The sequence below is a fragment of the Peromyscus californicus genome, unplaced genomic scaffold (genome assembly GCF_007827085.1).
Source record: "Peromyscus californicus insignis strain IS unplaced genomic scaffold, ASM782708v3 Scaffold_15__1_contigs__length_86483966, whole genome shotgun sequence".
NCBI classification, from domain to species: Eukaryota; Metazoa; Chordata; class Mammalia; order Rodentia; family Cricetidae; genus Peromyscus; species Peromyscus californicus.
In genome coordinates, this window is record NW_026294447.1 from 54,445,833 (window position 1) to 54,517,542 (window position 71,710).

At 49.1% G+C, this 71,710-nt stretch overlaps 1 protein-coding gene across 1 annotated transcript; it reads left to right on the top strand.

Moving 5' to 3' along the window:
* The first annotated feature begins 12,720 nt into the window (after nucleotides 1–12,720).
* CUNH14orf132 (chromosome unknown C14orf132 homolog) lies at nucleotides 12,721–51,367 on the top strand. The gene is made up of 2 exons (XM_052738889.1): nucleotides 12,721–13,358; nucleotides 45,980–51,367. The coding sequence occupies exons 1-2, from the start codon at nucleotides 12,969–12,971 to the stop codon at nucleotides 46,202–46,204; spliced, it is 615 nt and encodes a 204-aa protein (XP_052594849.1). The 5' UTR covers nucleotides 12,721–12,968; the 3' UTR covers nucleotides 46,205–51,367.
* Nucleotides 51,368–71,710: the final 20,343 nt, after the last annotated feature.

Here is a 71,710-nt window from a genome sequence, read left to right on the forward strand (position 1 = left end):
GCAAAACACCTGCCGAGCCAGAAGGAGGACCTGAGCTTGGATGTCCAGCACCAAAGCTAAGCATGTTGAACGTGGATCTGTGTGAAGCAGCGGGAGGGCAATGGGAAACAGGCAGATCTCTGGAGTTTGCCAGCCAGGCAGTCCAGCCAACCAGTGAGCTCTAGGTTCAATGAGAGACCCTGCCTCAAAAGAGATGGTGGAAAACAATACTAGACGACACTTCCACGTGCATGCATGGGTGTGCAAGCAGAATGCAGAATCTGGTCCTAGGTTATCACCTGGAAGGCCCCAGGGACCTTACACTGAGGAGTCATGTGACCTGGGAGGTGGTGGCCTCTGTACCAGGCTTTTTCTTCTGGGCCACCAACCAGCTCCTAAATCATGACACAGAAATTTGTTAGTTTTGGATGCTCGGCCTAGCTTAGGCTCATTTTGGGCTAGCTCTTTTAAATTAAATTAACCTGTTTCTCTTTATCTTCCATTTGCCTCAGCGCTTATTCCCTTCCTTACTTCTTTCTGGGTATCTTGCTTTCCCTGCTTCGCTGTGTCTGGCTGGCTGGCTAGCGACAGCCTGGCTTCTGGCCCCAGTGTGTCCCTTGTTCTCTCCTCCTTCTCCTCCTGTTCTTCCCTTCTCTTTTCTCTCGAGCCTAGATTTCTCCTCCTATCTGTTCTCTCTCCCCGCCAGCCAGCCTATCCTTTCTCTGCCTCGCTATTGGCTGTTCAGCTCCTTATTAGACCAATCAGGTGCCCTAGGCAGGCAAGGTGAAACAGATGAACATATCTTTACATAATTAAGCACACATCCTTACATCCTTAAACAAATGCAGCATAAACAAAAGTAACACATCTTTACATAGTTAAAATAATATTCTGCAGCATAAGCAAATATAACGTATCTTTGCCTAGTTAAAATAATATTCCACAACAGGCCTCAAATTGTTAGGCCTGATGTTGGGTTCAAATGCTGACCCGACACTCAGTAGCCACCCTAGGGAGATGGCTGCTCCTCTCTGAATGGCAGCTTCCCTGCAGGGCTGTCCTGGGGATTGAGTAGGAGCCAGTGAAGGAACCTGGGACATGACACACAGGAAAACAGGAGCAGCCTGGAAACCGTGTGGGTCACTGTCACCACTGTCATCATTGTCCCTGTGAGACAACAGGCCAGGGCTGCCCTGGGCTGGAGGACAAGCATCTTTCAATTATCTCTCTGTGTCACCATCACCGCTGGCCACCCACCCTGGCAGAACTGCAAACTCCCTGCCATTTCCTCTGAGTGCAATCAGCGCTTTAATTAAAATGACTTCATCAGCCTCTGCCCAAGGAGCAGCCAGCAAAGAAGGGAAAAGAGGCACAGCCCTGAGCAGACTCCGGTAGCGCCTCGGAACATATGCAGGTGTGGGTGGCATGGATGGTCTAGCTGGGAACTGTGCTGGCGAGCACTTTCTGTGGGTGGGGGAAGATAATAGAAGGCAGCATGGGCTTATGGGGAGACCAGACATTTCTGTGGATAAGCACCCCTTGCCCCAGCAGCTGAGGTTCCCAGTCTGCCTGGGACTCCACAGAGCAGCAGAAGGCTACATTCCCCCGGAGAGTGCAAAGTGAGCGTGGCTGGGTTGGAAATGGCTGGTCTGTCAACTTGGAAAATGGGGCCTTACCTGGGTTAGAACTTCTCAAATGGGTTCCCTCACCGAAGTCTCTACCTACTTTCCCCTCTGGCCATCATCCACACATCTGCAGTCCTCCAAGACCATGCAGCCTACCCAGACCCCTCCAGCCTTCCTGTACCCACATCTGTGTGTACCCACAGCCTTCCTATTCCCACTGTTTGCTTTGAGCTGTTTGAGCCAAGAATCTTCCTTAGAAGTGGTATACCAGGGAGCTGGAGAGAGGGCTCAGCGTCTGCTTTGCTGCACAAGGAGGTGAGTTTGGTCCCCAGTGCCCACGTGAAACAGCAAGGGGTGGAGGTGTGCACTGTGATCCCAGCCCAGGAAGTGGGAGCAAGTAGACCCCTGGGGCTTGCTGGCTGGTCAGTGTAGTGTACTCGGCAAGTTCCCGTCCAATAAGACACCGTGTTTCTTGTAAGCAACTCTCTGAGTTCCCGGCCAGCCTGGTCTACAGAGCAAGTTCCAGGACAGCCAGGGCTACACAGAGAAAGGTTGGGGGTGGGGGGTAACTTCTGTCCAAAAGAAGGTTGGCAGCCCCTGAGGAATGGCACCTGGGGAACAAAGGCTATTAGGGTCCAGCCTCTAATAGTCTTTTCCCAGGGTTCCAGAAGAGACTTGATGAGTGGCGAGAAATAATCTGAGGGAATGAGTCTAAGTGCACCAAGCTCTTTAGTCCATTCGCTTTCTTCTTCTGAGACAAAAGTCACCAGTGCTCTTGGGGAACAGGTCTACATAGCTTACAAGCAGTAACCCCCTTCTACAACACAATGCAAGACTTTCAAGGTCCCCACCAGAGCAATGATAGTCAGCGTCATTTGCTGCTCAAAAGGGGAGTGAGTAAAGGAGGTGGGGTCAGTTAAGGGCTGGAATCGGTTAATAAATCAGAAAGGGGTTTTATGTGCTCAAACTATATTCTTAGAAATGTTTAGGAGAAGCGTTAAAACTTTGCCATGAATGTGCAAAAAAACCACAATCTTAGAGGTGGTTAGGTAAAAGAGTCTATGAGTCACTAAAATAAAACTGCCTTTTTTTCTATGTCACCATTTTCTGGCAGGGCAGGGGAAGAGCACTGGATAGCTTGGTAGCTTGCATCACAGCTTGAAGCACCTGGTATGAAAAAACCCTTTAGTTCTAAGGGGAAGTCTAGGACTAGGAAGTCTAGGACTGTCACTTGGGCTGTGAGAGAAAGGGGGTACTGGGCTTAATTTTCACAAAAAGCAAAGCTATGTACCTAACATCGGCCTGGACTAGGTGGTGGCTCTGTATGGATGTTTACCTTAATTCAGGAGACCAGCAGGTGGTCTGGAAAGCTTATTTCGTCTGCCATTTGTCCTTGGATGCTTCTGGAACTGGCCCTGGCTTTGGATGCTTGCTAAAGAAGACAATTGCAGAAGGCAGACATCCGATTCTAATGCTAAAAAAAGAAGAAACAGAAAGCCTGGAAGCAGGAAGCCTTGCCTGAGGCTGTTACCCAAATACTTTAACTGTAAATGGCCAAGGAATGATCAATCCATACTGTTTAGAAGTTCTTAGGAAAAAGAATCAATTGGGGAAGCTATAATAGCACACATAAAATTCATAGCAGGAAACAGCTGATATATTAAAAATCCAAATAACACCAATACCCTTGAGCCTGGGCTTCCTCTGGAAAAATTCTTGACTCTTCCAGGTAATAGCTTTGCCATAGTCAGATGAGTTCCTACTTCATATTTCTGCAGCCTGTAACACCTGAGGTTGTCCTCTGACCTCTGCATGCACCCTTCCCCACCACAGAGAAGTGACATACGAAACACATAGATGATTTAGAATGTTCTAGACATGATATTTAAAAAGTCAAAAGAAGCAGATGCAATTAATTCAGTACTAGGCTTGGCTTAAGTTAGTATATCCAAAGTATTGCCAACTCTGCATGTGGTGTTTAGGACGTTAAATTTTTATACTTCATCTTCAAAGCCTGCCTGCGTTTTCCACTTCCCACCCTGGCTCGATGAGTTTCAAGGGCTATAGGCAGCTTCCATATTGGCCAGCACAGATCTGTACTGTGAGTTCATGGTTGGGCAGTGGCCATGCTTCCATCCAGCATGGTACAGTCAGACTGTGGTCTGGGAGAGGGTCCTCCTTGACCAGGGAGCCTGGCACAGTGCCTGGTGACCAGGGAGCTTGGTTCAGTGCCTGGTGACCAGGGAGCTTGTTTCAGTGCCTGGTGACCAGGGAGCTTGGTACAGTGCCTGGTGACCAGGGAGCCTGGCACAGTGCCTGGTGACCAGGGAGCTTGGTACAGTGCCTGGTGACCAGGGAGCCTGGCACAGTGCCTGGAACTTGATTGGAGGTTCATACTTACATAGGGGTGAATGAGTGATGCATGTGAGGGTCCCTCTGCTCCCATACTGAAGAGAGCTGCAAGAAGATGTCTCTAATTCTCTGGGTACAGCAAAGCTGGGGACCCCTGTTCCACATTCGCTCTGCTCTCCTGTGTTAGTTTCTTTTCTGGGACTGTGGTAAAACACCCTGACTGAAAACAGCTCCGGGAAGTAAGGGATTATTGTTGGTTACAGTTTCAGAGGGATAGAGTCCATCATGGCAGCAAAGATATGCTGGCGGCAGCCTGAGGCCAGCCTGGTATCCAGGAAGCAGGAAGATCACATTTCATCCATATACATGGGGGGGGCGGTTTGGCTAAGCTCATTATGAAACCTCAAAGACCACTCCTGGGTACATACTTCCTCCACCAAGGCTCCACCTCCTAGCGGTTCCAGAACCTCCCCCAAAAGCACCACCAAGTGGGGACCAGATGTTCAAACATGGGAGCCTATGAGGGACATTCTGCATTCAAATCACTGCATTTCCTGTGCTGTGGGGAACCCTTTAGTTGTCGGGGACAGACTAATCCACAGGTAAGCCACACCTGTCCATCTAGTCCCCCTTTATAAAAATCTGTCCTGATGTGTGCCTGGGCAAAGGACATAGGCAAGGCCATTGTGATGGTTAGAGGGCAGGGTTTTACCTCTTAAAGTCTCCTCATTCTTGCATCCATTCATTTACTCACTCATGAAACTCTCCCAGAATCCTCTGTTTAAGCCAGCTACCTCCTAGGTGCTGGTGAGTTTTATGAACTCAAGTTCCCAGTTGGGGGGTGGCACGGGAGTCCAAGCCTATGTGAAAAGTTCTACAGCAATACTTGCCTGATTAGTGCCTCATGATTGCAGAGAGGTTGGAATGCTACAGGTCAGGTGCCGAATTACCTTGGGCTACTTTTAGTCCCCATAATAGCCAATCGTTGCCCACTTCCGTGTGTGACCTGACATCCTGTGACTATTAGGTACATGTTTTTGGAATGTACAAACAGACCTCTTGTTTTGCGGGTTAGTGTGGAAGTGAAGATGCTGTCAGATACCATCTGAAGCCTATCGCCCAAAGTTTCCTGCCTTGCTGTCATCGGCCCACCCGATGTCACCGCCGTATTCAGTACATGTCTTGATCCATTGCTTTTGTTCAGTGACTATAGCTAGCTTGTATGGCTGCTTCCATGTGGGAACATGTATTCTAGGGACATAGTCACCCTATGACATTTGACCCAGCATGTAGGGTCTCTTGTCCCCTTTGAGGTGAGAGCTGTGTCCCATGTCACCAGTTTCATGATCAAATTAGAAGTGTCCTGCCCTCACTCAGCAGCCTCCACTGTGCTCCTTCCAGCAGAACATCTGTGAAAACCAGAAGAAACACGGGTGGGTGCGGGGATTCCTTGTAACACACTCACTCTCCACCTGCGTGCTCCAGCAGCGTGGGGCTGGCTAACCCTCCACTTCCTCAGTCCTCCACACTCAGATGAAAATGCTGAGGCCTAGAAAGGTTAAGCTGCTTCATGGTGCTGTCGCTGGCAAGTGGCAGAGCTAAGACACAATCCAATTCGATCCTCAGCCTCCCTGGGTGGTTTGAATGAGAAAGGCCTCCATAGGCTTATATCTTTGAATGCTTGGTCCCCAGTTGATGGAACTGTTTGGGAAGGATTAGGGGGTGTGGCCTTGTTGGAGGAGGTGTGTCACTGGGGACAGACTTTGAGATTTTTAAAAGCCCATGCCATTCCCAACTCTCTCTCTCTCTCTCTCTCTCTCTCTCTCTCTCTCTCTCTCTCTCTCTCCCTCTCTCCCTCTCTCCCTCCCTTTCCCTCCCTCTCTCTCTCTCTCTCTTCATCTCTCTTTCTCTCTCTCTCTCTCATGTATTTATGGACCGCTCTCTGCTACTGCTCTCCAGTGCCACCATGCCTGCCTGCCCTCTGCCATGCTCCCCCATCATGATGGCCATGGACTCACCCTCTGGAACTGTAAGCTCTAATAAACTCTTTCTTCAATACATTGCCTTGGTCATGGTGTCTCTTCACAGCTGTAGCTTTGGTCACACTTTCTCCTTTTAGGGACATAGTACTTAGAACATAGTAAAGGCTCAGAAAATCTAAACTGAGTGTGTGTGTGTGTGTGTGTGTGTGTGTGTGTGTGTGTGTGTGTGTGTATACATATGCCATGGCAAGTGGAGCAGAGGGCAACTTTCAGGAGTCAGTTCTCTCTGCCCACCAACTGGATCCCAGGCATCAAACTCAAGTCATCAGGCTTGGTGGCAGGCACCTTTACCCACTGAGCCCTCTCACTCCCCTGGTATTTGTTGAACTAAAGACAAAATGGAAGAGTGAATCCCCTACTTGACCATAATTAGAGTGTTTGCATTGGTTTGAATGAAATGCATGTTCTTTATAAGCAGAATCAGTTGTGAGAAGGCAAGGGCTTTGCTGTCATCTGCTCTGGATTCAAATCCCACCACTGCCCATGTGTGTCAAGGGACCTCAGTCTGTTTCCTGTGCTTTGTATGCACTGATGTACCGTGCAAGCATGGTAGCTCCTGCTAAACGGAGCTAGCCTGGGCTACAGTTTTTACCTGGGAGAGGTAGCCTCAAGAATCATCTGGGTCCAGATTGCTGAGTCTGGTCCCAGAGCACTAGGCATTTTAACAAGATCCCCTGCTGGCTCACATACTAGTGATCTCAGAGTCTCTTTTTCAAAAATACTGAGAGAGCCCCTGTAGGGAGGGTTTTAAACAAAGGTGTCTTGGAGAGAGAGCTGGCAGAGGAGGGAGTGCTGGGGCCAGGCCTTCAAGACAGCAGGATTTTCTCCTCCTTACCTCCATAATTACATGCTTTGTTCTTGTGTCTGTTCCAAGGATGGGTCCTGGGCCATGCCCCCAACCCCCATCCCCATCCCACCCTTTATGCTTCTTAAACTCAGTGGGACATTCATGAATTCTTAAAGTCTTTCAGTTAGAAAAAAAAATCCAGGCCTCCACCAGAGAGGGCTCTGCATGCCCCTGCAGTATCAGTGGTCAGGTCAGGCCCCTGCTGTGGTCTTCTGGCTGGCGCCTTTGAAAGAACACACTGTTCCTTGTCTCTGCATCCAGAGTTCTGGGCACACATGAATTATGCATGCAGGGCTTGGCTGGGCATGAGTACATCCTGACTGTCCCTGGAACCAAGGCATATGCCAGACCAAGTGGCCAGGACCCAGAGCTGGTGGTGGCCTTTGGCTTCTTGCCCTCATCAGCCCTGAGTGGCTAGGTGAGCCGCAGATCTGTCATTGGCCTTAGACTGGAGTGATCAACCCTCACCTGATCCCCAGGAACAAGCTGGAGGAAAAGCCACCACCAAGCTGCCAGCAGCTCCCGAGACACCAGCCAGCGCCATCTTCTCTGTGACTCTCATTACCCCCATGTCTGCAAGTCCCAGAGGCAGGAGTGACACCAGGCCCGAGACACAGGGTAGTAGACACAGTGGGCTGTGTTACAGAAGGGCAATGTAGAGACGCAAGGATTCACTTGCTGTTTAGGAGTGAAAAAGGCCATCTCATGTGAGGGGAAGATGGCCTCACTCCTTCTAGCTTATACACTGAAGCACAGTGATAAACAGACCAGGAAAGAGCTCGCCAGGGCCTTGCGTTCTTGCCAGCCCCTGGGAGAACCCGGGAGCCCTCACGACCCATGGCACATCACTTCTTCCAACAGGTAAGTCCGTCTCAGAGACAGAGAAATGCTAGGGGACAAATAAAATAAATTGATAAGACAGACACAAGCCAGTATGGTCCTGGAGGGCCTCCAATTAGAAGTAGGTGGGGGTTTTTTAATATTTAATTTTTTACTTTTTAATCTTTAATTATGTATATATGTATGTCAGAGTGTGTGAGTATGGGAAATGCACCTGAGTGCAGGTGTCTAAGGAAGCTAAAAGAGAGCATTGGATTCCCTAGAGCTGGGATCACAAGTGATTGTGAGAAACCCATATGTCGGTGTTGGGAATGGAACATGGGTCCTCTGCAAGAGCAGTAGGCATTCTTATCTACTAGGCCATCTCTTCTGCCACGAAGAGGTGGCTTTTGAAATAAAATCTGAACCACTCAGAGAAAGGTCCATAGCAGAAGGATCCACAGAGACTGTGTCCCTGAAGGAGGCCCACCAGCTGGTAGCCTCCTGGGAGAGAAACAAGGTCCTTGGGTGGCCCTCAACAAGACGTGGGCTGAGAATTGGGTGAGGGAGAGAGGAGACTGATGTTGGTTCCTGCACAATTCTCCCCCAAAACTATTTCTGGAGACTCAACAAATGAACTGTAGGAGGCACAGAGGTCCTTGTGCTCACAGATAAGAACTAGGGGAATCTGGACTGTTAGACAGGGAGGGTGCTGTCCTTCAAAGAAAGGGATATATAACCTATTATCCACCCAGAAGGCTAGGAGTAGAGGTGGTTAATTGCGCTATCTTTGTGGTGGGAGACTATACTAGATTCCCCCCTTCTGCTCCCTAGCCCCGGTTCTTTTTCTCAGGCAATCTACAGAACCCGTCTTTATGGGAGGCATCACATGTACTTTACAAAGAACTGCAATGTTGTCACATCTGATCTTTATTTAGCTCACTTTGTTCCTCAAGGAGATTTATGTATGTGTTATTGTGCACACGGGACTGAGTTCATTATCACCAGGAAAGTTTTAACCAAACTGTACTATATTTAAATAGGCCTAAAATCAACTACTGGGGGTCAGACTCCCAAAGTTTGAATCCACACCAGCTACTGAGTCATGTTGAGCCGAACTACCTTCTTGCCTCCTGTGGATTAGTTCTCTGCTGTCCATGGTAGTCTCAGAGACCCCTACAAGACACCTCTTCCTCTGAGCAGGCACAACCCCTTACCCAGCCACAGAAGAGGGGTGTGGCTGGCCCCTAAGCCCCTCTGCCCTTGTGAAATATAAATACAAAGAGGACCTCGATAGTGCCATCTTCTGATTCAGACAGAACCAGAGAGAAGGCAGAAACCAGAGCCTTGTGCTGGCCAGATTGGCAACCCGGGAGACATCACTGAGGAAACAGTTGACAGAGCTGGAGGTGACCTCCAAGGTTCATTTGACATGCCTGTGAGCATTCCTGACAGAGCATTTAGAGAGGACAGTGACCTTAGGGAAGAGAGTGATCCCCTAACATGTCACTCTGCCCAGGAGGGGGTTAAGGTGGAGGCCAGAAGCCAACGTTTAAGGAGAAATGCAGAATGAGCTTCGGAGTGGGTGCCACCTTAAACGCTGAGTCTCTTTAGTAGTGGCAGGACGGTCTTCATCACAAATGGCTCCAGCACAGTTGGATGTTGTTTTAGAAAAGAGAAAAAAACACCCAACCTTTAATTCAAAGCTCATATAAAAATAAAAATAGGTGACAATCCAAAGCACAAAGAGGAGGAAAGGTGGAATGTGCATCCTTTTAGATAGAATTCTAAAGACTCACTAGATTTTATTAAAGCTAAAAAAAAATGCCACAGACTGAGAAAATATTTGTGTGTGTCTGACATGAAACTTGTTTCCTGAATATGTAAAGAACACTAGCAACTCAATAACCAAGTGGGAAGTGATCCAAGCTTTCAAAAGTGAGTGAAAGATTTACACAGACCATTTGCAGAGGAAAAGAGACCCATGGCCCCTGAGCCCATGAACTCACACTCAGTATCATCTGTTGTCAGGGAAACACATATCTGAGACCTTAAGGAAATGCCACTTCACACCCAGTTGGATGGCTAAGTAAAGAGCAATGAAAGTATCAAGTGTTGGCAAAAAGTCAACTGAGACTCTCGTCTTCGGCTGAGGATGTAGAATGTGCAGAACAAACACAATGTCCTAGAGATTCAGACACCAGTGTTCATAGGAACTTGATTCACAACAGCCAAAGGCTTGCCAGAACGCCAGTGATTATCAACAGAACAGTGGCTGGGTAAGCTGTGGCTACCCATCATCTGTCAGAAGTTACTCTGCAGTAAAATGGAATTGTTGGTACACATGGTGTGAAAAGGAGAAAAATTCCTATCTGTGTGTTGAGGCTTGCCAACTTGACTAGGTAACAGCGGTCCATTTGAGTGACCAGAACTACACCTGCAGACTGACCTTCTGTGGACAACAGTGGAGTCCTCGAGTGTCCCAGGAAGTTGCCCTTTTCCTTCTTTACGGTGTGATGAACTAGCGCTTACCACTGAGACTTGATGAGCACTGGAAATGAACTCCGAATTAACCAGCCACCCCTGCCTTTTCTTCCAGAGGTGAATGGCCCACAGCCCAGGGACAAGGAGGGCAGATGAGCCTTGTCCAAGGACACGGGCCTGGACTTAAGTACTGACCACGGGGAGCTCAGGTTTGCAAAACAGAAATGAAAACAACTGGATTGACTCCACCCAGTCCCTCTTGTCCTCCTGGGCACAGTCAGGAGAAGTCTGGGTTTCTAGTGAGCAAGGTCAGGCCTGCAGGCTGAGGAGCCACTAAAGGCCCTGATCTATGGGACATACTGTAGAGGTAGCATTGCTCCAGGGCCACAGCCGTGGGAATGGGCGAAGGACATGTTCATACAACACCTCGGGCATGCATGTGTATAGCAGCTGTTTTCATAAGCATCAAAAAACAGAAACACCACAGATGTCCTCCGACAGATGTGTGGTTAAACTAACTGTGGTACATCAATCAAATAAAACACTACCCAGCAATAAAAAGGAACAAACTGTTGCCACCACAACATCCTGGATGAATCTCCTGGTAACCAGAGGGTTATTCGTCACGCTTCCATTTATAGAACTTTCCTGAAATGATATAATTACAGGCATGGAGAACAGATTACTGGGGAGGTCAAAAGCAATCACTGAAGCCTTGTTCATTTTAGGAGAAAATCTGGGTAGCCTGTAAATACCAGCAGATGGATGGTGGCATCAATCACCATCAATACAGATGCAGTGCTGAGTGAAATGGGGAGGTCAGGAAGAATACATTTCAGATGGATTCTATGTCCCCATAAAGGTTAAAGCAGGTAAACAATGTGGGGGGGGGGAGGGCTGCAAGAAGAGAACAGTGATTGTGACCATTGAGATGACAGGAGGCTAGGGCAATGGGACAGACAAGAAAGAGCTTTGGAGAGACGCCCTCAAGGTTAAAGGACACTGTTTGCTCTTTTCAATTATGAGCCTGAGTCTTTAATGGACAGGCCATCTCTCCAGCTCCATTTCTCCTTCTTGTTAGACTACAGAGGGTTATCATTGTTTAAATTGTACCCCACACACATTCACACATATGTGCACATGCACAAACTCATGCATGCACACACACATGCACATGCACGCATAAATTCACACACACACACATGCACATGCACACATGAATTCACACACACACACACACGCACATACACACACACACACACACACACACACACACACACACACACACACACACACCTCTGTGGGTATAAGACTTCATGGTGAAAGTGCGGAGAAGCAATGGGTGTGAAGGTTCTGGGTAGGCTGAGGAACTACCAGGCCACAGACCAGTGGTTCTCAACCTCTGGGTCAAGACCCCTTGGGGATCAAATGACCCTTTCACAGAGGTCACATATCAGATATCATGAATATAAGATACTTACCTTACGATTCATAACAGTAGCAAAATTACAGCTATGAAGTAGCAACAAAAATAATTTCATGGTTGGGCTGGGGGTCACCATAACATGAGGAAGTGCATTAAAGGACCACACAGCATTAGCAAGGTTGGGAACCACTGCCATAGAGGGATGAGACCCAGTAGGGTAGCTTTGGGCACTAAGACTGGAGGCAGGTACTTGGATTGTGTCTTAGTTAGGGTTTCTGTTGTGATGACCATGACCAAAAAGCAAGTTGGGGAGGAAAGGGCTTATTTGGCTTACACTTCAACATTGCTGTTCATCACTGAAGGAAGTCATACAGGAACTCAAACAGGGCAGGATTCCAGAGGCAGGAGCTGATGCAGAGGCCATGGAGGGGTGCTGCTTCCTGGCTTGCTTCCCCTGGCTTGCTCAGCCTGCTTCCTTATAGAACCCAGGACCACCAGCCCAGGGATGGCACCCCCCACAGTGGGCTGGGCCTTCCCCCTCCAACACTGATCACTAGTTGAGAAAATGCCCTATAACTGGATCTCATGGAGGCATTTCCACAAGAAGCTCCTTCCTCTCTGATGGCTCCAGTCTGTGTCAAGTTGACACACAAAACCAGTCAGTACAGATTGGAAGGGTACAGAAGTGATGGGGGCCAGAGGTGGAGAATGAAGAGGAGCTGAGCCTAAGAAGCAAGAGAGGACACAAAGCAGAAGAGGAGGGTGGGAGGTGAGAAGGGAGATAAAGAAAGGAGGGAGGAGAGAGAGACGTTGGCAGGGTGGACACCCCTCCCCCCAGAGAGCCCACTGGGCATCTCTGTGGCTCCCTGCTTTGCAGCTATGACACCTGTGTGGCTTGGGCCACCTTTCTGAGGTAAGACATCTTAACGGAGCCACAGGCACTGTCTGCAGGTTGTGTATGTCATCCTGGAAGGACATTCACTCCACGGTCTCCACTAAGAGACAGTGGTCGTGCTAGAGCTCACCCTGTGGTGACACATACCACATCTTATTAATTCCTAGGTTCTGTTTACTCCCGTTATACAAATGAGGATACCCAGGCTCAAACAAACACTGATTTACCCAAGCCACACAATACAGAAAAGCCAGACTCCCCGCTTTGTTCTGCCCAATTCAAGAGCCAAGCACTCCAGAGTGGGGGCACAGGGTTGCCACTGAAAGCCCGCGTCTATCTACTCCTGGTCACCCCGTCACTCGGCCAACCCCAGGAAGACTGGAGTCAAGTGTCCTAGGAAGGGCGCCAGCCACGCTGGATTTGGGCTGGAGGCTGGCTCACCAACCCAGCTGGCCCACCGCAGGCCTCAGTTTCCCCATTTGGCCAAGGCAGAGAGCGGATGGCGAGAAATCAGGGGTCCTGCTCGGCCCGCCCCCGGGGGTGGGGCTGGGAGTGGTCACGTGGAGGGGCGCCGCGCCCGGGGTCTCCCGCCCACTCGGCGTCGGGAGCCGGAGCCCGGAGCCGCCAGCGAGGACGCCGCCGCGAGGGCTGGAAAGGCGCCGCCACGCCGGGGCTGCTGAGGTCACGGTCACCGGGGCCTGAGGGCACCTGCTCGCTCTTCCGCCCGCTCCCTGAAAGCTGTGCGGGTGGCTGGACCCGCAGCGGCGACGCCGACCACAGCAGCAGCAGCAGCAGCAGCAGCAGCAGCAGCGAGGACTGGAGCGCGGGCAGCCCCAGCAGCAGCCACGCCAGCAGCGACACCATGGATCTGTCTTTTATGGCCGCGCAGGTAACCCGGAATCTTCCCCACGCTCCCCGGGTCTCCAAGTTTGCAGGACCCCAGCCTCGCTGTCCTCCTCGGTGCAGCTCTAGCGTCCGTGGCCAGGTCCTTTGTCCCGAGCCCGGCAGTCCCACCTGGTGCACGTACCCGGGGCCAGCAGCTTGGCTGTCCCGGGTGAAGTGGCCCGTGTCCCTCGCACACCGAAGGTGGAGTGGAGCTGTCTCCACTGAGCACCCCACTTCTGAGCAAGACAGCTCTGAGGAGCCTGGACAGCAGGAGTCGCCCCTCCCTGCCCAACCCCCACTCGCTGTTTGCGGTGGTGCCCCCGGGCTGGCAGAGGACAAGCTGAAAAGGAGCTGCCCTCCCCACTCTGGTTTTGCTTGGTGCTGGCACCTTGTCACTTGTTGGTGTCCTCGGGGCAACCCCCTTTCTCTCCACTGTGGGTGGGACTTTAGCCCCTACCGCTCAGGGAGGCAGTGGCAGGGCTTTGTGACAGAGATGGATGGTTTAATCCGTTTTTGCTTTGTGCCGGATTTGAGCAGGAGACCACTACCCTTTCCTCCACACAAAACAGGCTCCTCCTGGCAGACGTAAAGATGACCTTTTGGCGCTCTGCCTGGTCTCGGCGGCAGGAGAATGCCTTGGAGTTGTGATCTTAGGTGTTGATTCTCTTGAGCCAGAACAAAGACACACGCCCTTTTCTGGGGTTGTGTGTAGCCCTTGAGAAGACCCGGAGCTGACCATAGTGTGGCTACAGGGAGAGGCTACATCTGGCTGGACACAAGTCCCAGTCTACAAGTCAGACATTCCACCTTCTGTGGTTGTGTTGGGAGCGCAGGGACAGCGAAGCCAACCCTGTTGTCTCCTGGGTGTGTGCCCAGGGCCCCAGTCCCTGCTGCTTGTCTTCGGGAGTGACGTTTGAAGGGACACTTTGCTTTCTCCAAACTTCACCCGTGTGGTGGAAGTCTGTTTAAAATGTAACTTCAAAAGCCAGACTGGATGTAGAGGGTTGTTCCCAAATGGGAGCATCAAATGACACAAAGTCCCCAGGTTGGCTCTGGGTGATCAGGACCCAGAGTTGAGAATGGTTCAGTTAAGCAAATGAACCATAACCCTAACAATTCCTACAACCTGCCCTTCTTTGCTGATGACCCACCCCGTATTTTACCCGTATGTAAATAGGGTCATGTGGAAAACAGTCACTTCCACTGAAGATGGAAGTGTGTTTAGCTGAGCTGTAACTGCAGTGAGGAGAGAAACTCAAATCCTCTCTGCAGCCCACAGAAGCTGGTGTTTCCATGGTTACAAGATAAATTGATCGTTACTAACTAACCTTTGGGGCTGGCTAGAGCATCCACGGTTGCTATGGTGACTTGACAGTACAAACAGGGCTTTTCTGCACCTCTGGGCAGAGCCTGGGGGAGTCAGTTTGTTGTGGTGGTGGTGCGTCAGTGGGGTTTTGTTGTTTTTGTTTTTTTTATAATTCACATTTCACTTGGTCAGTTTGTTCGTGCCAACAGATGGCATTGATTACATGCTCAGCACCCTGCCAGCTGAAAGGAACAGAAATGTATTCACATGCACACCAATGGAAGACACACTAAGGTTTCTTGAGGACCTACTGTGTGTAAATGCTTGCAAGTCCTATTAGCCTGGAGTTCTATAGGTCGCATGCCAGATGTCAGGAATAATTTACCTAAGGGCAAGCAGTTCATGAGGGAGGAAGCTGGTTTTTTTAACTTAGACCCTAGGCTCTGCAGAGATTCTGGGGTTTCCCCCGTGTGACTTCACCCTAGGGACACATTCCAAGATGGTTTATCTGTCCCCTCCCTCTGGAGGTGCTGACACCATGGTGTCTCCTGCACAGCATGGCCTTGGTTGTGCTCAGTATTGCTTCCTGCCATAGATCTGTCTCACTGTCTCCATAGGATGAGAACTGCTACTTTTTGAAAAAATCTGAAGGACCTAGCAGTGTGTGGGGAGTGAGCACTCAGCCTCTGTACACCTCTGTATGTGTCTGTGTGTGCATGTGTGAGTGTGTGTACGCGTGCATACACACGTGCGTACACATGCGTTTGTGTGTCTGTGTCTGTGTGTGTCAGTCCCTGCTTCCTGTCCCCAGTTTTGTCTGGCAGTGAGCACCTGCAGAGATATGATGGAACTCCATTTACTTCTTCAGTACCTTTGTCATAGACCCTGTCAAGCACTAGGACAGGAGAGCTGAGAGACAGAGTTGGATGGGACCTAGATCCTTTCTCTGGGTGCTTACAGGTCAGACCAGGACCCAGCATGAGAAATAGATCAAGTACTGGGCCCAGCATGGAACTAGCACACAGTAGTTCTTCAACAAGGTTGGATGAGGGTGAGATGAGATGTGTGCTCATGAAAAGACACTCAGATGAACAGAGAGCGAATGCAAGATGTCACATGTGTATCCCATCACCAGGACTTTGAGAAGGAGGCAGTGGACATGTTAGGATGACGGGCAGATGGTCCCGAACAAGCCTGGGAATGAGCCTTCTCGAGAAAGCAGCGTGGAGGTAGTGGGACCTGTGACATATTCAAAGCCCTTTAGAGAGCTAGAGGGCAGGAGGTACAGTGGGTCTGAGAGCGAGAGGTCAGAACCAGGCTACGGAAGGTGTTGATTGGCAGGGAAGGTGTTGATTGGCAGGTGAGAAGTCGGGGCTGAATCAGAGAGCACTGGGAGCCGTTGTGTTCTCCAGCACAGAAATGGTATATATGCCTGGGGAAAGAAACCCTCTTCCCCCATGGGGAATGGAAGCTGGAGGAATGGGCGGAGTCAGGAGTGTGTTCACTGATGAAGGGAATGAGACCAGATCCTACTCCAGACCTGGGCTTCCTGCCTTCAAGTGCAGCCAATACTCAACAGGATTCCTTTCAGTATCTTAACATGATTCAGAGCATATAAACCTTTGGAAGAGTTTGGGACTGCAAAAAATAAGTGTGGAGATGGCACCCCATCAGCTGTGCAGTGTGGACATGTTACCCTGATGCAGGGGTATGCCCTTCATGCTCCGTAGGAGGCTGAGAGAGCATAGGAGAGGCTCAGCCTCAAAGGTTTAAGGTAGAGCCCCAGGACGGCAGCCTGGGGCACCTGGCCACCTTGGGAATATCCACACAGTCCCTTATGATCCCTGGATCCTGGAAGCTTTGGAGATTGTGGACGTGTGGGACATCCATATCTCTGTAGCCAGAGGTGACCAGATGGGCAGGGCCACCAAGACTCCAGGGCTCAGGAGAGAGGGAGGGTCACAGGTCTCTAAGATTGAGCCCAGATCCTTGCACTCAAAGATGGCTACCACCCACTCTTTCTCCTCGGGAGCCCCATTCTGCTTTCCTTCCCTTCAAACCTGGGCCACCATAGTGACTTTCAAGACCCAGAACATGTTGGTGACACCTAGGAACTTCTGAGACTGAGTCCTGAGAAGCAACCTGGGACCGGTGTACATCTACTGTAGGGGAAGCCAGTGTCATGCAGGAGACGTGATATTGCTGCGACCTTTGCGCTAGAGGAGGGATTCTGCTGTGCGCACTGGCGCTCATTCCCACAGCGTTTGTGACGGGGATCACACCTTCCCGTACACTTTGGATCAAGCATGTAGGAAATGTCAGCCATGCTTCTTCTATCTTGGACTGTCTCTAAAGTGACTAGTGTCTGTCTGGTATTAGTCAATTTTTCCTGACCTTAGGGTCCTCCTGGGGGCTTTAGAAGTTCCATTACCCTTGCCTCCAGTCCCACCCCAGTACCCCTATCACAGTAGTACTTCCAGTGTCCATCAAAACAGAGGCCTGGAATACACACTCAGCCAGCAGCGTCGCCTCCCTGCCCTTGCTTGAAGCATGTCCTCGACTCTGTGGCCAGCCTTAGGTCATAAAAAGACATGGGGCCATGGAAATTACCAAACACAATACTGATGTCACAGCTTAAAATGTTTAAGCCAAGAACTTGCTCCAAATCTGAGAGCCCCCCTCCTGTAGATTCTGCCTGTCACAGAGGCTGATGGGTAATTCCGTTCTTCCCATTGTTCAGACTGGGAGGAAACAGATAGCCTGGGGGCACAGCTACCTCCTCCACAAACAGGGGAGTGGAGCCCCCAGAAGTGGTGGTACAATGAACCCTTCTAGAATCCGCCTCAGGGAATCCCTCATTTTCTCAGATATACAAAACCTTAGGTTTTATGCCCGTGTTTTAAGCAAGTCCTTAAATGAGCAGAAAGCCAGTTCAAACTAGAATTTCTTCTCCTATACCTCTGAAGCCAGAAGTCCACACACAGGTGTCCACCTGTCCCGATCACTGAAGGCCTGGAAAGAGGCTTGCCAATGGAGCATCCGGGTGTCCCCTGCCACCATCGGTACCCCTTGACCTCTAGATGTTCACCCCGGCCTCCGCTCCTGTGACTACATGGCACCTCCCCGTTTGTGCTGGGTCCTCATATGGGCCCCAGCCTGGTGGGCTGAGGGCCACCCTAGAACCTTACCTTAATCCCGTCTGCACATAGACAGAGGCTCTCTTTGCAACTAAGAAAGCTGCTGGACTTCAGTATCCTTGCGGGGACACAACCCAACTGACAATGGGGTCTGGAGACCCCCACCTTAGCGAGTCAGTGAGCAGACTCCTCTCCTAATCGCAAGTTCTTCAGCTTTGAAATGTTGACAAAACACTGCTCATTTTGTTCACTGGACAGGGATTTCCGGTGTGTCAAGACCACAGGGGATTGGAGGGTGTGGCCCCAGACCCCTGGGAGCCCACCAGGAGCACCTTTGATAGAGCTTGACTGGAAGGCTGTGTAGCTGTCGTACACACACAGGGGTGAGGGGCGGAGGAACCAGCATGCCATGGTCAACATCGTCTTTAACACGGTGTGTCCTTTCCAGTGGGGATTGCTATGCGCCTGGCAGTGGGTTAGAGCAGAGGGACCGGTGACGAAGGACTAAAAGATAGGCTAGGGAGCCTGGGGCCAGTTGGGTGGCCTCGTGGAGTGGAACAGAGTGGTTGAGGGGTTGTGGTATCCTGAAGAGTAGGGGCCTCATCTGCAGGTGTGACAGACACTGGCCCCCATGCTGTAGTTCTTACTGGTACCAGGCATACACACAGGCCTGGGGCAGTGGTGCTTGTGTGTTTTAGAGAAAAGTGGAAATGGTGATATTTGCATGCAGACTCACTCTCTCTCTCTCTCTCTCTCTCTCTCTCTCTCTCTCTCTCTCTCTCTCTCTCGTGTGTGTGTGTGTGTGTGTGTGTGTGTGTGTGTGTGTGTGTGTGTGTGTGTAAATGTGGAAGGGTCAGCTGTCAATGGTGGGTGCTTTCCCCAATTGCTTTCTACCTTAGCTTTGAATACAAGGTCTTTCACTGAACCTAGGGTTCACCAGTTCACTAAGGGGACTGGTGTCTAGTGAGCCTCAGGGATCCTTTTGTCTCTAACCCCCTCCCCTCGCCCCAGCACTGGACTGCTAGTGTCTGACACTGTGCCTGGCTTTTTATGTGGGTTCTGGGTCTCGAACTCAGGTCCTTGTGCTTGCTGTGTGAGCCCTTCACCTCCTGCACCATCTCCCCAGCCTCCAGATTAGATTTTTAGATGCTAACAATTAATTAGAAATCTGTACCATACTGACCAGCCGCAGCGTGGGCTGCTTGGTTACTGTTGATTCTTTGGGTTGTTAAGAAATCAGGAGTTGTCTAAACGGCTCGGTTTCGTGGGACAAATTCAAGAAGGACTCTGCTCGGTAGTTTGTATCTGCTGCAGTGGCCTCCATGCAGCATCTAGGCTCCAACTCATGGCTTCTTCACAGGTATTTCTGTCGCCTCCCCACATGGCCACTCTCTGTATGATGCTCCCCTTTACACGATTCGCTCTTAGCAGCTTGGGCCTCCCAGCACAGAGTCCTCAGTCTGCCCACTCCCTGTGGAGCACTGGTTCCCCTAACATGGGAGTTCAGGGGTCCCAGGTGGAGGCTTCAGGCTCCTAGGATCTAGCCTCAGATGTCCTACAGTGTCTGAACACTACATCCTCCTGGTTGAGAAAGCTCTGAGGCAATCTAGATGCAGAGGAGTGGACCAGCCCACCATTATCCATGTGGGTTGATCTGCATATCCAGGAGGGTGGGAAGGCATGGACCATGGCATCCTTGGAGATTGGTGACTGCATTGAACCACACAGGACAGGAGTGTGGGCGGGGTTCGTCCCGGAGCTCCAGTGGGTTTTCAAAGCCTTGTATCTCACCAAGCGTAGGAGAGAGGACAAGTACTCTGATCTAGGTGGTGATTATGTTAGGTGAGACATGTGCATATTTGACCATTTCAGACCTGACAACTTTTATGACGTGACCTCACGGCAGAGGAGTCTGAGAAGGCTTTCTGTGTCTGGGGAGATGAGATTACCCCTCATCTTCCTTCAGCCCACCCCTCGGAACTTGGCAGGTGGGAAGGCACCTGGAACAGGGTTCTAACCCTGGCCTGTTTCTGGGAGACATCACAAGGTCTAACCACTACTGGCATATTTCCCTCCTGCCCGTTTTGCCTTTTCTCACCTCCAGGGCCGTAGGAGACTCACAGTAAATTTGCTTTTTATTTTTATTTTTATTTTTTCACAAAGAGGGAGAACCACAGAAGACTTTAGTCGTATGGGTCACATGACTCTATTTTCTCTTTAGAACAGAGGTCTTTTTGTATTGTACAAAGGAGCCTATGCGATCATTCCAACAGATCTGTAAGAAATTAGCAGACATTTCTTGTCCAGAGAAACACCACTGCTCAAAAAAAAAATAGACCCCTGGGGAGCCAGGCAATCTGCTATTTAGCCCATTGACGGGGCGGGTGGAGGGGTGTCTCTGCAGGTGTCAGAAACAAACTGAGAATAAAAACTCGCTTTGGATTGACTTCATCAACCTGGATCATACCTGAGGGAGTCTGACGCCAGGCGGTTCATTGTCAGCATATCTTTTAAAAGATTTATTTATTTATTATGTATACAGTGTTCTGCCTGCACACCAGAAGAGGACAACAGATCTTATTACTGATGGTTGTGAGCCATCATGTGGTTCCTGGGAATTCAACTCAGGACCTCTGGAAGAACAGCCTGTGCTCTTAACCTCTGAGCCTTCTCTCCAGCCCAGCATATTTTTCTTAATAAATTGTTTCTTTATTCTACCTTTTTGACAGTACTGGAGATGAAACCTAGGACCACATGTATGCTTAGCAAGAGCTCTACTGTTGAGCTACGCTCCGGCCCCATTGTCAGCATATTTAAAACACAATTTGGGGGAAAGTTTCCAGGCAACAATCATTCCAATTCCAAGTGCCCAATAAATCTTAAAGCGCAGCTACACAGAAACTCCTTGGCAGAGTACATGTGAACCTGCGGGTGGGATCTATAGCTAAAAGACCTAGAATCTAGTGTGGTCTCTGACTAGGATAGCATAGAAGTCAGCAGGCCATAAAAATACATGTGATGTTACCCTACAGATGGATTCTAGTAACAGGGAGCTAAAGCTGAAGGTCTAGGGAAGGAGAATCTGGGTTATACATTCTGGGGGATTTGGAAGGAGAGTCTGGGTTACACATTTTGGGGGATTTGGGTGTGGTCTGCCTCAACAGATAGCAAAAAGGTCACCACCAGGTCGTTAACTATATCCACTTCAGCCTTCTGGATGGAACCAGTCAACTCCTCCTTTGAGGAGAGGCCCTGAGTGTTTAACATACCTGATTCCCTAGTGCTCTGTTGGCACAAGAACTTCTGTGCCAACCACAGCCCACGTTTTCTTAAAGCAAGAATTATCATGAAAGTACTAATTATCTATTATCTCAGATGGTTCTAGCCAGAGGGCCTGTCTTCTTCAAATTCTCACTGGAAAGACCTAGTTAGTACATGGACGTTCTCCTCAGGCCTCAGAAGAGGCTGTGATTCTTCGGGAATGTAATGAACAATTAACAAAGGCATCAACATCACAGACACTTTCCTAGATCAAATTTCTAGGTAGTATTTTAAAACCTAGGACTTCCTGGAGCCCAGAGAACAGGTATGGGGGTGCGCATCTCCAGGTAAATGCTGGTTATATAACAGTTTCCACTGCTCTGCCTTGCTTTTGGGTCAAACTGCAACTTCTGTCACAAGAGTTGGAGACCCATACATGCACCTTCCCTGCCCATTCTGTCTCCCTGGGATGTGTGTGTATGTTATACACCATACTACATTATTGTGTGTATGTTATACACCATACTACATTATTGTGTGTGTGTTATACACCATAATACATTATTGTGTGTATGTTATAAACCATACTACATTATTGTGTATATGTTATAAATTATAATACATTATTGTGTGTATGTTATAAACCATACTATATTATTGTGTGTATGTTGTAAACCATACTACATTATTGTGTGTATGTTATAAACCATACTACATTATTGTGTATATGTTATAAATTATAATACATTATTGTGTGTATGTTATAAACCATACTACATTAGTGTGTGTATGTTATAAGCCATACTACATTAGTGTGTATGTCATAAACCATAATACATTAGTGTGTGTATGTTATAAACCATACTACATTATTGTGTGTATGTTGTAAACCATAATACATCATTATGATCTTTGCCGAAAGTCAGTTCTCTTTCATTTATTAAGTAATAAGGGGAAATCTTATTTCCCCCATGCATTAGTAACCACTCTGTCTCTCTCTCATTTGTGTGGTCTCGTTTCTTTGGGGCATCATTTCCTTTCCGCCTGGAAGGGCTTTGACATGTCTAGTGTTGCTGAATTGCTGGATGGATCCTTTCAGCTTTTGTAGGTCTGGACAGTCTAAGTTGGTGGTTCGGTTAAAAATACGGCTTCCACTCCTCGCTTGTGTTGTTTCCAGAGAAAATCCTCTGCTATCTCTGTTTTGTTCCTCTAAGTACAGTGTCTCCTTTCCCCTCTGGCTGCTTTTAAGATTTTATCCTTCTCTCTGATTTTGAGCAGTGTGGTGAAGCTGTACCTTTGTGCAGTTCTGTTCATGTTTCTAGTGTTTGGCATTTCCAAATGCGTGTGCAGGAAGCTGGAGAGGTGGTTCAGCAGTTAAGAGTGTGTGTTGCTCTTCCAGGGCACCCCAGTTTGGTTCCTAGCACCCACATCTGGCTACTCATAACTCCCCATAATTCCAGATCTGATGCTTCCTTCTGGCCTCTGTGGGTACTGCAATCATATGTGCGTATACCACATGTATGTGCATATACCAGCCCACATACATGTACACATCATCAAAAATAAAATAAGTCTGAAAAAATGCATGTGTGGGTTATAGTTTCGTCATATTTGTAAACTTTTCTGGCATTAATTCTTTGTGGATTTTTTTTCTGTTCCTTCTTCTTGCCTTTCATGCTCTTTCTGACTGCATTAGGTGGCCTCAAACTGTCTCACGGTCCGTTGTTCTTGTACTCCTCTGTTCTTTTTCTCGCTGTTTCTTTTGAGTAGCTGTCATGGACGCCTCTTCAGGATCACCACCATTTTCTTCCGCCATTTTTACACGAGTGGCAAGCCCATCCGGAGTATTACTATTCCGGAGGTTGTGGGTGTTGTCTCTAGACACTTAAACTTGTGTCTTTTGAAAATTAACTTGTGTTTTCTTAACATGTTTGGTGCTTGCTTAAGCCTCTTAAAAACCAAGTGAAGCACAGGCGTAAGGCCTGTTTTAAATGTCCTCTCACACTAATTCTTAGTCTTTGGGATGTGTCTGGGTGATGCCCTCACCTCCTAGCTTGGGTTGCATCTCCTTGTCTGTCTGGTCATTCTTGGTCAGATGTCAAACACTATGAACTTTCTCTCCCTCTCCCTCTCCCTCTCCCTCCCTTCCCTCTCTCTCCCTCTTTCTTTCTTTTTTAAGGCAGGGTTTTTCTGTGTAGTCCTGGATGTCCTGGAACTCATTCTAAAGACCACACTGGCCTTGAACTCTGACATCCACCTGCCTCTGCCTCCCCTAGTGCTGGGATTAAAGGTGAACGCCACCACACCTGGCTAAGCACTGTGCATTTCACTTCATTGCATGATAGGTATTTCTGTATTCTCTAAATATTCTTCATCGTTATTCTGGATGAAGACCACTCATTTGGGAGCAGCTTGGACTCTTCAGGGATTTATGATTGGCTAAGCATTACAAATGCCATATTTATCTGACGGTAACTATTGCGGCTGTAGCGAGGTGGGGCCCATTCTCCCTGCTGCCCTGTGAATTATGTGATCCCCAAAGTGACCGATGGGAAGAAACAGGAGTGGTGGTTTTGAGTGGGCGCCAGGCACTGCTCACTGCCATCCCTTTGGTTGACTCTGTCTCAGCAGCGCATGCATATCCATGACTCACCAGCGGCAGTCTGTGGGGACTGTGAGCGCCCTCTGCAGGCCTCCAGGGTTCACTATGCTCTCTCCGTACTCAAGCCGTACTTACTGGCTTGACATTAAAGTCCTGAAAACTATTTTCATATACTGATCTTGTTTTTTTCCAGTTGAGTGAGTGAATTCGGTCCTAATGACTCCATCTGGGCTGGAAGCAGAATTTCTTAAGCCTGTGTTTTTAGCGTCCGTATTTCTACCCCTCTTTTCTCCCATTGTAGTAAAGAGATGTACACTGGATCCATTCTGGAACCTTGGACATGAACTTCTCTTTCTAAAGGCAGTACAACTCAAGAGCTCAGATTACTACGCTGGACGCAAGGGTCTGATGCTCGAGTTAAACCCTTGTGCAGACTGCCTGCCTTGGCCGTTTGGGTTCTTCTGTGTATGTGTCCCGTGACAAGACATTCCAGAAGAGGCTGAGGGAGCTGTTGCCTGGTCCGCATGTTGAGGCTGTACCAGGAAGCCAGGAGAGGTGCATCCCAGTGACAGAGCTGGGTGTACATCTGCTTTGGGAGGGGTGATTTCCATGTTAGTGGGGCCAGACTGTCCTAAAACTTGCAATCCTCCTGCCTCCACATTCCAAATGGGGAGATTATAAGCATTCACCACCATACCCAGATAAACCTGGGTTTCTTTAGGCTTCGGTCTCAACATCAGGACCAGAGGAAGCCCCTTGGAAAGAAGAGGGCAAAGGAGGGGAGCAGATGCTATAGACTGAGCGTGGCTGCCTCTCACTCAGCCTGTCCCCTGCAGGTCCCACGAGGAAACCCCATCTGTAGCCTCAACCCGCAGCTCTGGAAGCTGATTAGAAATGCATTAAGACCAGGCTTCTGTGCCAAGGGAGGCCTGCGAGGTGACTAATGTGTTCTCTCGTCCTCCACCCTCCGCTGTTCGCCCTGCCACAGCCACAGCGGCACCACTTTAGCGGCTGCCTGACTTCCTGCCCTTCCTTCTCCCTCCTGTGGAAGTTCATCTGGCCCTGCTGTGCCAATCAGTCAGCATGGCAAGCCATGAGCCAGGCAGATGGGCAGGCGGGAGAGTGATGAGGAGCCAGGACCAGCTTCTCTAGCCCTCATCCCTTTTGCTGTCACTCACCCCCATCTCAGAGCACAAGTGACATAAAAAACGTCATCAGGGAGGCAGGAACCCCCCTCAGGTGGAAGAAGCAGGGACAGATAACAGAGATGGCACCCCCAAAGGACAAGTCACCCCCAAAGGGCAATCTAGTGAGTACACCCATATGAGAAACACACACACACACACACACACACACACACACACACACACACACACATACACACATACACACACACAGGCTCAAAGGCTTTAAGATGGTACCCAGAGTCATGCAGGCAGGGAAAGAGCTAAGCTATGGCTTTTTAAAAAAGAAGAGTAACAGCTGGTTGATTGCAGAGTGCTGGAAGGACATCCAAGGCTCAGATACCTGTGTTACTCTGTCACGATCCTCTTCAGGTCCAGACTATGTGGGCAGAATGGACCGTGGCCAAGGGAGTTGTCAAGGCTCAGATGGACTGGGGTCAAAACTGGAAGGAAGGGACACCACGTCCTTCCACACAGCCCTCCTCCCTCCTGCACCCCACAGTTCTGTCCAGTCCTCAGTCTGAGCCACCCTGCTTGATGCTCCCTGACAGCAAAGACCTTCATTTCATATGTACCACACTCGCTGTGCCCCAGCCCAGGGCCAGACCCAGTAAATATTTAATGAATGAAATAAGGTCCGCACAGAGGTCAATAAAAGCAGAGTGCTAAGAAGCAGGCCACATCCCCGTGAACCTAGAAGGCCAGCGCTCCCTACCGGCACAAAGTGTCCCGCTCTGTCCCTCAAACCCCGCCCTCCTAGTCCCGTGGGCCCCCTGCAGTGTGCCCACCTTGTGCTAGGTCCTGGCACATTTGGCTTTCCGTTTAACCTTTCGTTAGAACCTCTGATGCACCGGGTGGTGTACACCTGGGGTGCTTCTCAGCTTATTGAGGAGAAAAGAGCCGGAAGGGTGGAGACGCCTGCCCTGGGGCCATGCAGCACACAGGCTCTGGGGATGCAGTTGAAGAAAGGGCTCACCCTCAGAACCTCCATACTTGTCTGTCAGGATGGTCACTCAAGTGCACCGTGACCAACAATCACAGCTCACTCAGGACTGGAGAATTTCAGGATGTGCCAGCTAAAGTGGGATGCTCTGCCGCCTGCAGAGGCCGTCTGGGGCTTTGGGAGGCCTCAGGGAAGACAGCCCTGCTGCCCCAGAGTTCCATGCCCTGAGCTTGTTCCCCCGTGTTCCCTTCACCAGTGAGAGGAAAAGGCTGGAGCTGTTTGCTGAGTTGGTACATCCCCACCTACCTCATTAATCTTGTAAATGTCTGGCAGTTGACCAGTATGGGCTGAGGACTGTTCTAGGCACTCCGTAATGGCTTTATGCCCTGAGACTTGGTTACCTTTTGCGAGATATGGCCAAGGATGAGTGCCATCCACTCAGCCCTGTAATCCAGCAACATGTAGAAAGAGATCCAGTCAATGTGTTGACTTTGGCCAATTCTGTCAAGAAAGCAGCAGAGGGTAAGCGTGACCCTGACACATCACGGTCCCAGGAGGCCGATGCCTCCAGTCGGGCTGCACACGGCATGAATCAGGCTCCTCTTCCCCTGCACCCCTCCACATGTCACCTCCCTTCACAGCCCTAGGACACCCCAATCCCAGACAAGCCCCAACAGCCATAGGTGGCTTCACAGAGAGGAAAATGTCACTGACTCCTCTCTCTTCATCCTGTCTCCCAGTGTAAGGGAGCACAGCTGTAGGAACACCCCCAGGCGGGCCACACAGCTCACCGCATTGGTCCCCAACAGTAATGGTGAGGGAGGGTGGAAGAAGTGATGTGTCTAATGAGAGTCACACAGGGAACATGTCAGATGACTTGAGCCAAACCCCCACAGAGCAAATGCAGTGTTTTCCGGTTCCACACATATCTGCCTCCCTCCGTGAGACCCTCAGGTCAGTGAGCAAACATCAGTACCTCTCTAACCCCGGGGGCCTGGCACCTTGAACATGGAGTTAGAAACCTGGGCGTGAATTCTAACAAGCCATTTCATCATCGTAGAGTGCTGGTCAAATCTCCCGTCCGGAATCAGTTCTTAGGTCATGAAGGACGAGTAGGCCCACTGTGTCTGTATCTCCAGTGACGGGGGACTCACTACCTCTCAAAGCAGTGACTTCAGCCGTGCTGGTCCTTCTGCTGTGCTGACAGGAAGTCCCTGAGTCGCTCACTCTGTGCACGTCCCCACCGCGCAGTGAGGGGATTTGTGGCCAGTTACGAGAAGCCTCGGGATGCTGCAGCCTACATAGGGCAGCGTGACACCCGTACATGCCTGGCGGATTGGCTGATTTGCTGTGACCTTCTCGTCTCCAGCCAGCAGTCCTCTCCCCTTCCCGCTGCCTGTCATCCTAGGTGGCAGCAAGTCTTTTCATCTCACGCATGGCAGCCTGTCCCCCAGAGCCTTGGAGAGTGCCGACCATGGGAAACAAGTCCAAATTCCAGGCTCTGCCACGTGTCACTTGGGTCCAGGTGCTGAGCCTCAGTTTCTTTGTCCAGCAGGAACAATGGTACCTAGCACACAGGCTGGACGAGAGAGGCAAGTGAGATGGAGGGTGTGAAAGCACAGGCTCGCCCAGCATGTTCAGGGCTCTGCTCTCTAGCTCTAGCATAAAAAAACCAAAAACTAAAAAACCTAGAAGGTGAAAAATAACCAGCCCCACAGGGCTGTACAAATGCCAGTAGGTGTAACACTTGAGCAGTCGCCCTGGATCTCCCTCTGTGTCGCCTCCTTTCATGGCTTTATGAGTGAACACCAGGATTGTACCCAAGCCTCTGAGCATGCGGGACCTGCATTGACCGCTGAGCTGGGTCCCCAGCTTTATAAATATCACCCCGTGTTTGTATAAAGCAATTTTCTTAGAAATTGATTCTCTCAGAAAACCCATCCCTCTTTGGGTCTTGCCCTGATAACCCTCATTCATGTGGGCTGTGGGAGCCAAATTTTTCCCCGTGCAGGGCTGAGCCTCTGGCTTATTCTACGACGCTCTATTCCTTCCTGCGGCCTCTGTTCAGGCAGGTCTTCCTGCGGCACTGGTACAGTAGGTATTTTTGAACCTGACACTTTACCCTGCCTGCATAACTTGAGAGACTCTGAGCAGAGATGCCAGACCTCTGGCTTGAAGTTGAAGGCCTTTCTTAGCCATCAGTAGCTGGGGCTCATGTTCACGTCTGCAAGTTCTCTGGAGGTGTGCAGAGTGTGGTAAGGGGTCTGCATAGCAACTCAAGCTTAGAGACTCCACCCCTGGCTGCAAACCCGCCCTTGACTGCTCTTCTATCTTATTCATTGAGGAGGGGTTCTCAATCAAACTCAGACAGAGCTCATCAGTGTGACTAGTCTTGCTAGCCAGCTTGACCTGAGGATCTACCTTCTGAGGTGGCATTACAGGTGGGCCGCCATTCCCACTGTATGAGGGTTCTGGGGATTTGAACTCCAGTCTTCACACTTGCAGGGCAAGTGCCTTCACCATGGAGCCACCTCTCCAGCCTGACTGCGTTGTCTTTTAAGTGGCACTCATTAGTCACTGTGTGACCACTGGAACAGATGATGCCTTTAAGACCTCAAGATTTAAAAGAAGTAACTGCTTGACCAGAAATTTTCTCATATCCCAGGAAAAATCATTCTAACCATCCTCTTCTCTCTGGGTCACACATACCACCCTAAGGAGGCTTTAATCGGGTTTGACCCTCCTATTCTCAAGGCTCAGTCCTCTGCTGGTCTGGCCCTTCAGCACCTTCCAATGTCTAAAGCAAAGCTGCTTAAGCTATAGGTTGTGAGTTCCGTAACTGAGAAAAATTTGGTCGGAGTGAAAGGTTAAAAACACACAATAACCAAAAATATATTACAAATCAAAAGAGTACAAAAGAGACTTAAAGTGGAATTATCTAGATTAGGTTGGCCTGTGGGCAGGTCTGTGGGGGATTTTATTGTTAATTGATGTAAGAAGACCCAGCCCTTCGTGGGCGGCACTATTCCCTAGGCAGGGGTACTGAACAGTGTAAGAGAGGAGAAGACTAGCTGAGAGCAGGCAAGGATCCATACATCTATTCTCTCTCTGCTCTTGACTGTGGACATGATGTTCCTTGACTTTCCCTCAGTAATCCACTGTAACCTGGAATTGTGAGCCAAATAAACTCTTTACTCCCTGTCTTAGTTAGGGTTTCTGTTGCTGTGACGAGAACCATGACCACAGCAAGAAAGGAAAACATTTAATTGGGTGGCTTACAGTTCAGAGGTTCAGTCCATTATCATCATGGTAGGACATGGTGGTGTGCCAGCAGACATGGTGCTGGAGAAAGAGCTGAGATTTCTATATCTTTGATCCACAGGCAGCAGGAAGTGAACTGAGACACTGGGTGTGGCTTGAGCATAGATGAGACCTCAAAGCCCATCTCCATGGTGACACACTTCCTCCAATAAGGTCACGCATGCCTACTCCACCCAAACCACACCTCCTAATAGTGCCACTCCCTGTGAGCTTATGAGGGCCAATTATATTCAAACTCCACACTCACTAAATTGCTTTGGGCCAAGGTACTTTGTCACATTAACAGAAATGAAGCTGGGATGTGGAGTTTCTCACTGGCCTGTTGATGGCTAAGTGGACCAGTCTGGCTGACCTGAGAGTCCCAGGCACCTGCTTGTCTCAACCTCCCAAGCACTAGGATTACAGGCATGTGCCACCACACTCAACTTTACACACAACTTCTGGAATTGAGCTCAGCTTTTTGTGTTTGCAAGCCAAGCACATTGCTGCCTGCACCTTCTTACCTGTGTGTTCTCTTATTGGTCAATATTTATGCCTACCTGTTTGCAAATGTTGTGTCAGGAAAATCCCACTAAGCTCTGCAAAAAGACAGGTGTTACAAGGTACTCCAACTCTCTCTGTCTTAGGGTTTCTATTGCTGTGACCAAACACCCTGACCAAAGAGCAAGTTGGGGAGGAAAGAGTTTATTTGGCTTATACTTCCACATTGCTGTTCGTTATTGAAGGAAGTCAGGACAGGAACTCAAACCAGACAGGATCCTGGAGGCAGGAGCTGAGGCAGAGGCCATGGAGGGGAGCTGCTTACTGGCTTGCTTCCCTTGGCTTGCTCAGCCTGCTTTCTTAGAGAACCCAGGACCACCAGCCCAGGGATGGCCCCACCCCAATGGGCTGGCTCCTCCTCCATCAATTACTAATTAAGAAAATGTCTTATAGCCAGATTTTATGGGGGCATCTTCTCAACTGAGGTTCCCTCCTTTCGGATAACTCTAGCCTGTGTCAAGTTGACATAAGACCTGGCCAGCACACGCTCTAACACTGATGTAACTCCCTGGAACATTGATGTAATTGTGGTTTTTGTCTTTAAGAAAATGCTGCACCCCTGAGCTTCAGCACCAAGAGGTGTTTTGGAGGCGTTAGCCTACTCTTGGTCTGGCCATTATCAAAAAGACTCTTGTGCTCGTAATTGGCTTAATTAGTGTGGTTGTTGCTAACTATCTCGCATGGATCACTTCACAAAGGCTCAGACATCACAGCCGCCCACAGACGTCTCCGCCCTGATCACCCTCACCAACAGCAGGGGACAGAGCATGTTCCATTTGAGGTAGGAAAACCTGCCTAGCTCCCTGAAGGCTGCTAGGATTATGTACATACCCACAATTCCAGGGCAATGGCCACAACAGTCCCAATGGGCCTTGACAGCTAGAACTAGACCTGGGATTTTTAGCTGAAGGTCAGTGTGCCATCTTCACTCCTGGTCTGCCAAGACCACCATTTCTTGGGGTACTCTGTGTCCCAGTAGCCCTAGACACCCTAAATACTCTCGGGAATAATACAGTTTGGCTTCTAAGATGGTTTTTTGTCTCCGGCATGGAGAATATTCAGCGCAACACGATACCGGTTTGATGTTGCCACAGTGCAGTGAGCTTTTATCGAGTGCCTGCAGTGTGCTGAAAAGTCATGGTCAAAGACAGCCATCTCTCCTGGCAGGATTGCCCTAGGAGTAGCTGTCAGCATACAAAAAAACAGGACCTCAATCCCAGGAGAGGCAAATTATTTAATCTGAGGCTTGTCAAACATCTGGGACCTGGGCAAGAGGGGACCAACCCATCTATTTGACTGTGGCGAACAGAGAAATCCTGATGTAGCATCAATTTGCAGCTGTGGGACCAAGTCACAACTCCCTTGTTCCTGGCTGCATACTCTTCCCCAGCCATGCTCAGTGCCTAGACCCCACCCCCACTCCGCTTCCCCTGATCCCCGGGCAAACAACATGGGCTTAGGGCTTAGGAAGTTACCTCTTATAAAGACCTCTCTGCTTGGGGACAGGTTGGTGGCATCCTCTGAGAGGTAACTGTGTTTGCTTTCCTGGAAGGTCCCTTTGGCGTCCTTGTATTCTGGTGAGGCCCACTGTGTGGAGTAGCCACTGGACAACAGGATTTGACCCACCCACAACACACCTTCATTTTCATGGCAGAATGACTTGTTCCCTGTGCTCAGTCAGGGCTCGGATGGCGCTTCCTGAATGCCACCAGAGACAGAGGACTCTCCTCTGGCTTCTGACCCAGTTGGACATACAAAAATAACCACAAATGAGGCGGGGAGGGTCAGCAAGGCACAGCTGCCTCTGTGTGTCTCCTGCTGGTCCAGGTTTCTGTGACAGTCGCTCCCCCAGGAGCCATGGTGTTGCATGGGGTGGGGTGGGGGTGGGGGACTGGAATGTTGGAGACGTTCTCCTGTGACTCACCAGCTCCCCAGTGTAGGATCCGAAGTGTGTTCGAGGCTCAAGCACCATAGAACTTTCCCAAGCAGAGGCAGGAATAATGAACATCCCAAAGGACTGGATCAGGGAGGCGAACTCTGGATACATCCTTGTCCCGACCCACCACCACCACACACTCCAGGATGTACCCATTCTCTGGTGTCGGCTGTCTCTATCCTGTTTCATTTCTTCCCTTCCTACATCGCCCCCTCCTGTCCTCCTCCAAGACAGGGGTCTGCGTTTCTCTCTTTATACATCGGGCTTCCAGCCTGTTCTTGGCATATAGTAGATGCTCAACCAAATGTCTGTGTAGTTGATGAATGAGCGAACAGTTGATCAGATTCCCCACCCTTCGCCTTGCAGCCCTGAGACTGTTCTCTGTTCAAGGAAAGGGAATAGACATCTGGCTCCATCAATGCTACTGAATCACTCCAGAGGCGCTCTGGAGCTCTCGGAGGTGGAATCTGTTTGGTTTGCAGCAGCCTCTGCCAGCCGTTCCCCTAAGAGAAAGCCTTCAAGCCCTCATTGTCTTGTGTCTGCTCAGCGGTGGACACTTTGACAGACTGTCCGGAATCTCGCTGGCCTTCAGAAAGACCGACCATAGCCACTCATGGGAGGCCAGGCTTGGCCAGGAGGTGGAGCCATCTGGCTGGTCTTGGCCATTTTTTTCCTTGATGTTCTCAACCAGTATCTTCTAAGACAAACTGCAGCCGGGGCTCCTCCACAGAGTTCTCAATGGTGGCTGTGGGTTACACCACGGAGGACAGATCCCAGGTGGTGGTCCACCACATCCAACATGTCTGTCCCCAGGGCTAATGTCCCTTCACTATTAGTAATCAAAGATGATGGCTCCGTGGAGATGGTATTTTTTTTTTTGCTGTGTGCTGAGTTACTATGGCAACAGCCTCAAAAAGCAATCTATTGCTTTTTTCTCTTAATTCTGCAATGTTCTCAGGTTTTCCAAAAATACCCTTGTTTTCCTGGGCCCCTCTGCGGGTTTGAGCTGGTAGAGCAGGCAGCTGTCTGTATGCTGTGCTGAAGCTCTGCTCACGACTGTCAGTTGAGCAAACAGTTCTTACTGCAGTTTGCTCTTAGCATGTACTTCATCTAAGTAGCCGTGCCGTGCACTGGGATTCAAGGAGAAAGTCAACTCCAGGCTGTCTGTCTATAAAGAGCTCAGAGTCCGGGGAAAGACAGACACACCCGTAATGTAAGTGCATGGCTAATTACAGTAGCAGATAAGATGATATAATAAGTGCAGGCATGTGTAATGTAATCAGTACTCTGGCCTCTGTGGAGATTTGTTAGTGTCGGGCTCCGGCAGAGAAAGCTGTGAACTTGGGGTGCGTGACAAAGGTTAGAAGTTGGCCAGTTTGCCGTTCCGTTTCTGATTGATTCCTCATAAGCTGTGCATTCTCAGGAAAGTGACTGTGCCTCTCTGCGGCCCAGGATCTGCATCATGCTGGGCTGTTGTGAACAGATGGACCAGCACCCAGGTGCAGGGTAGCTCATCCATGGGAGACCCTGCTCATCTGTGGCCAAGCTCCTGGGATAGTCAGGAGAAGCTCGGTAGGGTGACGTAGGGTGACAGGTGTCTGCAGAGGGCCACCGGCAGTGGTGGGGCAAATGAGCTAGCGGCAATGGGCATGGAGGGTCCTGGCATGGTGAGTTTGGGGAGCTAAGAGAGCAGAGGGTTCTGTGCCCATCGATCTCCAGGCTCTGATGCGACCCCATGAATGTCACTGCTGAACAACAATAGCTTGAGGGTTAGGTGCTGCTTAAGGAGCATAAAAAAAAAGAACAGAGACAAGGCTAGCATGTACTCAGTACAGAAGCTCAGGTCCCCATGTTGCCACACCTGGCCACATTTGGGTACTGCAGCCTGACTTCTAAATACCCTACAGAAGTGACAGTGACTGCCAGGCGACTGAATGCTTAAAGTGGCCCTGGGGATGATGGCGGGGGGGTTGTGTGTTGCGTCGCCTAGAGTTTAGTTCCTGGTTAATTCCTCTGAGCTATGCAAGTACAATGACTTCCCTGAGTCTCAACCCAGTCACTTTCCATTTGTGCCTTAGTTTCCCCACCTGGAAAACAAGGATGTCAGCCCTTTCTCATGGTGGTGGGGGGTCTGTGACAATATACCTTCAAGTTATGAAGGTCCCAGCCCACACCTGGCCTGGAGCAAACTCTAAGTAAATGTTACTTGCGTTCTTATTGCACCCGCTCTGTTTTACATGGAAAACCCTGCAGCGTGGGTGCTAGGCAACAAGGATGCCGGATTCTGCTGGTAGGCGGCAAATATTTCCATTAGCTGCATCTCTGTGGAAGAACCACACGGGAGGAGTCAGCCACCGTCTCTGGGGGAGTCTTCGGATCTGCAGCCATTAGCGTTTCTCCAGTATCTTTCAGAGTTTGGCGGGGAGGGAGTTGATACAGCAGAATGCCACCCTACTGCCAGGGTAGTCCAGATGGAGGGAGCCCTGCTCCAGGAACAGGAGCTGCCTTTGGTGCTGAGCCAGCAACATCCCACCCCCATTCCATAGCGCCAGCCGCCTCCCAGGATGCCACCTGCAGATTTATTTCTCGCCACACATACTTCCTGTTGCCCTTTCTGGGAGACTCCATTCCTCCACCATCAACCCTGGATGGGTTGGTCCTACAGTCTGTACCCAGCCATTTACTTTATAAGCAGGAAATGCCCACCCACCTGGGCACTCCCAAAGCCCAGCCTGGTCTTCCTGGACCCTCTTCTTGTAACTACCTAGTTCTCCTTCTGAGCCATGGGACACCAGGAGAAACCTGTAGCACACAAAACACAGACCATACTTAGGTGGACTGCAAGACCCAGGGGGGAAGGGGGGCAGGGAGGAAAGGAGGGATAGGGGACAAGGAGACACATCGATCAGCAGTAAACCCCACATGAACTGTGTGTATATTGCAAAGCTTTGTTCTTATGCTTATATTTGAAACAGATGAATCTGTTCTGACCATAGGAAAATCCCCAGTCATTGCATAAGGCTCAGGGAAAGAAAGGGTGCTTTTAAGGCATGCATTTCTAACCTATGACCTCATGCAGGATGTGTATGCAGGCATGCACATGCCTGTGCGTGTGTGTGCGCACTGAATTGAGAGCAGTACACTCGGGTGTTAGGAAGATGGCTAATGCTCTGTCACCTGACCTGTGTCAGTGCTAGTGTGCGAGAAGCCATTCTGTGACTGTATTTAAGTCTGCTGTTCTTTTTTTTTTTTGAGCTGAGGACTGAACCCAGGGCCTTGCACTTACTAGGCAAGCGCTCTACCACTGAGCTAAATCCCCAAGTCTGCCATTCTTATCCAGTAGTGACAAGCTGGAGACCAAGCTTTTAATGCATAGGTCTTTGGCGGATACTCGGGATCCAGTCCACGGTGGCATCACTGACACTGTCCCTGCCCTCTTGGTACAGAGCTGGCCTTCAGTGTTTGCTTAGTGATATGGATGGATGAGGTCACTGAGTCACGCAACCCTCTGTGTTTAGACCATAGATTCTGTGGGAATTTAGCAATGAGAGAAATTATCTGTATGTTTAGTCTGCCTGGAGGCTTGTCAGAAATTCTCTGGTGAACTAGGTCACTCAAGAGGCCACAGATGGTATGCTCTGAAGAGACACGGCTAAGGATGTGGGCCTTGGTACCGGCGGCTCTCAGTGTCGGCAAGCTTAGGCCACCCAGAGGGAGCAGAGAGAAACACAGGGCTGACTTCCTGTTGAAGCTGAATGTCAGATAAACAGTAACTTTGAGATATGTCCAGTCAGTTACAAGATGTCTTAGTTAGAGTTTTTATTGCTGTAAAGAGACACCATGACCACAGCAACTCTTATAAAGAGAAGACATCTCATTGAGGTGGCGTACAGTTCAGAGCTTCAGTCCATTATCGTGGTGAAACATGAGAGTATGCAGGCGGACATGGTGCTGGAGAAGGAGCTGGAAGTTCTTACATCTTGACTCAGAGGCAACAGGAAGTGGTCTGTCTCACTGGGAGTAGCTTGAGCATAGGAGACCTCAAAGCCTGCCCCCACAGTGACACACTTCCTCCAACAAGGCCACACCTCCTAATAGTGCCACTCCTTTTGGAGGCCATTTTATTTCAAACCACCACACAAGATATAATTATTCTTTAGATTTGTGTTATTACATTTATGAGGCTAGGAGGGCATGTGTACGCTTGCCATGCATGTGGAGGTCAGAGGACAATGTGTAGGAATTGGTTCTCTCTTTCCCCAGGATTCAATTAAAGCCATCAGGTGCCTTGATCCAGTGAGTCATCACGCTGTCCCTATTTACCATTTTTGTCCTTTGACGTATTTATATTGTTCATCTGGCTGTCATGATTAGTTGAGTCCCGTGTGTCTCATCTGAGGGTGTTGGTGGCTCACAGCCCAGCAGTAGCTCACTCTGGTCTTCTCAGGACCCCCTGGGGCTTCTTAGACATTAGCTGTGTGCAAACTGCTCAGAGGTCTAGTCGTCCAGAGTCTGGTGGGACCACCAGAGCCTACCGTAGACATGGGACATCAGAATATTTCTGTCTCCGTGTGGGTTTAAAGTCCACATCCCCAAAACATTACATTCTATTTGCAGCTGGGCCCCAAGGCTGTGGGGAGGTGGAAAGAGAGAGGCCACGCTGGACTCTGCGAGTGACCAACTGCCAAAGGAGTCTGACAGAGCCAGGGTGACAAAGCAGGCCCCTCATCCAGAGCCCCACAGACAGATGAGTTCTCCCTGAGTGACCTCCTCAGAGGGGCGCTTCCTGTCCAGGACAGTGTCTGCCATTGTCCCCTCAGAGGTCACCCCTTTCCTTCTGGAAGAATCTGCTGTTCATTTCTGCGGAGAGGTCCCAGAGGGATGTGTGTAACCTGCTCCTTAGGGAAGCTACCAGCAGAGAATGGAGATCAGGGAAGTAGACGGGACCCTCTGAGGCTCCCGTAGACATTGCCCAGAGTGCACAGGCCCCTGCATGCCAGTTCACCCACCACGGGTTACATGGTGACCCTCACACTGAGTGTGTCTTGGTCCAGAAAACAGCCAAGATTGTGACCATGACAGTGTGGCACATACCTCCGTTCAGAGTGTTGCCTTTCGTGACATTCAGAGAACAAAGTAGCAGATGCCCATGTAGCCACTGACCAGAATCAGCCACTTTGGGGGGGTGGGGGAATGGGGGGATTCAATTAGAACACTCTATGTTGTAAAAAAAAAAAAATTGTATATAGTGTCATGCCGGCCCCATCTCCTCTTTAATGCTGTCTGTCTCCCTTATCACATCCCCATCTTACTCAGAGGCAGCCCAGGCATGCATCCAGCTTGGGGTCACAATCCTTATTGACACTTTCATTTCCCTGCATGTGGATCCACACACTGTACATGGCACTGTAATGCATGTGTGACTTTCCCTGGAGAAGGGCATCTGAGTTCCTTTGGGATTTGCCTCCCACCAGATGGCAGACTGCAGGGCTTACTGAATATAAGAGACTGTCCCTGCCCCTCAACCCCTGTCTGGAAACAGTCTTTAGTATTTTTCTGTTCTTGAAGGAAAAACTTGGACTGGTGTCTTAGGATTTCTATTGCTGTGAAGAGACACCATGACCATGGCAACCCTTGTAATGGAGAAACATTTAATTAGGATGGCTTAAAGTTCAGGGGTTCGGTCCATTATCATCACAGTGGGACATGGTTGTGTGCAGACAGACATGGTGCTGGAGAAGTAGCCGAGAGTCCTACATCTTGCAAACAACAGGAAGTGTTCTGAGACACTGGGGGGAGGGGGGCTGTATCTTGAGCATAGGAGACCTCAAAGCCTACCTCCACAGTAACATGCTTCCTCCAACAAGGCCACACCTTCTAATAGTGCCACTCCCTTTGGGGGCCATTTTCTTTCAGACCACCACAGCTGGGGATATAGCTGTCAGTAAGATGCTTACTATGTACTCATGAAGACCTGAGTTTGAACCCCCAGAACCTACATAAAAGCTGAGCATAGTTACCTGCACATGTAATCTCAGTCCTGGAGGGAACAGAGATGGGGGATCCACATACTCATATATCCCTGTAGTAAAATAAAGAGTCCTCTGGGTGTATAGCTGGATCTTAAGGTAGATCAATTCCCAGCTTCCAGAGGAACCTCCAACACTGGTTTCTTTAGTGGCTGCACAAGTTTGCACACCCATCAGCAACAAATAGGTGTTCCCTTTTCCCCATGCCCTCACCAGCATGCGCTGTGGTGTTTTGTTTTGTTTTGTTTTGTTTTGGCTTATTGATCTTGGCCATTCTGATTGGGGTGAAATGAAATCTCAACATAGTTTTAATTTTAATTTTCCTGATGGCTAAGGATGTTGAACATTTCTTTAAGTGTTTCTCAGCCATTTGTGTATCATCTTTTGAGAACTCCACTTAGTTCTGTACCCATCTTTATTTGGGGAGTTTGAGTTTTTGATGTCCAGGGGTTTTTTTTAGTATATATATATATATATATATATATATATATATATATATATATATATATATATATATATATATATATATATTTAATACATGTATTCTAGATGTCAGCCCTCTCTCCAATATGTAATTGGTTAAAAGTTGCAGCTTTCATTGCTACTGTCTATATAGAAGACCCCCAATACATAATGGTTGGTTCATCTTAAGTTTTTTCGCTCTCCTGGGGCTAATGAAATGGGTCTTGCCAAACTCTGAAGGTCGGGGGCAGCAGCAGCAGGCTGCTCACAGTTCTATCCTCCCTGCCATGACACGGGAGTAGGGGATGGTGGTGGTGCACAGGACATATGACACACTACACTGGAGTCACCTGTGTTGAGAAGGTCTGATACTTGGTAGGGCAGGACAGTTTTGACTTATGCAGGTCTGTCAGGTAACGAGGAGATGTTGAGGAACGCCTACAGGCTATTGTTATGACTTTGTGTCAATATGATGATGGTGCTGATTTAATTAAGTATATATGGTATGACAGACATATCAGAAGCACGCATGTAAAAACATATTGCTGAGAAATTTTCACCACGCCTAGCCCTCCCCTAGAACTGCAACCTTCTCATCAGGAAACACCGCCTGCCCTGAGCTCCCCCTGCTGGCCGCTTTCAGTTATCACACCCCAGGGTCAGTTGCTGTGTTGTTATATAGGATGATGGTCCAGCTCTGCTATCCCAGCACTCGGGTGGTGGAGGCAGGAGGACCATGAATTCAAGACCTAGCTGGGGCAACATAGTAGAATCATAGAAGAAGAAGGAGAAGGAGGAGGAGGAGGAGGAGGAGGAGGAGGAGGAGGAGGAGGAGGAGGAGGAGGAGGAGGAGGAAGGAGGAAGGAGGAAGGAGGAGGAGGAGGAGGAGGAGGAGGAGGAGGAGGAGGAGGAGAAGAAGAAGAAGAAGAAGAAGAAGAAGAAGAAGAAGAAGAAGAAGAAGAAGAAGAAGAAGAAGAAGAAGAAGACTTCCCGTAGCTAGGATACTTGCTTAGTATGTACCAGGCCCTGGGGCCCATCTCCAATACAACAAAAGATAAAAGCACACAGGCCCCCCTGAAAGCTATCCTAAGAGAAGGTACTCTTAGCTGAAGCAGGCGATTGGGGACCACTTATGGACTCTATGATGATTTTTCTTTACAAAGTAGCCCTGACATCCAGTGTAGGCGTGCAACATGAAGCAACCAAGTGTCTTTTATGTATCAAGTTCAAGCTGCACCCCATGTCAGGGAGTAACCCTGCCTCCGCCTCCGACCATGGCAGGGCTGCATGTTGACTGTCCTAGTGGGAAGTAAAAGAAACATTGCTTCCTAGTTGTTCCTTTGAATTCCACTCAAAAGAACCCTGAACCATGGGCCATCCAGGCATGGGAGTCATCTCTGAGACTTGATGCATGCCCACTCCGCCTCTGGGGAGGATCTTCAGAGACCTGGGGCAGCCTAGAGCAAGGAGAGGCCTTTGTACTGATGTGTCCAGGCTTACCACTCTCTCAGTGAACAACGTGCCTCCTCCACCTCCAGCTTGGGAGTTCTGATCTCCAGGAACAAACACACTAGCATTCTTAAGAAGTGTGATATACAGCTCAGGTGGAAGGAGTTCAAATCAGCCTCCTGAAGGGGGAAGCAAGGGCAGTTGGTCTCTAAGCACCAGAAAATCTAACATTTCATAGTTGTTGAAGCAGGAAATTGTTTATGTGGGGCTGGAGAGATTATCTGGTTGTTAAAAGCACTGGCTGCTCTTGCAGAGACCCAAGGTTCAATCCCCAGCTCCCACATGGCAGCTCACAACTATCTGTAACTCCAGTTCCAGCGGATCCAGTGCCCTCTTGTGGCCTCCATGAGCACTGCATGCACTATTGCATAAACATACAGAAACCCACATCAGGGTGTGCAAAACTATGATTATCATCATGGGAAGAAAGGAGGCAAGGGAGAGAGGGAGGGAGGGAGGGAGGGAGGGAGGGAGGAAGGAAGGAAGGAAGGAAGGAAGGAAGGAAGGAAGGAAGGAATCAGGCAAAAGGGGAAATTCCTAACTCTAGGGAAAGAGTGATACCATGGCTTGTGTTTACAGTAGAGTATTACACAAAGCAGGTGCTGCAGGGCACCCGTGTAATCCCAGCTACTCAGGAGGCCAAAGCAACAAGGGCACAAATTTAAAGGCCTGCCTAGGCGACTTAATGAGTCCGTGTGTGTGTGTGTGTGTGTGTGTGTGTGTGTGTGTGTGTGTGTGTTCTCTGACCTCCACATGGCATGACATATGTGCACTCATCCACCTCACACACTAAGTAAATGTAATAAAATAAATAAATAGTGAAATTAAAATAAAGGGCTGGGTTTGGGTACTGTACTTTTAAAAAGAAAGAAAAGAAAATTGGTGCTGGAGAGACTCTCAGTGGTTAGGTGCTGCAGGCCACAGGAGTATGAAGCGGGAATTCAGCGATTACGGTAAAAGCTAATACCTGGAAGAAGCAGGGCTACCCTCGGGGAGTCTTGGTGTTATTCGGCTTTGTAAATATATTAGCTGTTTTCTGCTATGAATTTCATGTGAGCTTTCATCGTTTACCCAATTGATTCTTTTTCCTAAGAACTACTAAACAGTGTGGATTAAGATCATTCTTTGGGCATATACTATTAAGGTATTTGGATACAGTCATGTAGGCAAGGTTCCCTGCCTCCAGGCCTTCTGCTTTTCCTTTTTAGCATTAGAATCAGATATCTCCTTTAGCTAACATCCAAGGACAAAGCATTTCAGACCAACCGCTGGTCTCCTGAGTTAAATATCCATACAGAGACACGCCTAGATAGATATCTAGCTTTGTTTCTTGTGCAAATTAAGCTCAGACCCTCCTTTACAACCTTAGTAGTATCTCTAGAACTTCCCTTTTGACATTTGGCTTAGAACAAAAAGACTTTTTGCAGACCAGGTACATCAAGCTGTGACACAGCTATCAGAGATCCCCGCCCTGCCAGTAAATGGCACAACCGAGTTATACCACAACCGAGTTATACCGAGATAGTTTAAGCCCTAAAAAAACATAAGCAGTTTTATTTTACTCATGATTTATACTAACATTGTAGATGCCTAACATTTTACCTAACCACCTCTAGGAATGTAATTTGAGCATGTAAATTCCCCTTTTCTGATATATTAACTGATTTTAGCTCTTAGTTGACCTCCTCCCTTAACCACTCCCCTTTTGGGTTGTAAAAGAAAGCATGACAGTCACTGCCTGAGGAAAACTCTTGTCTGCCTTTATGACCCTGTAAGAATTCAAGCCTGGTGACCTTGCCTTAGCCAGAGCACTGCTATTGCATGGGTATGTAACTGTAAACCTCAGAGACTTGGGAGAACTAGATTGGAGGAGACCTAGAAGGACAAGATGGAGGATGAGGAAGAACCTGATGGGGAAGAACTAGGTAAGAATAAGATGAGGAAAACCAAGATGGGGCAGAACTAAGACAAAGGAATTAAGATAGCACTTAGAGGGGACTGCAGAAAGATGTAAGAGGGAATCAGGCAAGAGAGGAGCTAAGTATGAGTACAGAATTGAAGCTGTGTAGATAGAATTTTGTCTCAGAGCAATAAAGTGAATGTACTGTAGAGCTTAGTGTACTTAGATTTATTCCCTTGGATTACCCCCACTGTTTGTCATGTCTTCCCCTGAACTCTGGGAGAAATCTCCTCAGTTAGGAACACTTGATCTTCCAGAGGGCCTGGGTTCAGTTCCTAGCACCCACATGGCAGCTCAACCATCTATAATTCCAATTCCAGGGGATCCAACTCTCTCCTCTGACCTCTGTGGTCATAGACATACATGTGACATACATGGGAACAAAATACACATCATACATACATAGACATACATGTGAACAAAATACACATGCACAGAAAATTTAAACTAAAAAGGAAAATTATACAATAAATTAGGATTTTTGTCAAAGCCTTGATGTTTTATTTTTACAAAGGAGCTGTACAATAAGAACACCCAAACTTCAAAGCCATGAAAATATATTCTCAAGTCTGATCAAACTGAAGTTACATAAGCATAAGCCATTTGTGCAAGGTCTGATTTCAACTGAATCTCAGCAAACTTGAGAATCATCTCCCTGTAAAGAGTGCTGCTCATGTTTGGGTCCGTTTCTGACACTTTCTTCCCTTCCACGTAGATGGAGCTTGTTTTTTCTGTCTAGAAAGGCAAGTGCATCACTATTCTTATTTTTTTTTTTGGTAGCTTCACAACTCTGTCCCTTATTCTGTTCCTACTTCTAACCCTATCTGTGGCAGACATAGACAACTGAGGGTCATTATCTTAGTTACTTCTCTATTGCTGTGACAAAACACCATGACCATGGCAACTTATAAAAGAAAACCTTTAATTTGGGGCTCACCATTTCAGAGGGTCCATGACCATCATAGCGGAGAATATGGGAGCAGGCAGCATGGTGCTGGAGCAGTAGCTGAGAACTCACATCCTTATCTGTGAGTAGGAGGCAGAAAGAGCTAACTGAGAATGGCATACGTCTTTTGAAACCTCAGAGTCCACCCTCAGTGACACACCTCCTCCAACAAGACCACACCTCCTGATCCTCCCCAAACAGTTCCACCAACTAAGGAAACAAGCATTCAAACGTGTGAGCCTCTGGTGGCCATTCTTATTCAAACCACCACAACCACTGATTTCTCCTCCTCCAAGTCAAAGCCAAACGATCACGTGGGAAATCCTTACTCCTACTTGTAGGTGTTTGAAGGAATGATGTATAGGGAGAGCCCTGGTGAAAGCAAGCAGGAACTGTGGCAAGACCGTTTAAATCCTAAAGTAGATGGTTAAAATGCCATCCAATGCTGCTGTGTGTTTCCACAAGAGTGTCCTGTAAAAACTTGGTGGCACTTTACTAAAGTGCACATCTGGAAATTCTTGGATGACCTCACAGGTCTAGTGTTGTAAGAGCCATGCCTTCACTGAATCCAGGGAGCAGCCGGTATGTGACCTCAACATTAGACTTGGAGCATGCTGCAGGTCAGGCACAGAGGCCTTCCTCACATTCCATAGGCTTCTCTTTCTGGAAACGTCAGGAGGTTTTTCCCACTGGGAACCCCTTCTGGACTGAAGGAAAGTCTGCTACATGTACAGTCGCCCTCAGGCCAGTGAACCTTTCCCTTCCCCTGTGTGTGACAGTGCAACGCAACCCAAGTTCTGGAATGCTAAAGGCAGTGCCAGAGACGTCACACCCGTCCTCACCTGTGCGCACTCTTTCTTAGATGGATGCTTACCCAGAGCTCACCTCTTCCTTGCTGGCAGGGGTCAACTTGATCCTTTTTGCCTTTGATCCTAGTTCATGTGGCATCAAGGGTGATGCTGGGCAAGAATCTATACTCAGTCACCCTACTTTGACACTTAATAATAGGGACACTGGAGCTATGGGGGTTGACCCACTAACAGTGATAACGTCACATCTTTGGAGGATCCAAAGAAGAATGTGGTCTTCACTCCCACAATAAGCAATCATCTACCACAGAGTCCATCTTTTTTGCTCGCAGTTCCAAACCCTGAAAATTGTCTAGTACCTCTCCCTCAAAGGTCTGGACAGTTTTCTTCTTCACTACAGAAAGGAACCTGTCACCACACATGCACATGCACACGCGAATGCATGCATGTGCACACACACACACACACACACACACACACACACACACACATACACACTCACGCACTCATATGCACACACCTCACCTGCCACTCTTTCTTCCTTCCCTTGAACCAAGTTTGCAAAAGCTTTGCAAGATCTGGAAATACTTTTTTTTTCATTAAGCAATAGGTGCTGCTGTAATTCCCAAACTGAAGGCAAACCATGTTGCAATCTTCCTGCCAGAAGTGAACTGCCAAGAGACAGTCATCCTGTTAGTCTGTAGATGAGGCATCTTCCTGACAGTGGGACAGTTGTCTCCCAGAGCTTATCTTGCCAAAAGTCTATTACTTTGCGTGAATTCAGACAATCAGAGTCAAAGGCGTCTTTTAAAAGGACTTTCCCTGTCTCAATTCAACCAAGTAATCTATCGAGATGAGTTTTCCCAACTTAGCAGTGACCTGGAAGTTCATTTGACAGGCAGCTCAAGCATTGTTAGACCCGGAGGTCACAATGAAAGCCACACTCCCTGCGCCTGAATCCAGAACTGGCAGTGCAAGAGGGTCTTCAAATGGAAGCTGACGTGCTCTTGCAGGAGCCCCATTGGGGAGTGTGAAATGAGCTGTTACTTCAGAGCCTGGGCCAGCAGGGATGTGCTTAGCTGCTTGTCAGTCATCACGGCTGTGGGGACTTGTCCGCAAGTCACTGCAATGTTAGATATACTGGAGAAAGATAATGTATCTGTCACTCACTCCTTTGTGATTTTCAAGAGCGTATTAATGAAATCCAGTAGGTATTCTGAACCACATGTGACCCTGAAAACTTTGGGGTACAGCTTTACATGGGTGAATCATGTTCCATCAGCCCTCAATAAAACCATGCAGAGATTGTCAGCCTCTCCTGCCCACCCAGTGGGGAAGAGTGACAGGCTGGCAGCGATGCCAGTTTGGGACATGCAGAAGGTGGTTTGGTCATGCTGCCATCAGAGGGGGGGACTGTTAAGGGCTGTGGGGCCATCTTGCAGCTCATGGCCCAGGATGAAGCTCAAAGCTTTTCAAAGGCATTGGATCTGTGAAAAGACAGTAGGTCTGTTTGAACACATCGTCATTCTTCTATCTGTATCGAGATGCATGGGAGGTTCTGGTTCTGGAGTCTGATGCGTGGATTTTAAGTGGCAGCTTTCCTAGTCTGTGCTGAAGAATGGGAAGACTTGGGGGGAAGGCACTCAGACTCCGGCATCTTCACATGCAGCTCAGATCTCAAATCCACAGCATCCTCCTCACACACCCGGAACACAAGGACCACACTGTTGGAACTCTGGAGCTTTCCTGTGCCTACCCTGAAAGACACTGAGGGTTGAACCCATTTTTCAATCCAACAGATCCCTCTGGATGCTTACAAACCTCCCTCAAGCATCCACCAGAACCTTCTGGAAGCCCCCAGGGTGCTTGCAGCAGTTTGGGTAGCCCCAGCCCAGAAGCTGTGATGTATCAAGGGGTGGGGGTGGTGGGGGATGGGAGAGAGGGATCTTCTAAAATCGGGGTTTGGTGGACTTTTTAATTCAGAACCAGAAACTGGCATGTTTAAACCACTTCCCCCTTGTCTCTCTCACACACACAGACAAAAGAAAATAAAAAAAATAACAAAATGTTAGCTAGACAAATAAGGCATGATTTTCAGTTTTCCCTGGCATTATGTTATCACTACTTTTTATTTCTTATTTATTCTTGGTATTTTGAGACAGTCATGTTGCTCACGGCTCTTTTCCTTCAACTGCCAGCGTGAGTCACCACCCCTAGCCTAACATGTATTCACTTTTAAAATTAGAATAGGGATAAAGGTGTTTTGCATCCCATGTGGGTTTGGAAGGGCCCGGCACAGGGTGATGGGGTGTGGGAGCTTGTGGGGTAAGATCCATCAAGCCCTGTGTGTGAAATGGGCTCAGGAGTGTCTGCCATAAAGCTTGATGTATATGCTCAGGGGTTGTGGTTGATTGGGTTTGGGTTGGGTTTGGGCTGACTTAGAATTCATTCTGTAGCCCAAGCTGGCCTTAAACTGTGATCTTCCTGCTTGGGCTCCCAAGTGTCAAGGATTACAGGCATGTACACAGCCAGCTTGAAGCATTTGTTTTTTGGCATTAAAATGTGCGTTAGTGCCTTGTGAATTGCACTTCCTTGCAGGCCTGTTGAGCTGATCCGCTCTAGGAGTGTGTGGTCTCCTCCCCTGGGGAGGACTGACTCATTCTGTCTCTTCTCCTTACAGCTGCCCATGATGGGAGGAGCGTTCATGGACTCACCCAACGAGGACTTCAGTACGGAATACTCCCTGTTCAGCTCCCCGGCCAACGTCCACGCAACCTCCAATGGCCACGGCCAGCCAGAGGAGTCTCCTCGCTCCTCCAACGATGCTGTTCTGCTATGGATTGCCATCATAGCAACATTGGGGAACATAGTGGTGGTAGGGGTGGTGTATGCCTTCACCTTCTGAAGGCACAGGGATGCTGAAGCTGCGGGGAAGCCCCTCTTGCACTGGACTCACACGGCAAGGCTATCCATGTGGCTCCATCTTGCTCCCGGCCACTGGAGACGCACCTATGTTCTAGATCTAGGCTTGAATGGCCTCTGGAGGGGCAGCCACTTTGCATCTGTGACTTCCCCCAGGCAGTTCTGATTTAGAATATCCCAGTGTTGTGGTTGAGCTGATGGAAGCAATGCCTTGAAGTTGGTGCTTCCAGCCCCTAAAAGCTTGATGGGCCAAGTCCTTCCAATGACAGACTGAACAATTCTTGAAGTTTCAGTCAGTCCTAGAACCCAAGAACAGGTTGAGCATCCTATTAGGTTAAAAAAAAATGTAGACCTGGTTTGTTGACACTTGCCCAGCAGGCAATTGTCACTTGGATGTCTTATTTTCTGCAGACTTATTGAACCCAGTGTGTGGGTACTGGGACAAGAAGAACTCTCACAAGTTAGGACTCCCACCTTTTAATTTTGTGTCCCACCACTTGGAATATTGATGGTGATGTTGTAGGGTCATAGGATGTTGTGAAATTGACTTACAGACAGTGCTTTGCCACCAGACACTTGGACCCTTGCAGGACCCAAGTGCATCAGAAAATCCAGGGACTAGGATGAAGGCTCTGATCTTTTTAAAACAAGCAGAGGATGCCTTCAAAATTTAGATCCCCCCAGGCAGTTAACCCTTCACTACCCAAGCAAAGTCACCCTCTCTTCTCCGAGGATGTGTGGGAGTTAAAAATGAATTAGTCGTGTCCCTTCATCATTGGACAGATGTCATGGCAAAGGGACATGATGATCCTGTGGTTGGATAATGATGGTGTCGGAGCAGCAAGGCATTCCCTAATCTGGCTGAGTCTGGTCTCCACCCTAGCCAAGCTCTCTAGTGAGCGTATCCCCACCTCAGCAACTGAGGCAGAGATGGAATCCCCAGGAGGTGTTCAATGTGGAGACTTCCCAGGTCATCCAGTGTCTATGCTGTAAAATGGTGTATAGATGCTGTGGTCTCCCTCACAGGTCTCACTCCCCACATCCATCACTGTATCCAGCATACTTGCAAATGCTTTGGCCCCAGGGGAAGCTGTTAGTACTGAGAACTGGTCCAACCTCTGTAACCAAGAAGTAGGGGCATAGGGTGTCTGCTAAGATGCCTAGGATCATCAGCAGGGCAGGATGCTGGGCTGGCAGGTAGCTGTTGTGTGCTGATGTTGGACGTTGCCAGATGTTTGCTCTGACTTCCTGCCTCACTAGCAGGACCCTCCTCATCACACCCCCAAGTCTTTCCCTAGAGCAAGAGGAGGGACATCCTCATGAGAGAACCCAGGCAAGGGATGGGGGCAGGAGTGTGCTGTGATGTCTTCACATAGCACCTCTGTCCCAGTGCTATCTGATTTACCCCAGGGGAGTAGTAGCCAGTAGTCCATCCCCTACCTTGTCTCCATGGAGACAGCAAGTTGAGGAGGGATCTGTGCCTGCTGTGATGAGAGAGGAAGGGACAGAAATGATGAGGACAGCTCCTAGTCTTGTAAAGTATTGGCATGTCAGCGCTTTGTATGTACACACACACACACACACACACACACACACACACACACACACAGTCAGTTAAACCCGTGTTGATGTCTCTCCTGCTCTCCTGGGTCAGAGCCACAGATGGTCATGAGCATTGGAAGCCCCTTTTGTCCATATGGCATCAACTGGTCCCTTTCTGTCATTCTGTCCCTGCAGTTTCCTATCCGAACTTCCTCACCACAGATGACAGTGAGGAGTAAATGACGGGTACCAGCCAGGGTGAACCACACTCTCCCTCCTGTCTCTGCTTCCTTCTGTCTTGGTCGTCAGGAAAGGGACGAACAGGCCTGAGCTCGGTACTTGAGTACTGTGAACAGGCACGATGCTAGATTTCTGTGCACAGCCTTCGTCCCTTTGTCCCCTCACAGCAGCAGTGCCCGAGTGTGCAAAAAGGAAGCCAGAGGCTCAGAGCAGTGGCGTAACTTTCCTGAGGCCACACAGCATGGAAGTGAGGATCTGGGATTGGAACCTGGGAAGCTAGGTTCTTCAGCTGGCTCTCCCTGTGGTACTGTCCCGCCTTGAGGCTGATGGCACCACTGAGGCACATTTGAACTGGACTTGCATCTTCAGAAGGTATTTTCCAAGGTGTCACAGTTTGGAATGGCCTGGGCCATCCTTGGGTCTCAGACCATCAGAATGGGGCAGCCTCGGCATTGTCTAGACTCAAGAGGTGTGGTCCTTACCCCACCCATTCAAGAATGACCTAGAGTCTCCATGTAAGTTTCCAAGAAGGGTCCCCGAGGTGGGTTTCTTGGGTGCATGTAGAAAGGGCCCCAAAGCCCTAAAAAGTTGCACATTAGAAGGCTTCCAGTGGACAGCACTGAGGTCAGAGTGCGGACCTGTGTGGCAAGTTGACCTGAGCTGAACTACAGTCTTTCTGTGAGCCCCAAAGCTCTCCCGAGCAGGGATTGTGTAACTTCTTTGGGATCCCAGCCAGAACCCCATTGGCTTCGCCCTGGATAAGGTGGACCCCAGAACCTCCTTACTTTGACAGGAAGGGCCTGGCCTTTTGTATAGCTGGCCCTTGGAGAAGTACTGCATTTTCTGGAATGTCCTGTGGTCCATGAAACCCTGTTAGAGAGACTAATGAGTCCCTTCCCTGCCTGGAGGGAGCCCTGTTCCTCCTTGCATGAGTTTCTAGGGTCCCAGGGAGCGGGAAAGGGGGCAGGCCAGTGCCACACAGCCAGAGAGGCAGCAGGCCAGCATCTTGGGTGGATGTCTGCCAGCCCACCTTAGCATTTATCAGGATCTGTCTGGGAGCCAGAGCCATTTGGCTGCATGTGTGCTCCTTGCACTCTGGTCCTCTCATGCAGGAGCATGGCTTCCCTTTGGGATCAATGGGTAGTGAAATCTCTCCTGCTGCCTGTCCTACTGACAGCTCATAGACTTCCCAGGTCGGGGCCAGGGAGGAGCAGCTGGAGACTGAATGGCACGTGTGTACCTGTACCAAGCCCCCCTACCCTCTATCCCCAGTGACTACTCAGTGCAAGTATGGAGGAGAACATGCTGAGCTGGAGAGCCCAGAGATGCAGGCAGAGGTGAGGCCACTCTAAGAAGCTCAGGGGAGTGAATTATGAGCCCAGGGCACTCCCTGTGTCACCTCCTGGTATCAGAGCTTGAGCAAGAAGTGTCATGGGGGAGGGGCTGAACCACACAAACCACAGGGCTAAGGGTGATGCACATTACTACCAGGGTGACGAAACCCTGTCATCAGTCAGGACAGATGGGGGTACACATGTTGTAAGTCTGAATCATTTCTCCTGACTCGCTGTAGATGTCACTGGTGAGTTTTGATAGGAAATAAAACCAGAGAGCTAGGAGATTGCTCAGGGGATAAATAATGAGAACTCGAGTTCAGATCCCCAGAATCGACATAAAATAAAAGGTCTGGGCATAGCGGTGCATGTCTGTAATCCCAGCACTGGATTGTAGAGATAGGCAGGTCCATGGGGCTCACTGGCCAGCTATTCTAACCAAAAAGGTGAGCTCAGATTCCATGAGAGACCCTGATTTTTTGGTGGGGGGTTGGTTTTGTTTTTAAAGTAGGGGTGGATAAGTGATTGATGTCAACCTCTGACCTCTACATGCAACCACATGAACATGTGTGCACACATACACACACAGACAAGGTAGAGAGAGGAGGGCTGCAGAGAGAGAGGGGACTCAGAGGGCTCAGACCTTGGGTAGACTGTGTGGGTGCACCCTGCCCAGGACAACATGGCATGGTGGTGTCCTTGTGCCTGCCTAGGCCACAGCCTTGAGAAGGCAAATGGCCTCAGCTTCTGGTTCGTTTTTCAGCCAACTTCTGCCTCAGAAGGTTCCAGACCTTCCTTTTTGTGGGTTAAGTCCGTGTGTGCTCAGTGTGCAGGGAATGTGCATGCTTTGACCACAGGGCACTTCGGGGCTCCGGTTCTACCAGGAGCCCTCTGTCTGGTGGAGTAGCCCGAGTCGCTGTGTCTGCCTCTTGGATTCTTTCTGTGTTTTCTAGACTCGCAGGCTGGGGACATTGCGGGGTGGGACTGGTCAACAGAAGAACAGAGTCTTGTCCCCTGATCACCCAGCCACAAGATTCCTGTGGTTCTTCCTCTCGGACACCTTGGTTCCCCAGGGGACATTTGGCAATACCTAGAGCCCATTCTCATCACAATTTACAGAGGAGCGAGGACCTATTGATATCTAGTGAGTGGGGGCCAGAGGTGCTGCTCATCCACACACAAGACAGACCCCGTGGCCAACTGCTATCCAGCCCCCAAATGCCAACAGTGCCGAAGATGGGAGACCGCATTTAGACCTAAGAGTCCAAAGCAATGGGGGGTTTGCAAAAGCTCCAGCAGTCGTGCATGCGTCTCCGTGTGGACTGCAGCAAATGTGAGCACAGTGGCCGCCCCAAGTTGAGAAAACTTCAAGAGCGGGACTGGACCTTGGAAGCCCACGTGACTTTTCTTTTGGGAAGACCCCTACCTGTGTGGAGACAACCCTACAATATACTCAGAATGCCGAGGTTGAACCTGTCCCCCACCAATGACTGTGCGTCCAGGACCTCCAGCGTCTGTCCCTTATCATGTGCCTGAGGAGCACAATTGGTGGAGAGTTTCTGATGAGGACAAGGAAACTGGGGAACAGGAACAGGTGTCAGAAAATCCAAGTCTCCTTTCTGACCCCCCTCCCCCGTGCCCTCCAGCCCTGCTCCCCAAAGCTGCAGGCATACTAACTCTTTCTACTGTCTAAATTCTTCTGGAATTCTCCTTCATCACCTGCCACCCACCGATTCCAGGTCTGTGTGTGGAGAGCATCAGCCAAGCTTCTGTGTTTTGTGATGTGTTCCTGGGCAGCTTGTAAACACATGTAGGTGACATGACATTATTTTAACTGTTGTTCCAGGTTCTCCCCACCCAGGTACCCAGTTCCCCCGTGTATTGCTGGCCTCTGCTGCAGTGGGGAGGCCCTTTGCTGATATAAGACTTCAGTGTGCTCTTCCGAAGTGTGGCGGTGACACCTCCCATGTTAACTTTCTTGCTGTGGTTGTCATTTTCTATTACCATAATTAAACAGAAGGGAAGTTTAACTCTGTCTGGCTCCCGTCTGCTGGTCTTTGAAAGCCACAGCTCCAGGGTCCACAGAAGCAGGACAGGTCCTCATCCAGCAGTTCTCCTGACCCCTGTACCCACCATCTGAGAGCAAAGTTTATCTCCCTCAACTTCACGCTTTCGGGACCTGCACTGTCTCCAATGCGCGGGAAGAACCAGCTGACATTCAGGGAGTGAATGAGTGAATGAATGAATGATGGCTGAATGACCAGCTCAGGATGTTACCAAGGACCACCAAGTATGCAACCGTAGTGGTGTTCATGTATTCGCTAGTAATAGAAGCACCATCAGGTGTGGTGACCTATCCCTGTAGTCAGCAGCAGGAAGGAGTCTGAGGCAGGAGGATCACCATCAGTTTGAGACCAACCTGAGCTACTGAGTGAGACTCTGCCTCAGAACAATAAGTAATGAAGCCAGAAAGAAAAATATTTATGGAGCAATTGGGTGCCTGGTGGTATGCTGAAGTCTTGGCCTGTATGTTAGCTGTTGGGTAGGTACTACTGGTATCTCCACTGTACAAATGAGGAGATGGAGACAGAGAGGGCTTCCTACCCAAGGCCTGTAACTGATGACCAGGAAATCTAACTCTGGGATCATGTCTCAAGAAGGCTTGCAGCTTCTCAGGTTGACTCCGAAGTCCTAGGGAGCTGAGGCCATCCTGCAGGATGACAGACCAGAGCTTGGCCACCACACCCTACTTGCTGCCATAGGTAAATGTACCCAGTTTCTCTGAGGTGGTAAGCACCCACCTTGGCAGCAAGGAAAGTCAATGGGCTTACTGAGGACTTGGGGAGGACTCCACCTTGCACACCCGGAGGGATGAGGGTTCAGCAGGGCACGCTTCCAATAACAGAGCTGCTGGAGCCCAAAGTTGAAGGCAGTCATGGGAAGAGGTGGGTAGAGGGACAAAACTTGCTGGAAGAGACCTGGAATACCAGAATGAGGAGCCCGAGAGGTCAGTGGCCATCATCAGTGTGTCCCTGAGAAGGCTGGTGCTCAGGAGAGGCAGGTGGTCTCTGGAGGCAAAGTGACAGGCGTGTCAAGGCAACAAGGGAACCAAGAAGTGACTCCTGGCCCTGCCACCTTCCTCACTCTGTAAAAGAAGCACCTCTCTCCTAGCACCAACTCTACCAGTTCCTCGGGGATCCCCCCTCATCTTGTTTCTGGTGAAGATGGCTAAGGCCTTCTCGCTGCAGTGTGTTCTCTGTTTGCAGGACCCAGCTCCACTCTTTGGGATCCCTAAGGAAAGGCTGTCTATGAGATCGTCTCCTTCACAGGCACTGTCCACAGCCCAGCGCTGCTAACTTCGTATTTTAAGCAGCTACAGTTCATTTCATTGACCATTGTCCACGTCCCAGCTCCACCTTGCCTGCCAGCATTTGTACTGCCTTTGGGGACTTAGCAACTTGGCATGTAAACGCATGCACTCACGGACTGTGTCCTGTCCCCTGGCCATCTTGGCCTGTGTGGTACAAGGCAGGTGTATTGTGGTAGAAGTCCACGTGGCTGTGAACTCTGCTGAGATGTGTGTGTAAACAGCCAAAGCGGCCCCTGTCCAGGATCCTGCTGTACTGTGCCTAGGTAGGCAGCTGTCTCTCCTGGGGACAGGCCTGCCCTCCCTTTGGGGTGCACCCATGAGGGCTAATGTTCCCTCTTGCTCTCTCATGGGCCCTCAGAATGCCCAGTCCAAGAATGGCATACTAATGACTTCTGCATACAGATAAATAGACAAGTAGCAGGAATCAGCTAAGGAACAAGTGAGGGGTAGGATGAAGCATGCACCCCACCCCATGCTGGCACCTGTCGGGTCAATGGCTTCTTTTATCACCTTACCAAAGCTGGCTGAACCTCTGAGGGGTAGGGAGAAAAAGGACAGGGCCCTGGGACCGTGATGGGCCCCCAGTGATTCCTAGCTGGTTGGTCTGTTTATTTAGCTGCCCTCTACGGTCTCCTAGGCCCGCCTTCTCTGGGATTTTCCATTTGGCTTCTAATTGCTCTGTCTCCTGCAGCCCCCACAGTTAACATTTATATAAAGCCAGGATGCTGGTGCCATCTGTTCAGATGGCACAAATAAGGTTACCCACCATGGCAACCAGCACTTGCATGGACGCTGCCCAAGGGTCTGCAAGAACATTCCAGTCCAGCCCTCTAACTTCCGGACCAGAGCTCCAGGCATCTGCCTCTGCACAGCAGGCAGGAAAGCTATCCTTTTCCTTCTGGGGGAAAACAAATGACCAGATGAGAATCGTGACGTGAAATGTGCAATACTGAGAAGCCCGGGGTGGGTAAGAGGAAGCCAGACAAGGCATTGCACCAGCATGGTACCTCAGGACAGATAATCAAGACCCCAGAGTTCGAGAAGAGAAAAAGAAGTCCGTTACCTGCTCAACAGCGCCAGCCATTTGATGAGCCAGGCTCTGTTCTGGGCGGTGGACAAAACAAAGCCCCATCCTTCTGGTGGGGAAAGCAGAGGAGAAGCAAAGAAGGAGATGGTTTGAGAATAAGGGGAGCAGGGTGGGTGGCTCAGTTGGTAAAGTGCATGTCTCGCAAGCACAAGGCCCTGAGTTCAATCCCCAGGACCCTGGTTGAAAAAAAAAGAAGAAGCCATGTGTGGCAGTACACACTTGTAATCCCAGAGTTTGAGAGGTGTGGAAAGGGGATCTTAGGGGGCCCCTGGCCATTCAGTTTAGCCTACTTGGTGAGCTCCAGGCCAGCGTGACCCTGTCTCAAAATAATAAGTAGATGGTGCTTATGGTGCTTATCTTAGTCATGGTTACTACTGCTGTGATGAGACACCATGACCAAAGCACACTGGGGAGGAAAGGGTTTATTTGGCTTACACTTCCATATCACTGTTCATCATCAAAGGGAGTCAGTAATTTAAGCGGGGCAGGAACCTGGAGGGAGGAGCTGATGCAGAGGCCATGGAGGGGTGCTGTTTACTCATAGCTTGCTCAGCCTGCTTTCTTATAGACCCCAGGACCACCTGCCCAGGGGTGGCACCACCCACAATGGGATAGCCCCTCCCCCATCAATCACTAATTAAGAAAATGCCCAACACAGCCTTGCGTACAGCCCGATCTTATGGGAACATTTTCTTAATTGAGGCTCCCTCCTCTCAAATGACTTTCGCTCGTGTCAAGTTGACATAAAACCATTCAGCACAGTACTTTAGAAACAAAACCCAAAGTTAGTGTCCAGACTCTACATGCACACACACACACACACACACACACACACACACACACACACAGAATGGAGTGGCACATAGGAGCTGTGAGGATTAAAGTGAGCACAGGGCTTCAGGGCAAGCACCTGTGGCTTTGGGGGGGTCTGTGGTCAGGGCACTTGTCACCAGGGAAGAGATGGAGCAGAGGCTTAGGCTCGAGACAGTTTTGAAAAGTGGCCTGAGTTGCTCCCATGTGCTGACATCATGATCTCAGTCTCCCAGACTCCAGAACTGCAAGAAATAAAATTTTGTTTATAAACCATCCGTCCCCTGGTGCTTTGTTGCAGGAGCCAGGACTAAGGCACGGCACAAGCACAGGGACGTGCCATGGTCGGCACAAGCACAGGGATGTGCCACGGTCAGCACAAGCACAGGGACGTGCCATGGTCGGCACAAGCACAGGGACGTGCCGTGGTCAGCACAAGCACAGGGACGTGCCACGGTCGGCACAAGCACAGAGACGTGCCATGGTCGGCACGACGCTCTGCCCAGGTCCCCCGGGAGGATACAATGGTCAGTTCCCATTACTTCTGTGAAATGCCTGAAGCTGTTAACTTATAAAGAGAATAGGGTGGGGTTGGTGAGCTGGCTCGGAAGGTCGAGTCACTCAGTGCAAAGCCTTGAGGCTGCATTCAAGCCCCGCACGACGCACATGCCATAGTTAGGATTTCTAACTCAGACCACAACTCTTACAAAGGAAAACGTTTAATTGGGTGGCTTACCGTTTCAGAGGTTCGGTCCATTATCATCATGGTGGGACATGGCGGTGTGCAGGCGGACATGGTGAGGGAGAAGGAGCTGAGAGTCCTGCAACTTGCAGGCAACAGGAAGTAAGCTGTCTCACTGGGCGTGACTTGAGCACATATGAGCCCTCAAGGCCCGCCTCCACAGTGACACACTTCCTCCAACAAGGCCACACCTCCTGATAGTGCCACTCCCTTTGGGGGCCATTTTCTTTCAAACTACCACACCGCCTAAGAGTGGAAGGAGAGAACTCCTCAGGGTTGTCCTCTGACCTCCCCATGTATGCTGTGCTATGCACACTCCACACACACACATATTATGCATTTATATACAATAAATGAAAAGGAAACGGTTCTGGAGGGCCCAGCTCAAGATCAGGTATCACTCCTGCTTTGGCTTGTGGAAGAAGTGCCACTCCAAGGCACATGCTCAGTGAAGAACCCAAGGCCCTGCCCAGAACCCTGCCATAACTATTCTGCAGCCATGACAGGCTGTGGAAAATACCCAACAGAATGTAGGCCCCTGGGACAGTACGATATGCCCTTGAGCCCCCAACCTTGAGCCTAGCTCTAGTTACAGGAAAACCCCGCCAGATGTCCTCATACAGTAAAAGATGCCAATTAAAAGTTACAGCCAGCGGGGTCATGATGCCAATTAAAAGTTACAGCCAGCAAGGTCAGCATAAAGAAAATATGTAGTCACCCCAACAACTGCTAAAAGAGATAATAGTTTTCTTGCAGCTGCAAACTGACCAAGGACAGCACCTCCAGATGGGAGAAAAACATCAAACCCGAGTCTGCTTCTATGTAGCCAATAGACCCCAAACTCCCCTTGCTTCACACACACCCTGCCCCTGGCTACTCGGGGTCTCTCCTGCTCTGCTGCTGTGTCAGACGGATGGAGAGTCCCAAGTTAATGCATAGTAAAAAGACTCTTTGCTTTTGCAACGGATTCAGTCTCTTGGTGGTCTTTGGGGGATTCTGGGTACGACAGTTAGAAACCAGAAGCCTCAGTAACAGTCACTAGCCTGCAGCTAGCCCCCGGGGGAGTACCCTGTGAGTGCGTTAGCCAGGGCTCTTCTTTAAAGGAACAGAGCACAAAGGACAAATAAAGCAGGGTTGTTAGATGACAGACTGTGGCCCATGCCATCCAACAGTGGCTGCCTCATACTAGAGAGACAGAGAATTCAGTAGTTCAATCCGTGAGGCCGGGTGTCTCAGCAGTCCCAATCCGGTGCTGAGGGCCTTGAGCAGCAGTTCTCAACATGTGGGTTGCCACCCCCAAAGACCATCAGAAAACCTAGATATTTACATTACAGCTCCTAACAGTAGCAAAGTTACAGTTATGAAGTGGTAACAGAAATTATTTTAAGGTTGAGGGGGTCACCACTATGTGAGGAACTGTATTAAAGGGTCTCGGCATCAGGAAGGTTGAGAACCACTGGCTTAGAAGATTCCTAGAGAGCTGCTGGTCTGCCGTGTAAGCTGGAATCCTGAAGAGTTCTGACGTAGGTGGATGAATGCCACTGCTTCAGGACAGGTGGATTTGCTGGGGAGAGTGAGGCAGGCGGGCAAAAAGCAATTCTCTTCTTCCATATCCTTTCATCTGGGCCGCCACATAGATTTAGGGTGGGTCTTCCCGCTTCAGATACTCTGAGCAAGCAAATCCCTCACAGGAGTACCCAGCAGCTTGGGCTTTAGTTCACTCATGTGCAGGAAAGTTGACAACCAAGATTGGCTGTCACAGTGACCCAAAGTCATCACAGAAAACATCCAACAGCAGTCACAGCCTGCAGCGCATCCCTGCTTCCCTGTGGTCTTGTTGGTCCTGCTTCTTGCTTTACAAACCGACTGTATGGAATTTAAATTGGAGGTGGTTCGCTCTGCATCCAGAAAAGCAGAAGATGAACCAGTCAGTGCCAGACCTGGGTGCTCAGGCTCTGGCAGTAGCCGCTGCTCCCAGGCAAAGCTGCTCTTCTACAAAGTTCCTCAACAAGGTTCCCCCCACATCAGCTCAGGTCCCTCCCCACATCCCATGTGCCCAGAGTGAGCTTCATTTTGAGAGGGCAGGCCAACACGATGCCAAGTGAACAGGACAGTGTCAACGCCATGTGACTGACTACAGATCTGTCACCTCCCATCCCAGTGGCGGTGTCAGGTGCTTCTGGGAGCCAGGTTGGAGAAGGGAACTGGGAGGGGCTTCCTGGAGCCCTGAACCCCCACCCCCACCGCTGTGCCCATGTCTAGAGGAGCCAAACCTCATGTGGAGCTGTGACACCTCACCGCCTCCATCCCTTGTTCCCTTCGTCTAGAAGGAATGTGTTTGTTAGATCTGTGTTCATGTTCCATCTTCTCCTCTTAGGGAGTCCATAAGAGACCTGCACTAGGCAGAAAAATCCAGAAAGCTAATTCATTCCCCCTAAGTGTCCCCCCCCCCCAGAGCACAAGGTTAAGGGGAGCACCCCCAAAGAGTTAGGAGGTAAGAGAACACACCCAGAAAGGACAGAGTGTGAGTCATCCCAGCAGGGGGCAGTGTGGCACTAGAAACAGTGGAGAGAGCCCCCAGAAACCTCACCCCACCCTCCCACCATAGGGACTTTGTGAGACCAGGCCCCTCACCCAGCCTGTTCCAATGTGGACAGCAGAAAGCATGGAGGGGCCTTTATACTTTGCTGTCGTTTGCATGGCCTCACAAGGAGAAGTTGCCAAACCAAAGGGTCCCCACATATCAACCTCACTGGTGTTCCATGAGCACCCTCCAGCCCATCTAGGTAGGAGCTAAGCAGACCTATAGAGCTGGAGTCTAAACTGGAGATCACAGGCTCAACCCAGTCCTTGGGCCTTTTCGGATCAGGACACAGGGACAGAATAAGTGCCCAAGTCCTGAATACTGTTGAATGATCCCTCCAAGCTGTTATACCCATAGACCAGGAATCACGACAGCAAGCCAAGCCCTCTTCCTCTCAGGATGCCCCAAACCCCCTTAAGCCTGTATTGTCATGAAATTCGTTTGAACCAGCTGCCCACAAGGACATTGACAGGGAATTTTGGTTTCTGGTTTGGCTTGACCAAATGGAAAGATCTGCTCAGTGGCTGCTGGCCATTAGCGTGGGGAGGGGAGGGGCTCCGGGCCAGGCATAGCTGTCTGTCTGCTGTGGAGGGTGCCCATGCTCAACAGATCACACCAGACCCCTTGACCCAGTCAAAGGGCTCTGCTGGGACCCCTTCCCTGTGCTCCTGCTGACCTAGCGTGACCCTCTCCCATAAAGCCAGGGCCTCAGAAGACCGAGACAATTATGTCCAGCCACTTTTTAGGTTTAGGGCAAGGGACTAATCCGGCCATGCCCACCTGCAGTAGCCTCCTTCTCTCAGCTGCTGCAGATCGAATGGCAAGCCCCTCCCAGGAGCCTTTTTGTTCATCTGCAACTCCCTAACAGACTCTCCAGATGCTGGGATTAGATGCCATGGTTCTCATGCTTCCAGGAACGTCTATAGGCCCAGGCTACCAGACACACAGACATCAACAGGCTGCTATGGCAATGTATTTCCCACCTGTATAATGGTAAACCTTAACTAAAAAGTGCCCCTCCTCCCCGACATTTTTAGGATCATACATTCTCCCCAACTCTCACTCCCACCTAGCCCACCCCCACCCCAATGTAAGATGGCCTCTGCTGTGGGATGTTCTGTATGCTCTGAATGTGTTGCTCTGATTGGTTAATAAATAAAGTGCTGATTGGCCAGTAGCCAGGCAGGAAGTATAGGCGGGACAAAGAGAGAGGAGAATTCTGGGAACAGGAAGGTTGAGTCAGGAGATGCTGCCAGCCGCCACCGCCATGAGAAGCGGGATTTAAAGTACCAGTAAGCCACAAGCCACATGGCAACATATAGATTAATAGAAATGGGTTAATTTAAGATATAAGAACTAGATAGCAAGAAGCCTGAGCCATTAGGCCAAACAGTTTAAATAATATAAGCATCTTTGTGTTTATTTGAGTCTGAGTGACTGCTGGCCCAGGCAGGGCTGGAGATAACTCCAGCTATAGGCCTCTTTTCCCCCTGACCCCCAGGGACAACATGTCTACAGGGCTGTGCTGTGAAGAGCTCATCCGTTACATGGGATGAAATCTCCCTTTTCCTCTGAAAAAGAAACCAACTCCCCCCAACTCTGCCATGTGGGTACGAATCCTCCTCAGAGTTCCCGTCATACTGTTGTCTCCAGTTAGTAATGACTCTCTTACCCCAAAAGATGATCCATCTCAGCATACCCCTAGGGACCTTAAGAGGAAGCATGGGGAGGCAGCCCCACATCCGTCTACCTATCATCCCACCCTTTCCTCCAAACAGCCCACTGCCTGTCCTGGGTTAGGAGGACCACAGATAGAAGAGGCCTCTGTAGCCTGTAGGTTGTACAGGGTTCGCTGCATAGATGCATCCAGCCCAGGTCAGCCAGGGCTGATGGCCAACTGTGCCATCTCCAACCACATACCTGCCACGGGCTGCTTCTGTCCACAGTCAGGGGCAGCATCCTTCCCTTGTCCTCCAGGGCCTCGGCTTTGCTTCCTATCCTACCCCTGACCTTGGGCTGCAGACATAGGCTGTCTCCCAGCCTTGGTCTTAATCTACAACATGAAGACAGGAATCGTGGCCTGACAGAATGGGGAAGGCTCTCCAAAAGGCCCAGATCCTAATCTGTCGGGTCTGGCAATACATCACCATCTACTCGAGGGCTTGTACAGATTGATTCAGTTAAGAACCTAGGGATGAGAGGTGACCCTGGACTCTCCAGGTGGCCAGTGACCTCATGAGATCCAATGAACAACAAAAGATATGATTCAAAGCAGAGGACAGAGGCTGCAAGGAGGAGGCAGAGGCAGAGGAGCGAGGGGTTACTAGGGGCTATATAAGGCCAGGAGTCTCCTCCAGAGCTGCAGGAGAGCCCAGGCCGGTCTTGCCTTGAGCCTGGGACATTGACTTTAGGCTCCTGCTTCCAGAACTGCAAGATAATAGACGTTGATCTAAGATGTTCAGCTGGGGCCGATGGGTCACAGCATCAGCGTGGACCCACACTGGCTGTGAGGGGTCACAGGCTGCTTCTTTGCAAGTACCAGGCAGAGCTCAGTCATTCTCCCACAAAGTCCCTAAGGAGGAGTCTCCCTCTTCCGCCTCCCTGCCTCTCCCTCTGGCCCCAGGAAGACTGTGCTTCAGGAAGAGTCAGGGTGACCTATGACTGTTCGGAAGGGACAGCGGCCAGTAGAAGCCATGTGGTATAGATCAGAGTAATTGCATCCTGGCCCCTTTCCGGGCTTGCCCCACCTTGGAGGAGCCAGTGGGGCAGTGAATACATTAACTCCAGGCTGGCTCCCAGCCCTAGCCTCCAGGGCAGAAGCTGGTGAAAGCAGAAGTTAATCTCAGACAGCCTGTCAGCAGCCCACAAACCAGGATAAATCCTACATCTCAGAGGCACACAGGGATGGTCACCATCCACACGCTACCCTTCGGCTCAGCCTCCGTGCCCCACCCCCATCCCCGCCCCATTTCTCTGGGACCCTCAGTTCCTCTTTCCTCCAGGAGGCTTGACTCCAGGTCACACCGCCAGTCATTAAGGAGAGTAATTGTGTCTTTCTGAGCCTCTTTTCTCAGCTGTAGAATGGATCGTGTACACTGACTGGCACATGCAACCTGCCTGGTCTTGGATGACACATGGGTGGAGTCCAGGGTAAACGCTGTCTTTCTTCCTTTGGCTGAACCAGCACATGAGGTTTTGGGAAAATGGTTCATTTCGTACCTGTCAATGATACTTGTAAAGCAGCAAAGTTTGCAACTGCAAACCACCACAGAGATGCCCCAAGACACTAGGAGAAAGCTGGGTGGTGGTGGCACACTCCTTTAATCCCAGCATCTGGGAGGCAGAGGCAGTAGATCTCTGAGTTCGAGGCCACCCTGGTCTACAGAGCGAGTTCCAGGACAGCCAGAGCTACATATAGAAACCCTGTCTTGAAAAACCAAAAAAAAAAAAAGAAAGAAAGAAAGAAAGGGAGGGAGGGAGGGAGAGAGAGAGGAAGAAAGGAAAGAAAGAAAGAAAGAAAGAAAGAAAGAAAGAAAGAAAGAAAGAAAGAAAGAAAGAAAGAAAGAAAGAAAGAAGGAAAGGAAGGAAGGAAGAAAGAAAAGGAAGGAAGGAAGGAAGGAAGGAAGAAAGAAAGAAAGAAAGAAAGAAAGAAAGAAAGAAAGAAAGAAAGGAAGGAAGGAAGGAAGGAAGGAAGGAAGGAAGGAAGGAAGGAAGGAAGGAAGAAAGAAAACATAGGAGGGAAGTAGATCTGCTGACTGAGCCTCGGACTAGGCTTGTGATCCCCGAGATCCAATGCACCCATCCAATCAACAAAAACATCTTGAGTGCCTACGTTGTGTTAAGCAGAGAATCAACTTAATGTCCATGCCTTCCTTTTCATTCTTCATTTTCTTTTCTTTTTTTTTTTTTTCATTCTTCATTTTCAATGGAGCAAGACCACAGCCCCGGGAATCTGCAGGTACAGCCTGCATGCTCCAGGCGTCATTGGTTCCTTGAGTGTGTGATCAGAAGGCAGGTGAAGCTTTACTGAAAGCAGCTGCTTCCCTTGGGAGCCACTGCCATTATTAATTCAAGAACACGATGGGGAAACGACTCCCCTTCAGGAAGGTCAGGGCTTAGGGAAGGTATTCCCGTCTCCTGCGTGCTGTGAATCTCTTTCCAGCTTGTGGATAAGTAAGTGTCAGACTAGTGTGGTCCCTATTTCTGTGCCAATCTAGGTGGCTTCTGGCTGGAATGACACCAACGGGGGTTTCTCTGGGCCACAAGCCCAGCTACAAACACTCAGTGTAGGGATGAGAAACAGGTGGTCTCCGTGAGAGCCGTGGACAAGTGCGCTGAGTGACTATGCTCGGGACTTTAAAGAAAAAAAGGCAGCCAAGAGTGGGGTGCACAGCACAGCAAGGGGAGTCTATCGATCAGATTATGGGGTGCTCCAATAAGAACCTGTCATGAAGCCCCAATCAGGCAAACTGTAACAGGAGCTGAGAATACAAACTGGGGGTGACCCTGGTGACTTCAGAGTGCCATCACCACCTGCTATTCCCAGAGAAACTGCTAGTCAGAAGCTGACATCCTGGTGTCTTGACACAGGAAGGGGAGGGGGAGAGAGTTCCTGAGATGGGGGAGGAAGAAAGGCCCAAGGGAATAGCCCAGAAGAATATAGGGTTCACTGAGAACAAAAAGTGGCAGACGAAAGGGCCGTTACTGAAGTGGCTCACTCAAGGTGGCTTCTAGACAGGACTTGTCAGCCACCTGCTTTCCTGGCTACCTGGTCACCGATTTGTAAGTGAAGTGAGGCAGTGAGGACAGGGACAGGGACACCTGTGGATCTCAAGCAGCACTCAGGAGAGCAACAGGTATCCACATGGCGCCCTAGCTTCATCTCGGTTGCTGTGATAAACATTGACAAAAAAGCAGCTTGGTAGGGTTACTTGGCTTACCATCCCAGGTTACAGTCTACCATGTCGGGGAAAGTCAAGGCAGAAACTGGGGACAGCTAGTCACATCACATCCTAGAGCAGAGAGGAACAGCTGCATGCACACTCAGGTTTTCCATTCCCATACAGTTGGGGGGCCCAAGCCCAGGGGATGGCACCGCCCACGTTCAGGATAGTGTTTCCCACCTCCACCCAATGAAGAAAACCTCTCACAGACAGGTCCACTGGCTAAGCCAATCAAGACAGTACCTCACTGAGACTTTCTATTCAGATGGTTCTAGAGTTCATCAGTTTGACAGTGAAAACCAAGCATGGCACATGGTTAATTAGCAAGTATTGAGATCAACATGTGGGGTTAGGGACCAGGCAGGCTAAAAACTGACCTCCTCAAAGACTTAAGGGGTACCCTTTGCTAATAGTCAGATCATGGACACCTAGACAAACATGATTTGGGGACTCAGATGCGGCTCAGTAGGTAGACTGCTTGACTAGCAAGCATGAGGCCCTGGGTTCAGGCCTCAGCACTGGATAAACCTGGTGTGGTGGTGCCGGCCTGTCATCCCAGCACTCGGATCTGGGGGCAGGAGGATCAGGAGTCCAAGGTCATCCTCAACTACATAGCATGTTCAAGGCCAGCCTGAGATACATGAGATACAGTCTTAAAATAATAATAATAATAATAATAATAATAATAATAATAATAATAATAATAGAGAGAAGGCTTAGTGGTTAGGAGCACATACTGTTCTTGCAGAGGATCAGAATTGAGTTCCCAGCATCCACAACAAGCAGTTCACAACCACCTGTAACTCCAGCACCAGCAGATCTAATGCCCTCTTCTGGCCTCTGTAAATACCCACACAGAGACACATACACATAATTAAAAATAAAAATAAAAATAAAAATAAGCCTGAGAGAGATGGCTCAGAGGTTAAGAGCACTGGCTGCTTGCTCTTCCAGAGGTCCTGAGTTCAATTCCCAGCAACCACGTGGTGCCTCACAACCGTCTATAATGAGATCTGGTACCCTCTTGCGGCATGCAGGCATACAGGCAGGCAGAACACTGTATATATAATAAATAAATCTTTTTAAAAAATAAATAAAATAAAAAATCGACTTTTTTAATTAAAAAAGATAAATATGAGTCTTATGAATTCTTTTTAAAGTCAAAATTGTTACCAAAAACCCCATGATGGATAAAATATTAAAATTTTAAACAATACAAAGAAGCATTTGGCGGTAGACCTGGGGCCTAGCAGGCTCTCACTGAGTGGCAAGGCTGTTCTGAAACAGTGGTGCCTGCCTCCCACCGGCCCACCCACCAGCCAGGAGAAACCAGCACATGGGACTTCTGCCTCCTAGGATTCAGGAAAGTTTGTTTCAAGAAAACTAGAAAAGAACATTTCTTGGTAAGATGGATATCTTTTTTAAAAATGGGGTCTGGGGGCAGCTGGAGAGCTGGCTCAGTGGTTAAGAGTGCTGGCTGCTCTTCCACAGGACCCGAGTTCAGTTCCCAGGACCCACTTTGGGTGGTTCACAACTGTCTTTAACTCCAGCTCCAGGAGATCTGATGCCTTCTCCTGGCATGTGTGTGTGGGTGTTGCACACATGTGTGGCATATATATATATATATATATATATATATATATATATATATATATATATATATAATTATATATATATATAATTATTTGTTAGAAGACTTAAATTCATATGAGAATGAATTAACTATGAAAGGCATCAAAATAAAAGCTCAGTAGAAATAGTTAAATGTGTAAAAATATGCAAAAAGAAAACCCCACAACATTTTCAATAGCGTTATTAATCAGAGAGGAAATGAGTTTGAACAGCAATTCTTTCTTTCTTCCTTTCTTCCTTCCTTCCTTCCTTCCTTCCTTCCTTCCTTTCTTTCTTCCTTTTTTACTTTTTTATTTTTAAGACAGGGTTTCTCTGTGTAGCCCTGGCTGTAGACCAGGCTGGCCTTGAACTCACAGAGATCCACCTGCTTCTGGCTCCCAAGTGTTGGGATCAAAGGCACGTGCCACCACTGCTCAGCTCTGAACAGCAATTCTTAACGTAAAACAAGCAGGAATTTGAAGTCTTTCATAAACGGTCAGACAGTAACACAGCCCAGCTTTCAGGTTTTAAAAATAACATAGCATTTACTGAGGCTGAATCATAACATAATTATCTACTGAAAGTAATTCTTTTCTCTCTCATGGGCCCCGTTTTCGTTTCCTGGCATCTTCTCTCTCCCTTGCTCCCAGGAAGAAATGCACATATAAAATTGAGAAGCTCAGATCTGAATAGGAGAGAGATGATGTGATTTGTGTCTTCCTGAGTGGGTTTTTTTTAACTTACTATATTTTCCTGTTTCATCCATTTTCCCTCTGCAAATTTTATAATTTAATTTTTCTTAATGGCTGAATAAAATTTCATTGTAAGTTGTTTGTTTGTTTTTTTAACTCAGACCCTCATTTGGTCCTACTGTGTGCCAGATGCTCAAGCAAGGTCTACTGAAATGAGAAGCTAGAATAAAGCAGGTCATGGTTGATGTCAACACATAGTGTAGTATACACAGAAGTGAGCAGAATGGCCATGCAGGCTGGGCCCACTGTCTGGGCTACTCCACCTCTGCAGAACCCCCTGCTCTGTTTGAGTTTATGCTGGATTTGTTGTTCTTATTTGTTTTGTTTTGCTTTTTTCTTGTGGTTTGTTGTGATGTTCAAAAATATAGGCCAAATATCCCTTACTTGAAAGGCTTAAGACCAGAAATGTTCTGGGAATATCTGCCTTTACCTTGGAGATGCCTTCAGGAGTCTAAACAGGCAATCCATGTGTGGCTCATCTGCCCTGTATGCACAGCGGGGAATTCTAGACAGTACTGGCAGCATGCCTGTGTTTTGACTGCAATCCATCCTGGGGAGTCAAGTGTGGAATTTTCTGCTCATAGTAATGTCAATGCTCAAAAAGCTTCAGGTTGGGGCTGGAGAGATAACTCATCCATTAAGAGCTAGTTTGGACCTTCAACAGATTATGACTTCCAAAAACACAAAAATGTCAAGATGGCGGTCACACACAATAAAGAGAAAAGTGGTCTATGCTTGCATAGATCCAAAGCCTCTGAACTTGTTCAAAGTTGTGCTGGGATGATGCTCAGTCAGTAAGCACAAGACCCTGAGTCCAGTTCCCAAACCCATGTCCAGAAGCCCCGCACGGTGGCAGGTGCTCACACTCCCAGAAAGGCGAGGTGAGAGAAGCAGGCCTTTGGCATTTTCTGGCCAGCCATCCTAGCCTACTTTATGAGTTCCATGCCACGTGAGAGATCCTGTCACAGGATAAAAAAGGGGGTTGTGGGGAGATGCTCATCAGTTAAGAGCACTAGCTGCTCTTCCAGAGGACCTGGGTTTGATTCCCAGCACCCACATGACAGCTCACAACTGTTTGTAACTCCAGGTCCATGGTATCTGATGCCCTCTTCTGGTCTCTTCAGACACTGCATGCACATGGCACACATTGCATGCCGGCAAAACATCCATACACATAAGAAAAAAAATCTCTCCAAAAATAAAGAAAGCTGAGGCATGTGACTGTGAGTCCAAGGCCAGTGTGGGCTACACCAAGGTCCTGTCTCAAAAGCAAACAAACAAACAACAAACAAACAAAAATCAGTGTAGAAACTAGGACACACAGAGATCCCAGAAATATATGCTGCATAAAGATCTTGGGAAGATGACAATTTGCAACCCAAAAAGAGAGGCCTTGGAAGAAAGGAGCCTTGCCTCCATCCTCCAGGACTAGGTGCAAATGAATATCCGCTTGTTTATACTGCCCAACCCATGGTGTTTCTGTATAGCAGCCCCAGCAAGCCAACACACATCTCTATGCTAAAAATAAAAATCCCAAATCCAAGCCCCTATCCTCCACCGCTATTCTGAGTACTTCTGCTAAGGTAGTCACTGGCCTGCCCACAGCTGTAAGCAGACCCTTCTGAAGTGTGAGCAGAGCTGCTGGGTGGAGAATGCTGCTGCTTATGGGGGCCTGTCTGCCTGTTGCAGGAGGAAACTCTCAGCAGGGAGGTTGCACAGGGCTGAGGACCAGCAACCTTCTTAAAGCTGCAGGGACTTGCAGAGTGCCGCCTGGGGAGGGTTAACCATGCAAGTGTCCCCTTGCCTTATTAGGAGCGTCTGCACGCCTTAAGAATTCTCTGTTGCAATATTCCAACCCCAAATCTGGCCAAGCAAACATAGCAGGCTGCAATAAACAATTATGGGTTCAATGGACTTGGATCAACCACATCCTAACAACCACAACAAAACCACCCCCACCATACTAGCTCCAATAGGGCTGGCCAGGCCATTTCATGTGCCCCCAGGGAGTTGGGGTGGGAAGGCTTAGGTTTTGACCCACATCAGGGTGGGGATATGGTGTACAATTCACACACGGGGCTGAGTGGGGGGAAAGCCTACTATCCTATGTGGTGGCTTTATTAGAGTCTTTATTAGCTTTATTAGAGTCTCTAGGGTAAGCAAGTCTGGTGGTAGTGGGATCAAAGACACTCAGCAGCTGCCCAAGGTCCTCTGGTGGTAGTTGGGATCAAAGACACTCAGCAGCTGCCCAAGGTCCTCTGGTGGTAGGTGGGATCAAAGACACTCAGCAGCTGCCCAAGGTCCTCTGGTGGTAGTGGGATCCAAGACACTCAGCAGCTGCCCAAGGTCCTCTGGTGGTAGTGGGATCCAAGACACTCAGCAGCTGCCCAAGGTCCTCTGGTGGTAGTGGGATCCAAGACACTCAGCAGCTGACCAAGGTCCTCTGGTGGTAGTGGGATCCAAGACACTCAGCAGCTGCCCAAGGTCCTCTCACTCCCACTGTCCCTGTTATTAGGTCATGGTGTCTTTGATATCATTAATTGACAAGAGTTGGCCAGCCCTCAGGAAGCAAGGGCAGGTAGATCTCTGTGAGTTTGAAGTCAACCTGGTCTACAAAACAAGTCCCAGGCCAGCCAGGCCTGTAAGACTTTGTCTCAAAAAGAAGAAAGGGGGGTGGAGTGGGGGAGTAGCTCAACCATGAAAGTGTGAGGTGCATCAGACTGAGGGCCTGAATTCAAATCTGGACCCACGTAAGGCAGACTTGGTTGTCAAAGCCCGTGATGCCAGCACTGGGCAGGTGGAGATGAAAGTCTTTCTGGGGCTTGCTGGACAGCTCGTCGAATAGAATAGGTGCGCTCCAGGTTCAGTGAGAGACCCTGCCTCCAAATACGAGTTGGAGAGCAATGGAGAAAGACACCAAAGGTTGGCCTCTGGCTTCCACACACACACATATGCATGTACACCTGCCCACACATCATACACACACTCACATGTAACAAACAATTATAAGTGCTCATTCTACTCAGATGTCCATGTGACCAGGTAGAAGCAGCAGGAAAAAAAAAAATGTTACAGAGACCAAAAAAAAAAGGTCATGACCAAAAGAAACTCAGATTTACTATTGTGATCAGCTGGACAGAAATGAAGCTAAGGGCACACTGATCCTCAGTCTCACAATGGTGAGCCCCAAAGAAGTGGAACTGTCCCCAAGAATCTCACGCTGGGAAAAGGAGAAGGCCCCAGCCAGAGGGGGAGCTTGTCTTCTGGAAGGAGATTGCACACAGTTCTAAGAGCCAGGCAAACCACCTCACAGGGTGGGACCAGCTCAGAGGCGGGGTAGACCACACCCTGGCAGGAGCTGCCTGGATGTGTATATCCCTGGACAGACCTCCTCAAACTGCAGCCTCACACCAGGAGCCTGAAGATGGACTTGGGTGATTCACTGGCTCTCTGTCCCTCTTCCCGATGTGGCCACACTGAATAAATCTCTTTTCTGCTCTCCGCTACTCATTTGAGCCTTTTGACTGGCCAACTGAGGATGGGTGGGCAGACCCGGATCAGAGCCCAGGTTGTGAGCTCCAAGTTTGATATTATTATTGAGTTTGTGAGTAAACTATCAGACTTTCACATCATAGCCCCTCCCCGCCAAGGCTCAGGGAACATTGAAGAAGGGACAGGAGTGTAACAGCCAGAGGTCAAAAGGGACTCCTGAAGAAACAATGTCTTCTGGACACCACAGGACGGCTGCCCTCAGGAGTCACAGCAGCTGTGGTTGACTGCACAAGACCTACATGAGATCAGGCCAGTCAACACACCAGCTCGGGCTGGGGAGGGGCTCAGGGTCCCCGTGTGTCTCCCCACCACCCCACCCCTGCCTAGGTGAGGATTTATTGGCCGCTGATGGCTCCTGGGAAGGAGGAGTCAGTTTTCTTCAGGGGTGGGGCCCTCTGGTATGTCAACCATGCTCCCGTGGATGGCCCCACAGCCACTCATATACAAGCAGCCCTGAATGGACTGGTTAACTTAAAAAGAGACGTGAAAGTAGGAGGGAGCCCTAGGAGGATCCAGGAAGAGCTGAAGTGGAAGGGATCGTGGATGTGATCAAAATTCTTTATAGACATGTGTGAGATACTCAATTAATAAACTCCACCCATAAAACAGCAGAACAACATGAAAAAAATTAATACTAAGTAAGAGTCAATAAGTGTAGCTAGAGTTTTCCTGCCTGGCCCACAGTCAGGGCAAATCTCTCTCACCCGCCAGTCCCAAGCCGCTCAAACCCGATCAAGTAAACACAGAGACTTATATTGGTTACAAACTGTATGGCCATGTCAGGCTTCTTGCTAACTGTTCTTACAGCTTAAATTAATCCATTTCTATTAATCTATACCTTGCCACGTGGCTTGTGGCTTACCGGTACTTTACATCTTCCTTGTCCAGATGGCGGCTGGCAGTCTCTCTCTCCCTCAGCCTTCCACTTCCCAGCTCTATTCTCCTCTTTGTCCCGCCTATACTTCCTGCCTGGCCACGGGCCAATCAGTGATTTATTCATTGACCAATCAGCAACACATTTGACATACAGACCATCCCACAGCAAATAAGTACGTTGAATGTTAAGACTCTAAGAACCTTTACTCAGGGTGAAGAAAAATTTTATGAGGCATGGAATCTTGCAGGATAATAAAATAAACATGTTTCAGATGCCCAGAGGGGTCAAAGGGGGAGCATGATACTTGCTCAAGGAAGAGACAACAAATGGAGGCAGACACTAGGTAAAGTTGGTAGGTAAATGGAGAAAGAAACCTCAGGTTCGCCCGTAGTGAAGAATGAAATCTTGTCATTTGCAGGAGAATATGTAGAACTGAGATCAAAATCTTAAGTTTAAAAAAAAAAAAAACAGCTCAAGTATTCCATACTTTCTCTCACACATAGAGGCTAGCATGAAAAGTAACAATATCCTGAAAGCAGTAGAGAAGCCACCCCAACAGTGTGGGTGGATCACAGCCAGGAAGGGAGGAGAGAGCCCAGGTAACACAGAGATGAGTGTGTGGAATGTCACAGTGAAGTCCGTCAACATGTACAATCAATGTGCGTGGATACTTATAATTTCCAAGTGTTGAAAAGCTTAGTCTTCATATTATTCTGAAAGAGAGCTAAGTGGGGTATTTGCTGATATGAAGACATACCCCAGAGCTGAAGTTAGTCATGGGAGTGTGATGTCAGCATTTGTGGAGAATGAATAGGTCTAGAGGCTGTAGCTCGGTGATGGAGTGCTTGCCTAGTGTGTGCAAGACCCTCGGTTCGATTCCCAGCACTGCAAAAACTAATAGATCAGCGGGACGTAACTGCAGAGTATAGAATGCCATCTGGCCTTTAACAATACCTGTTCCCACCTAGAACCTCTGATTGTGACCTTATTTAAAACAAGATCTTCATCTAGGCCATTACATTAACAATCACCTTGACAGGATGAGAACAGACTGGAATTAGGGTGGCCCTAAGTCCAAGGGCTGGTTCCTAAAGGCGTCAGTTACACAAGACCCAGGGGAGACAGCCATGGAAAGCCTGGGGCCACCAGGGACTAAGACAAGAGGAAGGACTCTCCCCATGAGCTTTTGGAGGGGGCAAGGCTGGGTTTAGGGGCCTCCATGGTTTTCAGCTGCCCAAACCACGTCGACTTGTAGGAGTGGAGTCTTCAACTTCTCCACTTGTGACCCCTTCGTACCTAGGAATTCTCTCCCTGGCCCTGGGTGTATAGGTGAATAAAACAGGCACACAAATAAAGCACTTATGGTAACAGGTCATAAAGAAGTTTATTTGACAATGATTATTTTGTATACATGTAACTTTACCATCTGTTGATGCCCAGAGCAAATCTGCACACCAATGAGTCAGATTGCTCATTGATTTTTACTTAAGGAATTCAATCTTGGCTGAAGATTTTGTGCTACAGGGTGCAGAGGATCTTCAACACTGTTCAGCAATGATTCATACTTTATTTTCATAATCATCAATTCTGAGGACATCCCTTCCTATAAATACATAGTACAAAATGATAGAAAAATAGTTTTAGGACTCACTGGAAAGTCTGTGCCAATCCCAAGCCAAAGTTCATTTGAAGTTTTTTTTTTTTATTATTTTTGTTTTTTAAATAAAATTTCAAAGCTGGGCTTTGAAATTTTTAATCCCAGCACTCAGGAGGCAGAGGCAGGCAGATCTCTGAGTCCAAGCCCAGCCTGGTCTACAGAGAGAGTTCCAGGACAGCCAGGACTACACAGAGAAACCCTGTCTCAAGAACAAAAACAAAATAAAATAAAGTTAAAAATTCAAGTTAGCAACTCAAACAGCTATTTTTAAAACCAGACATTCTAGCACTAGGCAATCTAAAGACCAGCGTGTTACTTTCGTGCAGAGTCATAGTGGCAGGGAAATCTCAGAATGGTTTCTGCAATTAAATCATTAACTTTCCATAAG

Bases quoted from the DNA above. Each gene is read 5' to 3' on its own strand.
- CUNH14orf132 (XM_052738889.1), top strand. From the start codon at position 12,969: ATGGCGAGAAATCAGGGGTCCTGCTCGGCCCGCCCCCGGGGGTGGGGC. The intron at 13,359-45,979 runs GTAACCCGGAAT...TTCTCCTTACAG, and splicing joins TGTCTTTTATGGCCGCGCAG to CTGCCCATGATGGGAGGAGC.